Source organism: Acanthopagrus latus, chromosome 5, assembly GCF_904848185.1.
Source record: "Acanthopagrus latus isolate v.2019 chromosome 5, fAcaLat1.1, whole genome shotgun sequence".
Classification (NCBI taxonomy): domain Eukaryota; kingdom Metazoa; phylum Chordata; class Actinopteri; order Spariformes; family Sparidae; genus Acanthopagrus; species Acanthopagrus latus.
In genome coordinates this window covers 31,253,893-31,313,575 of record NC_051043.1, presented here as the reverse complement: position 1 = coordinate 31,313,575, position 59,683 = coordinate 31,253,893, and the positions used below count along the sequence as shown (strand labels likewise).

General features: G+C 44.4%; 6 protein-coding genes and 1 long non-coding RNA gene across 23 annotated transcripts in view; 5 read left to right on the top strand and 2 right to left on the bottom strand.

The window, feature by feature from the left end:
* The first annotated feature begins 11,117 nt into the window (after positions 1–11,117).
* Positions 11,118–13,123, top strand: endog (endonuclease G). 2 transcript variants are annotated; one of them, XM_037097853.1, is made up of 6 exons: positions 11,118–11,327; positions 11,753–11,946; positions 12,056–12,197; positions 12,284–12,393; positions 12,483–12,519; positions 12,628–13,123. In XM_037097853.1, the coding sequence occupies exons 1-6, from the start codon at positions 11,157–11,159 to the stop codon at positions 12,823–12,825; spliced, it is 852 nt and encodes a 283-aa protein (XP_036953748.1). In that variant the 5' UTR covers positions 11,118–11,156; the 3' UTR covers positions 12,826–13,123. The 2 variants fall into 2 exon arrangements, with proteins under 2 accessions (XP_036953748.1, XP_036953747.1); XM_037097852.1 differs by having other exon boundaries at positions 12,483–12,564.
* A 44-nt stretch (positions 13,124–13,167) lies between these two features.
* LOC119019356 (transcription termination factor 1-like) lies at positions 13,168–18,805 on the bottom strand. Its single transcript, XM_037097847.1, has 11 exons — positions 18,646–18,805; positions 17,665–18,279; positions 17,369–17,493; positions 15,672–15,857; positions 15,507–15,585; positions 15,210–15,334; positions 14,796–14,991; positions 14,557–14,649; positions 14,081–14,146; positions 13,897–13,982; positions 13,168–13,782 (listed from the first exon to the last, which is right to left on the bottom strand). The coding sequence occupies exons 2-11, from the start codon at positions 18,195–18,197 to the stop codon at positions 13,583–13,585; spliced, it is 1,689 nt and encodes a 562-aa protein (XP_036953742.1). The 5' UTR covers positions 18,198–18,279; positions 18,646–18,805; the 3' UTR covers positions 13,168–13,582.
* LOC119019360 lies at positions 18,270–21,088 on the top strand. Its single transcript, XR_005075028.1, has 3 exons — positions 18,270–18,408; positions 20,069–20,794; positions 20,900–21,088. It is a non-coding gene; the product is annotated as an uncharacterized LOC119019360 (long non-coding RNA).
* gpsm1a (G protein signaling modulator 1a) lies at positions 19,464–43,901 on the bottom strand. 10 transcript variants are annotated; one of them, XR_005075025.1, is made up of 4 exons: positions 22,022–29,860; positions 21,511–21,913; positions 21,098–21,295; positions 19,464–20,780 (listed from the first exon to the last, which is right to left on the bottom strand). XR_005075025.1 is itself a non-coding variant. In XM_037097845.1 (4 exons), the coding sequence occupies exons 2-4, from the start codon at positions 21,856–21,858 to the stop codon at positions 20,595–20,597; spliced, it is 732 nt and encodes a 243-aa protein (XP_036953740.1). In that variant the 5' UTR covers positions 21,859–21,913; positions 43,884–43,901; the 3' UTR covers positions 19,464–20,594. The 10 variants fall into 10 exon arrangements, 7 of the variants coding, with proteins under 7 accessions (XP_036953740.1, XP_036953737.1, XP_036953735.1 ...); XR_005075023.1 differs by having other exon boundaries at positions 22,022–27,180; XR_005075024.1 differs by having other exon boundaries at positions 21,098–21,292; positions 22,022–27,180.
* On the top strand, positions 29,047–40,495 carry LOC119019358 (adenylate kinase isoenzyme 5-like). Of its 4 annotated transcripts, none has more exons than XM_037097849.1 (8): positions 29,047–29,170; positions 35,670–36,163; positions 36,246–36,392; positions 37,638–37,810; positions 37,883–37,996; positions 38,196–38,387; positions 39,772–39,847; positions 40,028–40,495. In XM_037097849.1, exons 1-8 carry the CDS (start codon positions 29,142–29,144, stop codon positions 40,078–40,080), a joined length of 1,278 nt encoding a protein of 425 aa, XP_036953744.1. In that variant the 5' UTR covers positions 29,047–29,141; the 3' UTR covers positions 40,081–40,495. The 4 variants fall into 4 exon arrangements, with proteins under 4 accessions (XP_036953744.1, XP_036953745.1, XP_036953743.1 ...); XM_037097850.1 differs by lacking the exon at positions 29,047–29,170 and adding an exon at positions 29,222–29,333; XM_037097848.1 differs by lacking the exon at positions 29,047–29,170 and adding an exon at positions 34,123–34,583 and having other exon boundaries at positions 35,623–36,163.
* A 1,185-nt stretch (positions 43,902–45,086) lies between the features above and the next one.
* LOC119020256 (myosin light chain 1, cardiac muscle-like) lies at positions 45,087–45,834 on the top strand. Its single transcript, XM_037099507.1, has one exon. It carries the CDS (start codon positions 45,117–45,119, stop codon positions 45,708–45,710), a length of 594 nt encoding a protein of 197 aa, XP_036955402.1. The 5' UTR covers positions 45,087–45,116; the 3' UTR covers positions 45,711–45,834.
* Positions 45,835–50,429: 4,595 nt separating this feature from the next.
* LOC119020317 (rap guanine nucleotide exchange factor 1-like) overlaps positions 50,430–59,683 on the top strand; it is a 12,135-nt gene continuing 2,881 nt past the window's right edge. For 2 of the 4 annotated variants that reach the window (XM_037099584.1, XM_037099581.1), the window contains exons 1-15: positions 50,430–50,670; positions 50,810–50,952; positions 51,090–51,286; positions 51,372–51,528; positions 53,287–53,513; positions 54,599–54,710; positions 55,063–55,129; positions 55,464–55,586; positions 55,668–55,829; positions 55,935–56,146; positions 56,402–56,442; positions 56,540–56,609; positions 56,698–56,806; positions 56,950–57,028; positions 57,886–57,978. In XM_037099584.1, coding sequence (XP_036955479.1) covers positions 50,643–50,670; positions 50,810–50,952; positions 51,090–51,286; positions 51,372–51,528; positions 53,287–53,513; positions 54,599–54,710; positions 55,063–55,129; positions 55,464–55,586; positions 55,668–55,829; positions 55,935–56,146; positions 56,402–56,442; positions 56,540–56,609; positions 56,698–56,806; positions 56,950–57,028; positions 57,886–57,978 — 1,820 coding nt within the window. In that variant the 5' untranslated portion in view covers positions 50,430–50,642. The remainder of the gene's footprint in view (positions 50,671–50,809; positions 50,953–51,089; positions 51,287–51,371; positions 51,529–53,286; positions 53,514–54,598; positions 54,711–55,062; positions 55,130–55,463; positions 55,587–55,667; positions 55,830–55,934; positions 56,147–56,401; positions 56,443–56,539; positions 56,610–56,697; positions 56,807–56,949; positions 57,029–57,885; positions 57,979–59,683) is intronic. The other 2 variants (XM_037099585.1, XM_037099586.1) reach the window with 2 other exon arrangements.

Sequence of the window (59,683 nt, the reverse complement as noted above, 5' to 3'; positions counted from 1 at the left end):
CTGGAGTTGCCCGCGGTGAGAGGCGGCGAGCTGATGTGGGCTTGCTTATAGCTCCTCGGCTCAGCCGCCATGTGTTGGAGTTTACCCCAGTGAACGAGAGGGTCGTTTCCCTGCGCCTTCGGGTCGGGGATAGGTCTCTCACTGTTGTTTCGGCTTATGGGCCGAACAGCAGTGTAGAGTACCTGGCCTTCTTGGAGTCCCTGGGAGGGGTACTGGAGAGTGCACCAACCGGGGACTCCGTCGTTCTTCTGGGGTCTTCAACGCTCACGTGGGCAGCGACAGTGTTACCTGGAGGGGTGTGATTGGGAGGAACGGCCGCCCCGATCTGAACCAGAGTGGTGTTTTGTTATTGGACTTCTGTGCTAGTCACGGTTTGTCCATAACGAACACCATGTTCAAGCATAAGGGTGTCCATATGTGCACATGGCACCAGGACACCCTAGGCCGGAGGTCAATGATCGACTTTGTGGTCGTGTCATCTGGCCTCCGGCCGTATGTCTTGGACACTCGGGTGAAGAGAGGGGCTGAGCTGTCAACTGATCACCACCTGGTGGTGAGTCGGATCCATTGGCAGGGGAGAAGCTGGACAGACCTGGCAGACCCAAACGTATTGTGAGGGTCTGCTGGGAACATCTGGCAGAACCCTCTGTCAAAGAGGTCTTTAACTCCCACCTCCGGGAGAGCTTGGACCTGATCCCGAGGGAGGCTGGGGACATTGAGTCCGAATGGACCATGTTCTCCACTTCTATTGTTGATGCAGCTGTCCGGAGCTGTGGCCGTAGGGTCTCCGGTGCCTGTCGTGGCGGCAATCCCCGAACCCGGTGGTGGACTCCGGAAGTAAGGGATGCTGTCAAGCTGAAGAAGGAGTCCTACCGGGCCTGGTTGGCCCGGGGGACTCCTGAAGCAGCTGACGGGTACCGGCAGGCCAAGCGAGCGGCAGCACGGGCAGTCGCGGAGGCAAAAACTCGGGTCTGGGAAAAGTTCGGAGAGGCCATGGAGGAGGACTATCGGTCAGCCTCGAGGAAATTCTGGCAAACCATCCGGCGCCTCAGGAGGGGGAAGCAGTTCTCCACCAACACTCTTTACGGTGGGGGTGGGGATCTGTTGACCTCGACTGGGGATATTGTCGGGCGGTGGAAGGAATACTTCGAGGATCTCCTCAATCCCACTGGCATGTCTTCCATGGAGGAAGCAGGGGCTGAGGACTCGGGGGTTGACTCGTCTCTGCAACATTGCATGGCAGTCGGGGACAGTGCCTCTGGACTGGCAGACCGGGGTGGTGGTCCCCCTATTTAAAAAGGGGGACCGGAGGGTGTGTTCCAACTATCGGGGGATCACACTCCTCAGCCTCCCTGGGAAAGTCTATTCCAGGGTACTGGAGAGGAGAATTCGGCCAATAGTCGAACCTCGGATCCAGGAGGAACAATGCGGTTTTCGTCCGGGCCGCGGAACACTGGACCAGCTCCATACCCTCTGCAGGGTGCTCGAGGGTTCATGGGAGTTTGCCCAACCAGGCCACATGTGTTTTGTGGACTTGGAGAAGGCATTTGACCGTGTCCCTCGTGGCATTCTGTGGGAGGTGCTCCGAGAGTACGGGGTCGGGGGCCCTCTGTTAAGGGCCGTACGGTCCCTGTACGAGCGGAGCAGGAGCTTGGTTCGCATTGCCGGCAGTAAGTCAGACCTGTTCCCGGTGCATGTTGGACTCCGGCAGGGCTGCCCTTTGTCACCGGTTCTGTTCATTATTTTCATGGACAGAATTTCTAGGCGCAGCCACGGGCCGGAGGGGATCTGGTTCGGGAGCCACAGGATTTCATCTCTGCTTTTTGCGGATGATGTGGTCTTGTTGGCTCCTTCGGGCCGGGACCTCCAGCATGTCCTGGGGCGGTTTGCAGCCGAGTGTGAAGCGGCTGGGATGAAAATCAGCACCTCCAAATCCGAGGCCATGGTTCTCGACCGGAAAAAGGTGGCTTGTCCCCTCCGGGTTGGGGGAGAGCTACTGCCTCAGGTGGAGGAGTTTAAGTATCTTGGGGTCTTGTTCACGAGTGAGGGAAGGATGGAGCATGAGATTGACAGGCGGATCGGTGCGGCGGCCGCAGTAATGCGGTCATTATACCGGTCTGTCGTGGTGAAGAGAGAGCTGAGTCGAAAGGCGAAGCTCTCGATTTACCGGTCAATCTACGTTCCTACCCTCACCTATGGTCATGAACTTTGGGTCATGACCGAAAGAATAAGATCCCGGATACAAGTGGCTGAAATGAGTTTCCTCCGCAGGGTGGCAGGGCGCTCCCTTAGGGATAGGGTGAGGAGCTCTGTCACCCGGGAGGAGCTCGGAGTAGAGCCGTTGCTCCTCCATATCGAGAGGAGCCAGTTGAGGTGGTTCGGGCATCTGTTTCGGATGCCCCCGGGACGCCTTCCTCGGGAGGTGTTCCTGGCATGTCCCGCTGGGAGGAGAACCCGGGGAAGACCCAGGACACGCTGGAGCGACTATGTCGCCCAGCTGGCCTGGGAACGCCTTGGGATCCTCCCAGAAGAGCTGGAGGAAGTGTCCGGGGTGAGGGAAGTCTGGGTGTCCCTTCTCAGACAGCTGCCCCCGTGACCCGGTTCCGGATGAAGCGGAAGAAGATGGATGGATGGATGGATGGATGGAAGTCTTTGGCTATCTTCATGAACCTTTAGCAAGTGGCTTGCATGTTTCCAGTCCTTTAGTCCTTCCTTATTAAGTCTGTATTCTGTTGGAGAAAACATTTAGCAGCAGAAGCAGTGCAAGCTATCATTTCTGCTTGAGAACATCAGCCAGCTTCTTTTGATTTTTTTTCAGCATTGACTACTGTGACTGTGACTTCTGTTACAAACATGATGTTGACACTCTCACATCTTTGTTTATTTGAACTGGTCCTCTGTGAACTAACTCTCATCTCACTCTGTCAGAAGAGATGTCCAGTCAGCAGGTCCGTTGTTGCCTTTAGTCCTGATGCTGTGTCACTCTGCTGTGCTGAGGTAGAGGGACAGGAGCACCTGATGCTGTGTCACTGGGCTGCTGCTGAAATATGTTAAAAGTGCATCTGAAGAGAGAAGAGAAGAATATGTGACCACTGCATGTTACATGTTTTTAAAAAAAGGGGATAGATAGATAGACACTCGTCGACTCAGCTATTTTCTGATTATTAAACAATGCTGCTATCGTCCGAAGCAAGCTAGCAAGCTAACACTCCTCAGGCTTCTTTTTTTTCTGCTCATAAAAACACTTTTCTTGTTGTCAGGTTGGCTGTAAGAGCAGATTATGGTGATGTCGACTGTTTTGTAGTGAGTCTGATGTTAATTGGCGGTTTTGCCTATATAACCTAGGAACCTTTGTGTCTAGGCAGGTGTTTCCAATCGGAAGAGGAAAAACAGTTTTTGACCGCTATTCAGCTATTGTGCTCGATGCATGTTTTGCTTAATTAGAAGTGTGATCTTCAAGTTTAAGATACGAAATAAATGGATTTTGTGCATCGCAAAAGAAAAGCAAGTGGACTTTTATTCATCAGTCGTGGAAACGTAAGCGCGTCAAGAATATTTCCTGTTGAAAAGCCTCAGTGGCTTAAAGCATTGGCTTAGCCTCTACAAATCAAGTCAAAAACTGTCTGAATGGTTGACAACAATATACTGGATTTGTCGCGGTAAATGGTGGACACGAGGAAGACAGAGCCATATGGTGGAGGCTTTGTGCGGTAATCGACGCATCAGCTGAATGCTCACCTGTCGATTGGAGACAGCGGTGAGGGGAAGCCAGGCGAGGAGACAGCGGTGAGAGGAGACGCCGGTGAGGGGAAGCCAGGCGAGGAGACAGCGGGGAGAGGAGACGCCGGGAGAGGAGACGCTGGTGAGGGCGCCGAGAAGACTTCACCGGCCGCAGCTTTGATAAAGATCTTCAGAAATAGGTATGGTAGCGCTACCACTAGTATAGATGGCCATCTAAATCTAAAAAGTGTGCACACATAAGGGCGTAATTCCAATGCATTGGTTGCTGAAGTGGAACAACTTGACTGGGTTTTGATTGACTATTGTTGACGGTCGGACTTTAAATGGAGGATTTAGTGCTTAACGTTGACACGTCGTCAGGTGTTGATGTGCCTGATGCTACTGGTAATGCGGACACTGTGGCCGGCGGTAGCGACACGCGGACAAGTCAGCGAGTGGTCAAGTTGTCTGTTAAAGGGCTCGCGGATAAGATCGACCGGCTGCAAAGTGGTAGAAAGGCTAAATTAAATAAAGCAAGTGCTTTAAAGAAAATGATACAGGGTTCTATGCAAAGTTTTAAGATGTCTGAGGTACAAAATTCTCTTCTTGGGTTTATTGAATTGTGTGACGAAATAAGGTGTTTGCATGATTCTTTAATGATTTTGTTGCCACAGGAAGAAAAAGAAAGGCATGAAACATGGTTCAAGGCTAAAATGATGTTCAATAATGAATTCATTGATGATGTTGAAACATGGGTGAAACGTAATGAAAACCAGGTGTCTGAAACTGAAAATAATTGTGATATGGGTGCTAAAAATGATGATATAAATCCAAATGACAGTATTTCTAATGTGGGTAAACATTCAAATAAAAGTGTCACAAGTCACAGGTCAAGCACCACTTCCTCTGTAAAAATAAAAGCAGCAGCAGAAAAGGCTGCAGTGATGGCTCGAATGGCCGCCTTAAAGGAAAGACACGCACTGGAAGAACAGGAGCAAAAAATAAAAAGGAAAAAGGAACAGCTCGAGTTGGAGACTGAACTTGCTGCATCTGATGCGGTGTTGGCAGTTGTGGAGGCTATGGATGGACAAAGGCGCTCTCAGGCACCAACAGATGGTATGAACTCTTATTTTGAAAAGGAAAAAAGGAAGCTGGCACAACAAACACTCAACCCAATGGCAAAGGAATATAAGCCTACAGCTGGTAAACCACAACAGCAAATGGATTGCTCAATACAACAAAATAAACACGCAATGGACATGCAAACAAACCATAATAAACCACACAATCCAAAGTCTGTGGAAACATCACAAGGTTTGCAGCATGATGAAACAACTGCTTGGATAACACAAACCAGGAGGCAACACATGAATCATGGACAAAGTGCTCAGACTTCACTTGATGATATTGTAGGTATAATGTGCAAACAAAACGAAATCACAGCCTCTTTGGTGAACCAACAACGCCTGATATCTTTGCCACCACGAGACATTCCTGTCTTTGAGGGAGATCCATTTCAATATCAAGCTTTCATAAAATCATTTGAGCAAGGGGTGGAGGATAAAGCAGGTAAGGCTGACTGCTTGTACTACCTGGAACAGTTCACCAGAGGGCAACCACGGGAACTAGTGCAAAGTTGTCAACATATGGACCCGGAACGTGGCTTTATTGTGGCTAAAGCTCTGCTTCAGGAACATTTTGGCAATGATTATAAGATCGCCAATGCATATATAGAAAAGGCTTTAGCCTGGCCAGCAATAAAGTCAGAGGATGTTAAATCTTTGCAAGCCTATGCTTTGTTTCTACGTGGATGCCTCAATGTGATGGAGGAGTGTCCTCATATGCAGGAAATGGACATGGCAAGCAACATGAGAAAAGTTGTTTATAAGCTGCCGTACAAACTTCGTGAAAGGTGGAGAGCTGTTGCGCATGATATAATGGAAAAATACAATCAAAGGGCTCATTTTGTTGATGTTGTTGCATTTTTGGAGAAGCAAGTGAGGATTCTTTCTGATCCAATTTTTGGAAATATTGAAGCACATGTACATCAGAATGTAACGGCTTTAAAACCCTTAAACAAATTAAAAATGCAAACAAGGACATTCAAAGGGAGAGGAAGCAGTTTTGCAACTACAGTAATGCCTGGCAACTCCTGTGAAGAAAATGCTCACACAAATAACATAACTAAACAGGATCTTGTGTGTTGTTCTTGCTGTTCATGTGCTCACCTCTTGGAGAAATGTCAACAGTTCCTACGTAAAAAACACAGAGAAAAGATCAGATTCCTAAAAGAAAAAGGAATATGTTTTGGATGTTTAAGAGTTGGACACATCAGCCGTGACTGTAATAAGCGCTTGGTCTGTGAGGTTTGTGATAAACAGCATCCCACTGCACTTCATATCCCAAAAGCCAATACTGAATCACAGCAAAGAAGTGAGCCACCTGAAGTAGATTCATCAACTTCTTCCCAGATATGTGGATGTACAGGGGCCGGAAATGACCGCTGCATTCTCTCCATTGTCCCAGTGCAGGTTAAGTCCACAGGAGGAAATGAAATTATTGAGACATATGCGTTTTTGGATCCTGGTAGCACAGCTACATTTTGCTCTGAATACCTTATGCAGCGACTGAACATCACAGGAAAAAGAACTCAGTTTCTCTTGAAAACAATGGGACAAGAAAAGGTTGTTCCCACCTTTGCTGTGTCTGGAATGGAGGTTGCAGGTCTTGCAGGAAAGAGTTTTTACCCCTTGCCTGAAATTCTCACACAGAAGGAGATACCAGTCACTCCAGACAACATTGTCACTGCTGCTGATTTGGAAAGGTGGCCTTATTTGTCCAAGGTTCACGTCCCTACCATAGAGGCCAATGTCGATCTATTAATAGGATCCAATGCTCCCAGGTTATTGGAACCATGGGAAGTTGTGAACAGTCATGGATTTGGTCCATACGCTATAAGAACAGTGTTGGGCTGGGTCATCAATGGGCCTTTAAATGGAAATTGCGGCATTGATAAAAGTAAGCCTTCCTCTGTGGCAGTAAATAGAATTTCGGTGTCAAACTTGGAAGTCATGCTGAACAATCAGTATAAGAATGACTTTAATGAACGGCCCTCAGAGGACAAAGAGATGTCTCGAGAAGACATGAGGTTTTTGGATATTATGGAATCCTCTGCAACTCTACAGGAAGAGAGATATTGCCTTAAGTTGCCCTTTAAGAGGCCTGATGTTCACCTGCCCAACAGCTTCAAAGTGGCAAAGCAAAGGATACTTGGATTGAAGAAAAGGTTTATGAGCAACCCGGAGTTTCACAAGGAGTATTCAAATTCTCTAAATGATGTCATCGAAAAAGGATATGCAGAAAAGGTTCCTCTGGAACAGTCACAAGGCAGACCAGGAAAGGTGTGGTATATACCTCACCACGGTGTCTATCATCCCAGAAAAGGCTCCCTTCGAGTGGTGTTCGATGGTGGAGCAACATATCAAGGCACGTCATTGAATAATGAACTGTTGCAAGGGCCAAATCTTACCAGTTCACTGCTTGGAGTCCTCACTCGTTTCAGGCAGGAGCCTGTGGCGTGTATGGGTGATATCCAGGCCATGTTTTATCAGGTGAAGGTTGCAGAACAAGACCGAGACTTTCTGCGCTTTCTCTGGTGGCCGGATGGAGACCTCAGCAAAGAACTAGCAGAATACAGAATGGCAGTGCACATGTTTGGGGCAGTGTCCTCACCTAGCTGCGCTAGTTACGCGTTAAGGAAAACTGCTGATGACAATAGCGCTGACTTTTCTGCAGAAACTGTTCTAGCTGTTAAACAGAACTTTTATGTGGACGACTGTTTGCTGAGTCTGAGCTCAGAAGAGGCAGCAATGCAACGAGTCCAAGAGCTCAGCGCTCTCTGTAAGAGAGGTGGATTTGTTTTAGAGAAATGGGTGAGCAACAGTCGTTCAGTACTGCAGACCATTGCTGAGGATCAGTGGGCAAAGGACATAAAAGAGCTTGATCTGGATAGAGACAAACTTCCCATCGAGAGAGCTTTAGGTCTGCTCTGGTGCGTCGAGTCAGACTCATTCAAGTTCAAGATGGAAGTGAAACAGCAATCTTTAACTCGACGGGGGATGTTGTCTATAACCAGCTCGGTGTATGATCCTCTGGGATTTCTGGCACCAGTAACGCTGTCTGCTAAGATGTTGCAACAAGAGCTCTGCAGGAGAAAAAGTGGCTGGGATGAGACCATACCAACAGACATCTTGCAGCGGTGGGAAATGTGGTTGCAGGAGGTGAAGCTGCTCTCATCATTTAAGGCTGAACGCTGTTTAAAACCGATAGGCTTTGGTGAACCCCTAGGCAGCCAACTGCATCACTTTGCAGATGCCAGCAAAGATGGCTATGGGACAGTAAGTTACATTAGATTGAGGAACTCCAGAGGTAATGTTCATGTTGCATTTCTTTTGGGCAAAGCCAGAGTCACACCCTTAAAGGCTGTAACAATTCCAAGATTGGAATTGACTGCTGCCGTCCTAGCTGCCAGAGTGGATGCTATGCTAAGGGCAGAGCTTCAAATTCAGTTGGATAAGTCTGTGTTTTGGACGGATAGTACGTCAGTTTTGAGATATATCAGTAATGAAGACAAGCGGTTTCACACATTCGTTGCAAACAGGATCTCAGCCATAAGAGAAATCTCTAACCCCTCTCAATGGAGGCACATTGGATCCAAAGATAATCCTGCTGACGCTGCATCCAGGGGGATGAAAGTATCCGATTTTCTGAAAAATCAAAGCTGGCTTGAGGGACCCAGTTTTCTCAGGAAGTCTGAGGCAGATTGGCCAGTAAGTAATTACGATGTCAAGGTAGAGTCGGATGATCCAGAGGTCAGGAAGGAGGCCTGTGTGAATGCCACTGTTCATGAGTCACTGAATGCCACTGATTACCTCATCAGTTACTTTTCAGACTGGAGAAAGCTTATGGTGTCAGTGGCGTGGTTTCTGAGACTAAAAAATTATCTGAGGGAGCGCTGTCATCAGAGAAAGGCCTCTAGACCACGAACTGGTCCAGTGGGAGGAGAAAAGGCCACTGTAAAACTGAGGAGCAGTTCTTTGACACCAAAGGATTTGGAAAAAGCTGAACTGGCTATCATTGGCTACTGTCAGCAGCAAAGGTTTGCAACTGAAATTTCCTCACTGTTGTCTGAGAAGGGTATAGTAAGCAAACAAAGTTGTATTTACAAGCTTGATCCTATCTTGGAAAACGGACTCTTAAGAGTAGGTGGGAGATTAAGCAAAGGAGCAATGCCGTCAGAGGAAAAACATCCCCTTATCCTTTCCAAGGAGCAGCATATCTCCAGACTTATTCTCAGGAATATCCACCAACGGCTGGGACACAGTGGGCGAAATCATATACTATCTACACTCCGGAGGAAATATTGGATAACTAATGCTAATGGGGCTGTGAGGAAGATCATTTCTCAGTGCAGCTATTGCCGACGCCTTAATGGCAGGGCCATGGAACAAAAGATGGCAGATCTACCTAAGGAGAGAATTGTTCCCGATTTGCCCCCATTCACAAATGTTGGAGTGGATTATTTTGGGCCTGTGGAGATAAAAAGAGGCAGAGCAACTTGCAAACGTTATGGAGTGTTATTTACCTGCATGGCCAGCCGAGCAGTTCATCTGGAAGTAGCACATTCACTGGAAACAGATGCTTGCATAAATGCTATACGGCGGTTTATCAGCAGGAGAGGTCAAGTGGTCAGTCTCAGGTCAGATAACGGAACAAATTTCATTGGAGCTAAGCGAGAACTACGTGAAGCTGTGGGTGAGCTGAATCATGAGCGAATTCAAGGAGCTTTAATTTTGGCTGGAGTTGAATGGAGCTTCAATCCTCCAGCTGGGTCCCATCATGGTGGAGTTTGGGAGCGTATAATACGCATAGTGAGGCGTGTTCTGAACTCAGTTTTGCACCAGCAGACACTTGATGACGATGGACTCCACACTGTCATGTGTGAGGTAGAAGCTATTCTTAATGACCGTCCAATTACTAAGCTGTCTGATGACCCAAATGATTTGGAAGCACTCACTCCCAACCATCTCCTTCTCTTAAAAGGAAAGCCAGCCTTACCACCTGGACTTTTCAAACCATCTGACATGTACGTGAAGCGTCGCTGGAGACAAGTTCAGTACATTTCAGACTTGTTTTGGAAGCGATGGATTCGGGAATACCTGCCACTATTGCAAGAAAGACAGAAGTGGAATCAAAGAAAACAGAGTTTGGCTGTTGGGGATGTAGTTGTCATCATGGATTCATCAGCTCCCCGTGGTTCCTGGCTTCTTGGCAAGGTGTTGGAGATTTTCCCCGATGCAAAAGGCATGGTGCGTTCTGTGAAGCTACAGACTAAAAACAATGTTATTGAGAGACCTGTGACTAAACTTTGCCTGGTACAAGAAGTGTAAAATTGTGTCACTGAATCTGCATTTTCATACATTTATCTTGCTCTTATTGTTTTGTATTGAATTGTCATGTCTGGCGGCCATGACAATTAGGGGCCGGTGTGTAAGAGCAGATTATGGTGATGTCGACTGTTTTGTAGTGAGTCTGATGTTAATTGGCGGTTTTGCCTATATAACCTAGGAACCTTTGTGTCTAGGCAGGTGTTTCCAATCGGAAGAGGAAAAACAGTTTTTGACCGCTATTCAGCTATTGTGCTCGATGCATGTTTTGCTTAATTAGAAGTGTGATCTTCAAGTTTAAGATACGAAATAAATGGATTTTGTGCATCGCAAAAGAAAAGCAAGTGGACTTTTATTCATCAGTCGTGGAAACGTAAGCGCGTCAAGAATATTTCCTGTTGAAAAGCCTCAGTGGCTTAAAGCATTGGCTTAGCCTCTACATTGGCAATAATATGTTGTTTGTTGTGAATCATCGCTGTTCACGTGTGGTGAAGAGCAAGTGTTGCTGTGTCAGGCTGCGTTGAGTTCAGCCTTAAAAACCCATAGACCGGGTCGGATTGTAATTTTCAGGCCCATTGAGAACTCTAATTACATTAGAATGATGAGCAATGGCGATTGATTTGTATCAATATTAATTGGTATTGCATACTTCCCAAAATCTGGCAGCCATGGCACCTTATTCTGATAAAATAGCAAACAGTCAAGGCTGAGAAGTGTTGGATGAGCAGCAAGTGTCCATTGTAGCATTTTAGATATTTAGGTTAAGGGTGTGATGAAAGGCCGCCTAGTAGTTTGAATTTGTTGCAACCCTCTATGCTGTGGTTAAACATGTTTTAAAAAAACAGATTAAAAAAAGTATTAAAGTATTATTAGAATAAGAGTTTCTTGTTTTTAAAAGAATACATAAGAAAATAAATATAAGGACACGATACTGAAGTCTAGTCCCGTGACGTCATCACAGCGCGCCACCCTAGCTGATCCAGCAGCACCATGAAGCGGTGGCTACAGACCGGAGCGACCTTGCTGTTCGGAGCGGGACTCGGAGCGTCAGTGAGCCGCCTGCCGAGTATCAGACGCCGGCAGGAAGAGGAGGAGGGAGCCGATCTCCTGAGCAGAATTCCGGTGCTCCCGGTGCCGACGGTCCAGGCTTCCGAACTCACGGTCAGTGTGTGTGTGCGCGTGTGTGTGTGTGTGTGTGTGTGCGCGCGCGCGCTGGATTTTCAGCTCACAGAACTTTTTGGAGAACACAACTAACTGTTACAAGTTAAGATTACTCAACATACTAACTGATACATGTAACAACTTACTGTAACGTTTACAGCAACTCTGGTCTTTGGTCAGACATCTACCCAGCATGCATTGTGCTGTGATGGACTGAGCAGGCCTGGATCAGGACCAGTTTGTCTTCTTGTAACAGTACGGTGACTTCAGTGCTGAAGTGTTTTAACGTGCATTTTGTCTGACGTTCAGCGGGTGGCCACTTCACTGATTACAGACAGAAGTCTGACTGTATGGAAGCTTATGAGATACTGAGCTGAACTGGAATTCTGTCTGACACTCATCAACACAATGTGCCATTTGTCCAGATGAGTCCAGGTGGGTCAGCCGTTGTGATGAAATATGGCTTCCCCTCACTGGCCAACATAAAAACCAGAGAGTCCTACATCACCTCGTACGACCCCCGCACACGTACTGCATCCTGGGTAATAGAGAGGCTAAACCCCACTTCTCTGAATGGCCCATCGGACAGGAAGTACTGTGACTTTAAAGAGGACGACAGGTGAGATCGAAACAGACAGAACCAGACTGTCAGGCAGGAATAGATGAAAGCAGACTTTATTTAGTTTTGTTTCTCATCGACACTTTTTAAATCTTTATTTTCCCTCCAGCGTGCATGAGTTCCACAGAGCCACCAACGCCGACTACAGGGGGAGTGGCTTCGATAGAGGCCACCTAGCTGCTGCAGCCAATCACAAGTGGAGTCAGAAAGCCATGGCAGACACGTTCTACCTGAGCAACGTCGCTCCACAGGTACACATGCACACACACAATATTTTTTCTTTTTTTTTCCTATTTTCCGTATTGTTCTAACATTCTGTGTACTGTTCTACCTTTAGAACCCTCACCTGAACCAGAAAACCTGGAACAATCTTGAGAAGCTGTGTCGCTCTCTGACCAAACGTTACTTGAATGTTTACGTCTGCACTGGACCGCTCTACCTGCCCAGGTAACCTCTCTGCTGCTTCTTCTGGGTTGTCTGGTCCTGTGTGGGAGGGGCTTCAGGATGACATCATCAGCTGTCTGTGTGTGTTTCAGGCAGGAAGCTGACGGGAAGCTTTACGTTCGATATCAGGTGATAGGACAAAACCATGTTGCCGTGCCGACACACTTCTTCAAGGTGAGTTCACCTGCCTGATGATGGTTGTGATGATGGTGATGATGATGATGCCGTTCTCCTCAGGTGCTGATCCTGGAGCAAACAGACGGCAGGGGGGTGGAGCTCCGGTCGTATGTCTTACCAAATGAGCCAATCGATGAACGGGTTCCTCTGGAGCGTTTCCTGGTTCCCATAGAAATGATTGAGCGAGCGTCAGGACTTCTGTTTGTGCCGAACATCATGAAGAGGACGAGCAGCCTGCAGGCCATCACTAACCGCTGAGAAATACACTACCCACAATCCTCTGCTGCCGAGGGACTACAGGAAATGTGACGCTCAATGTTAAAGCAGCTGTTAAAGAACTGATCAATATCAACATGAAGACATTCTTTATGATCTCATTGATCGGACTCAGCAGAATCAACTGTATTGATCATAGATTATCATGAGGCTGTTTGAAGATGAGTGAACAAGTTCATTAAAACTGTTGATAAATGTTTAAACTTTTTAAATCTGCAGTCGGAATTTTTGTTTTCAGCCTCAAAATCCATCAAAAGATTAAATTTAATCTCTAACATTACGTCGGTTGATGTTTGATGATTTAATGAAGACTTGACTCATTAATGCAGCTTATCTGTTTACTGAATATTCATTTAACTGTTAATTGATTACAGACAAGCTGATTAAAACCATCTCTGATCTTATTTGGAAAATTGAAAACATTCAAATGATGTTTCGAGCTAATCGATTCATAATTAAGTTTCAAACTGTTCATTAACTACTTTTTAAACAAATCAACTAAAATCTTAATGTCACTTTTAACTGATCAGTAACCAATCTGTTTATACAGGGTTAGGGTTATCAAACGCTTGATACAGAAACATTAAGTCATCAGGACCTTCAAAATAAAAGCCACTTCCTGTCAGGACTCAATCTGCTTCACATTTCAGTCCACCGCAGACAGGAAGTCAGTCCATTCTCTTGACACAACCAATGACACTGAAGCAGGGGCTGGGCCTGCTACTATTTAATTCCTGTTTTAATGAACAGTTCTTCCTGACCGGCTGGAGGTCAACTGGCTGCTGTCCAGCTCCAGGAAGTCCTCGTCCTCATCCTGACAGCTGATGACATCTGACAGCAGGTAGCTGTCCTCCTGCTGCTCCTGCTGCACCTCCCCTCTGTTCTGCAGTTTCTCCTTCAACACAGGAATGACTCTGAGCTGCAGGAAGTCGATGATGTCTGCGAAAACAGAAACAAAAAGTTGCACACATTCTGAAGTCAGTTTCATGTTAGACAGGTACCGAATAGGAACAGAAGCTGGTTTCAATAGATACAAAGTGTTCCAGTACTGACCTCCGTAGGATAAACTGGTCCAGTTGGGAACTCTGGAGACTTTCAGTCTGTGGAAACTCTTCTGAACACACACCGGAGTCACTTGACTGTAAGACATCACAATTCAGGAGTCAAATAAAGTGTGTTTATTTCCACAAGCTGATCACCTGACTGAGGCCTCCAACAGACTGAACTTTGACCTTACCCAACAGTGTTCGCCACCTCGTCCCAGTCGATGTCTGCAGCGTCCTCCACTTGCATGTTGTACAATCTGAAACACAAAGTTCTTATTAATGTTCCTGCTGCTGACTCTCATCTGATGTTCTTTCTCTTCTAATGGAGCAGCTGGGTTCTGGTACCAAGATTAATTCAAACAAACATCAATACATTTACAGTCAGAGATCCTTTTAATGTGAGTGGAAAAACTTCTTCACGAAGAATTTAGAATGTTAAAACACTTAAAGATCTTAACTTTACCTTTAATGTACAGACACAAAACATATGTTATATTTATATTAAAGCTCTTTAATGCAACTGACATTCAAACATCACTGATTTATACACCAAAGAAACATCATCAGTATTCAACACAGTGCCCACAAACCTTTACACGTGGTTTCTATGCTGTAAATCACACAGGTGTGTTATGGATCAGGTGCATCATGTGTGTCATGATCTTACGTGTTGATCAGGTGGATTTTAGCCTGAAGTCCTTCAGCTCCTCTGTTGAAGGTGCTGCCAGCTGATGACAGTTTACACTTCAGGATGGAGAACCTGAGACAAACATACATAGTAAAACATGCTGCGTTGTGATATCAATACTAGTATCACAAATACTTCATCCACGTCCCCTGTGTATGCATCTCTGGGATCCACAGTACCAGTACCATACAAGTAGCAGACCCAGCAAGTGTACTGACCACTTGAGTCGACACTGCACCCAGGATCTGGTCCCGACTTGTAGACTGATCTCCTTCCAGGGCAGGTTGTTACAAAGCTGGTCTCTACTTAGACCAGAGCCTGCAGGACTTTGCTGGATCAGAACCTCCAGGTGAGCCTTCAGAGCCTGCTTTAACCTGGACACTTCATCTGGACTCCAAGAACCACGACCTTTAGCTGCACAGACCCAAACAGACCCACTTGGGTGAAAGACAGGTCATACACACATTGATTGTTCATGTGCATGTTGATCAGAACTTAGTGATGACTGATCAATAAGTTCTGGCTCTGACAGCTGCAGTAACTTAATCACCGTGAGTGTGTCTGAAGTGTTCTCATGTTTTAATGCACAGGTGATGAGTTCTAACAGAACCTGAGAGAACCTCAGTTTTTACCGATGCTGGCGAAGCGCTTCTGTAAAGCATAGACACTGCGGCCCATCTTCTCTGAGATCGTTTTCCAGTCGTTACCATGGACATTCTGTAACTTCACCAGAGAAAGCATTTCCTCCTCGGAGAACCTGACAGAGAACATCCACAGGTAGAACATAAACATGTTGAGTTCTGCAGCTAGAGTAAAGATATAAGGGGATCTACAGCTAAAATACAGGAGGTTTTGCAGATATGACCTAAAGATACAGAGGGTTCTTGTCTAAGAACAAAAACAGATTTGAGTCAACTTTGACCTCTGACCTTCCCATGTGGTTACTCTCATCAAAAATCTTCTTGGCTCGAGTGTAAACCTGCTGACAGGATCGGGGGATCCCCTCAGCTGGAGAGACAGGCAGACAGGTTGCTCAGCAGGACTGTCATGTGTATCTCAGTCATCACTTTTGATGATGATGATTGTTTACATACCGATCCTCTCCAGGAAGTGATGTCGTGCCCTCAGCCTCTTGATCTCTGCCTCCTGCTCTTTGAATCTCTTAGGAAACAGAAGCTGATTGGCCGAGCTGATTCCTGTCAGCATGAGGAAGTCTGCCACGTTTTGTCTGATCATCTGATTCTCCTCCTGAGAGCACCGCCCCCGACGCAGAGGCACACCTAGACGACCACAACAAGTGGATATCAGCAGGGCTGGACTGACCATAGGGCATACCGGGCAATGCCCGCCGGGCCGACGCACATTTTTGGGCCGGGGCTATCATAATTTAATATTTTTTAAAAAGTTTATTATGCCAATTTACTTACGACCGCAACGGAAGAGTATCTGAGACACGAATCGCGGCCCATTGGTTGACTGTCTTAAAGGACATTGAGCTAGTCTTATGAAATCTCAGGCCACGCCCCGCCTCCCTCCTGGCCAGCCCTCATCTCCCCTTGAAAAATCTGCTGTTTAGAGGTCTAACGGAGTTTGAGATGGATAGATCACAAAAGAGCAAGGGGGGTGCAGAGAAGCTGCGGGAGAAAATACGTAAAAGCCTGCAAGTGGAAGCAGCAAAATGTGCTAAAATTACAGAGATGTTTGCCACCACCACACCCACACGTTCAATTGCAGATGCAGGTGAAGGGCCATCATCATCAACATCTAGCAGCAGTGCAGCGGCAGTCCAAAGTGCTCAAGCTGCCGAAGTAATGCAAAGGGATGTGCAACAGAGTAACGTTAGTTACACAGATGAAGAAAGTGTCCCTATTCAAATTGATTCTGAGGAGGTGGTGAGAGACGTGATGCAGCAGGGACAGATTGAGGAAGGAATAGTTACGAGTCCGGTAAGAGGTAGCCAATATGTTGGCAGAGTGAAGGGAGGGACATGTAGGGAAGGCAGAGGGCTTTTTTTGAGGCGTGTGTGTGTGTGTGTGTGTGTGTGTGTGTGTGTGTGTGTCACTCGTGCATTTAAGTGTTTGTCGACAACCTGCAGTCCTGCACCTTTAACCTACCTAGCTGCTACTCGCAAATGAACCGTCTGCCAATTAATAGGCCATATTGCCATCCACATCAAATTAACGAGTGGTCTTCTGTCGCGATTGAAATTCGAAATTGTTGTCAGTCTTCACGCAGTGCACCAAATAAACCCCCAGCGCTGATGTACGTTATATAAACGACATGGCTCTGACTACTAGATTTCTAGGTAGACACACGTAGGCCTACACACACGCAGAATGATGATAGAAAATGTTACGTGTAGCCTACATCTTCACTAAATACTAGGCTATCTGGTGGAATTGTAGGCTAACACTGTGCAATTCGTGCAAATGCTGTCATGACATTTGACATGGTCTCACTGTAGGCCTAATTTATCTTGACTTATCTTATTTGTGTTTGTGAACAGTACTACTACTACTACTACCACCACTACTACTACTACTAATAATAATAATAATTAAGAATAATCTTTTACTAAGGTTATTCGCTTCCATGCAGGTTACTGTGGTTTAATGTTCGAAACAAAACATTGAGCGCATATATCCTTTGATGTGTCGCATGCCTCAGCATATTGTTTAAATAATCATGGTGGGCCGCTATGGCCAAAAATGCCCGGGCCGTTTTTTGGTCCCAGTCCAGCCCTGGATATCGGCGTGCAGTATTAGTACCTGGCTGTGTGCAGTATTAGTACCTTGTTGTTTGAAGGTCTTGAAGCGGTGCAGGTCGTATCTCAGCAGTTTATTGATCTGATCGATTGATTTGTTCTTGACGTCGGGAACAAACTCCTGAAGCTCCTCCAACAACACCGAGTCCAACCTGACAACACAGGAGATACAGTTAATACTGCGTTCAAAACTTTATTTAAATGTTAAAAATGTATCTAAAATATTGAATAACTTGATGCCGTTCAAGTTTTTTGTTACTATATCGTGTTGACGTTTCCGTCGCTGCTCCTTCTGTGTTAAAATACTAATAAAACAAACTCACTGATCTTCTTCCTCAGCTGTTCTTCTTTTCTTCTTCTTTACTCCTCCTCTTCCTGTCTTCTTCCTTTCTCTCTTCATCTCCCTCCTCATTTCCTCTTTTCTCTTCTTCTTCTCTCCCAAAGTCTCTCTTTCCTGTGACATCACACTCCCACCTCCCTTCTTCTTGTTTTTCTTTTTTACCTTTATCGCTGTGTAAGTGGTTTCCATGGACACTGAGGAGTCAGTTTCTCTGCAGTTGGAGTCTGTAATCATGATGATACTCTTCTCGCTCGGCCCCTTATTGCGACTTTTCTTCTTCTTTTTTATTTTGCAGGTCTCTACGACCCGTGTTTCTTCCTCCTCCTCCTTCAGACTGCTCGTGCCTTCATCACCGGGAGGAGGTCGGACCTCCTCTTCCTCACTCGTGTGTTTCTTTTTCTTCTTCACTACTCTCTCAGGTGTTTCAATGTCGATAGGCGGAGGACATTCTTCCAGACTAACTGACCTTCTCCTCTTCTTCTGGTGGAAGGGTGTGACGGAGTCTGCAAGTTTCATGATAGCAGGAAGTGATGGAGGAAGAGGTGATGGAGAAGGATGCGCAGACTCGATCAGGCACTCGATCAGTTTGTCGTTGAAGCTGCAAGATAAGAATCAAACATTAGTCTGATCAGGTTGAGACTGGACCATGTCCGACACCGTCTGCTGGCCTGGATCTTCTCAGTTTGACTTGGCACGGCCGGAGGAGCAGGAGGCGTCAAACGCTCAGGTAAGCTTCGTTGTTGATCCTTGATCATGATTTAAGAGACAGAACTGCCTTGCTTAAATCAGATCGAACAGTTGTGTTGACGCTAACATGGCGTCCGTCCTGCTGGTTTGTCTATTAGTTAGTTCATGCTGCTGATAGTCACGTGCTGAACACATTAAACAACATGTAAAAATACGCTCTGAATTCTGGTTCTGGTCCCGGTTCTGAACATGAACATTAAACGGTTTGAACACTCACCGTCCTCTCTGCGGCTGCACGCGGGCTGGAAGCGATACTGTTTGTTTACTTCCTGTTTTCTAGCAGCGCATGCGCGGGATGCTTCAAGGAGCGGAATACAGAGGACTCACTCTGACTGAGTTTTCTGATCCCTGGAACCGTGTTCTGCCTGATGTCGTGCTGCGGCTACTGCAGTACATTTACTGCACATTACTATATCTATTATAAGTATTTTAAGATCTAAACTACGATTTAAATCAAACTGGTTTAAAATAAAGAGATTGTGTCTGTAATAAAACATTCAGAGGAACAGACGCTGCATTTACACAAAAGTACTTTAGGCTGTGACAGTTTGACTTCATGGTCTCTCTTTGTTTCATTTGAGTTTCTGTTATTTTGTTCCAGCCAAGTTTTCATTTAAGATCATTCAAGTTTTGTTTCTTTTGTCTAACCTCACAAGGTTGCACACCAAAATATGCACACCTGACACAATGACCTGACCCGACCCAACAAGAACAATGCAAACACAAAATCTTAGTGCAGGCTGTGAAAATGGGTGTTTCCAATACAGCTGCAGCAATACAGTGTTGAAATCCTGGTTGTCACAAGTACTTGCAGTAACCATAGTAACTGTACTGATTTGTTTAACCCTACCGGACCAGAACAATGACTGACAAGTTCAGACCAGATGAAACTCTTGCTGATGTTTTCAGCTTTTTATAGAAAAATACAAGTTTCAGTTGTTTGTAAATAAGATAAATCAATAGAAATTAAACAAAAATTAAAAATTAAACTTGTCAATTTGTTGAAGACCTGAAATCAAAACAGGAAACTGAATCTGAGGTTGTTAAAATCTGATTTTACTGCTGAGATTCATTTACACAACAAGACAGACCACAGACGTGGACCTGCATCAGACTGGACCTGTATCAACTCTGGACCAGGTTCAGTTCTCGACCTGAATCAGACTGGACCTGGCTCAGTTCTGGACCTGGATCAGTTCTGGTTCCTTTTGGATCCTCTTCTGGTGAGTTTCTCAACATGTGGTCCAGGACCAAGAGGGGTTACCTCATCATCACTGACATTGTTGGAACGTGTGGTCATGGCTTATTGTTCCACCTTCACAAAACCTTTAAACTACAGAAACCACCTGAGACCTGGTTCTACACAGAACACAAACCTGGAACAAACTAGAGGAAGTTGGTTCTCACTTTGTATCACAATCAGAACATTTCAGAAGTTCTTCATTGCTGAGACAACAACATATCTTTAAATGTGCTGGGTTTTAAATGTCAGTTTGTTAAATGAACTGAAGAAAACAAGAAAACAGAACCAGAACCAGATCCAGATCCTAAATGAACGCCTTATTCCATTTATATTCAGAGTTCCTGAGCAGAACTCTTCAGATCTGCTGCAGGATTGTATTCATGTTCTAATCTTTCAGATGAATCAAACTCAGACATCTCATTCTGGTGGAGGTCACTTGATGGAGGTCACCTGGTGGAGGTCACCTGAAGGAAATCACCTGGTGGAGGTCACCTGATGGAGGTCACCTGGTGGAGGTCACCTGAAGGAAATCACCTGGTGGAGGTCACCTGGTGGAGGTCACCTGGTGGTGAGCAGCTGAACACCAGAGATGTTTCACTTCAGTAAAATGTTTCCAGACAGAGAAAAGAAGAATTCACAGATGTCAAAATATTGCTAATGTTAACGACTATTAACGGCTACTGTTAATATTTAAGTGATTGATCTTTTCTGATTCAGTCTGTGGGATCAAATAAAAACCAACAGGCGTGATGAAGATGAGCTTAAGTCTTCTTCATTAACATGAATGTTTACAGACTCCACAGTGAGCCTCTGACTGGTCCCAGGTCAGACTTGCAGGTGACATCATCAGCTTCGGTCACGTTTCCACAGCAACAGGCTGACAACAGCACAGTACTGAAAACATTGAAAGACTCTGGTCTTCATCACTGATGATGACGATGATGGTTATGATGATGGTGGTGGGTGGAGTCGGCGGTGTGTGTTTGAAGTGAAGCTCGCTGCTCATCGATCCTTCTCGACTGAACTCTCTGGACCAATGAGAAGAAGTCCTCCTGAACGACATCATCAATGTCAGGAAGAGAACACCTCTGATCGTCCATCCGGTCTGACTGCAGAAAGACAGGTAAGAGAGACAGACGGGTCAGAGAGACAAATGGGTAAGAGAGACAAACGGGTCAGAGAGACAGACGGGTCAGTGTTGTGTGTTTTGTTTGTCATCTCTCTGCAGTAATTCTTCGGCTGAATGTTCCTCATGAACCTACAGAGAAGAGACAGAGACTGCGACACACACAAAAGCACACAAACAGAAACACACACAGACACACACACACAAACGGAAACAATACACGCACACACATACCCACAGACCCTGCCTGATGTTATGTCAGTCGCATGTGACTCTGTGAGGTGATGTCAGAGCTGGTACCTGGTACTGGATCAGCATGTAGTAGAAGTCCTGACCAGGCAGGCCGGCCTGGTCTGGACTGCAGGCCCCACACAGAGCAGCTGGTCCTTGGTCAGGCAGCAGGCTGAGGCTGGCTCTCTGGTCCTCCAGTCTCTGACTCTGACAATCCAGGATCAGGTCCAACAAGGCTTCTGGCTCCTCCTGCTGGCTGCTGCGCTGCTACGACAACAACACAGAGAGCAACCAGGTTGGCATACAGGACTCAGGTTCTGCTGAGAACATCACGTTCTCAACAAAACATGATGATCTCAGCAGAACATCAGTTAGCTACAATTCCCAAGATCCATTTCACTAACAAACAGCTGATGACAGACGCAGAGCATAGCACTCTGCTGTCACCACAACGGACGATGGTCACTCTCTGAAGAACTCACGTTGCTCCGTGAAGTTCTGGTTCTGGTTCTGGTTCTGGAGCTCAGAGCTGAACCCAGACTTTGACCTCTGGGCCTGCCGGAGTTGCCTTCAGGACCATGACCTGGTGCAGGACTCATCAAACCCCCGAGGGTCCTTAGGGTCCTGAGGGGGGAGGTGGAGACAGCAGCACTGGTGTCACTGAGACTGGTTCCCAGACCGGCCTCTAGACTACCGTTGTGGTGGGGTGGCGAGTACTTGGGCGTCGTCCCCCTGATCCTCCCATTCTGCTGTGGAGGTGAGGACAGAGGAGGAGCTACACCTGACACACCTGTTACACCTGAGACACCTGAGAGCTTCCTGTCAGCCATGTTGGAGGTGAGGGCGGAGCTAGATTATTGTTGTCATCAGGAGGAGGAGCTAAATCTGGAAAGAAACAGGGTGGAGCAGGAAGTGAGACACAGTTCACCTGACCAGAAACTGACGGTTACTATGGCAACAGACCACAACATGACGACAGCTTGGTTTTTTTACGTTTAGTGAAGCAGTTTTACGTATTTAACATCAGCTGAGAGTCTGAACCACTTGTCTTCCAGACCTGGTCAGATGTGCAGCATTAGTTACCATGGTGATGTCACAACAGACCTCTGATCAGACAGGAAACATGGAGTCTGTTACTGTGACAGCGTTAGCTAAATATGCAGTATAAATATGAAGATGCAATATAAATATAAATATGAGAATACATATAAAGATTCAGTGTAAATATAGAGAAGAAGTATAAATATAATTAAAGCTGCAAGCAGTCCAACAATCTCTTGAGGAAGTTTTTCCACTCTAATTTGGTGGGCTGCTCCTGCAGGTATTAAACAATGTATTCTGAAGTTAGAAGAACTCCCTGCAATCTACATGTCACATGGGTATGGTAATTTTATTGTGTGCATTTTAAGCTCCCGTTGTTTTTAACTTGTAACATTTCTGACTTTAGTGTGTAATTTTATCTTTGTGTTTTTATTGCATGTATTGTACACTGGGAGTGTGTTGTGCGATTTTTTTGGAAAAAACCTTATCCTGGTTGTGACACCCCTCGGCACAATCACCACACCTGAGAGAGCAAGATTGGCAAGACTTGCAAGAGTGGCAAGAGAAAGCAGGAGGAGAGACAGGACGCATTGAGCGGGCGAAGAAGCAGGAAGCATCGATTTAATAGAGGGAGAGCACCAACCGCAGCACCCAGGCCAGAGCCACCAGTGGACAGAGGAGCCAGGTGGCTAATTGACGCGAGGTCCCATGAAGAAGCAGGCAGAGTGACACTCTGCCCCTCTGCGTGAGTAGCGGCCCTAATGATAGGTTAACAGTTTCTCCAGCTGAACGTAAAGCTGTATGAAGGGTTAGAAGAAGCTGAAAAGGCAGAGAGATGACTATTTTAAAAGGCTGACAAGGCTGAAAAGCTGAAAAGTAAGAGGGCTGAAAGAGCTTTAAAAGGTGAACAGTTTCTCTGGCTGTACATACAGTGCCTTGCAAAAGTATTCACCCCACTTTCTACATTTTGTCATGTTTAAACCACAAATGTAAATGTGTTTGTTTTTTGTTTTTTTTTTAACTTTTTATTTAAACTTTTTCACTTAACAAAACAAGACAATTCCTGACACATCATCCAACATATCACTAAGCATACGTATCGAGACCGGCTGCCATAAAGAAAGCAAAAACACATGAATGGACAAACAGGTAGTCAAAATTCCAACCCCAGATATCTGGCAATGCAGGACCATCTCTGATCAAAGATGTCTGTTTTCAGCTGCAAACTGGCTGTCATTTTTTCCATTGTGTAGACATCTTTCAGTCTCTGGGACCATTGATCCATGGTTGGAGGTTTCACGTCTCTCCAGTTTACTGTTATCATTTTCTTCGCAACAAGCAGAAGAATCCGCAGTACATATCGTTGCTCAGCATTGTACACATCTTTCGGAATAATTCCTAATAAAAACAGTTTTGGATCCAGAGCAACATCTATCCCCAACATAGTATCAATCCCCCTTTTGATGTCATCCCAGAACCCACTCAGAACTGAGCAATCCCAGAAAATGTGTGTGGTGTCTCCAGTATTACCACAATTTCGCCAGCATAATGCTGCACTGGAATTCTTCACGTACGTAGAAATAATAAGGGGAGTGTTAAAAAATCTAATCTTTACCTTCCAATCAAATTCTTTCCATAATTGACTATTAATACCCTTATGGCATCCTGCCCACACGTCATTCCATTCAGAGTCTTCAATTATAACATTCATTTCTAGTTCCCATTTTTCTTTAATATATTCCGTGTTTTGATAAGCATCCATTACTAGTCTTTTGTATATGTTAGATAGATGTTTTTTTGTTGGGTGTTGTTTCTCCAAAATGTTGATTAAGTACTCTTCTATTTCATTGGGGTTATCTCTGACCATGTCCTTTTCCTTGTGACTTGTGACATAATGCCTGATCTGAAGATATCTGTGAAAATCTTTTGATGAGAGGCCAAATTGCTCCTGAAGTTGAGAGAATGATTTAAATTCCGTTCCTATAAAAAGTTGATTAATTGTACGGAGACCTTTGTCTGCCCACCTTCTGAACCCACTGTCCCATAGGGAGGGCGGGAAATCTATATTTCCTACAATCAATAGGGCCCCTGAGATCGACTTTGGTCCCTTAAGCATTTTCTTCACAGGTGTCAAGACTTTTAAGGTATGTTTTATCCATTCGTTCTTTATTTTGATTTTATTAACTGACTTTACATCTATGAAAGGGAGTACTGCTAAGGAGACCTCCTTTACAGAATCTTGCTCCATCTTAGTCCATATTGTCTCTTGGTCCTTTCTGATCCGTGCCACTATAGCACTTATCTGTGCAGCCCAGTAATATCTTTTGAGATTTGGTAAACCTAAACCTCCCTTGTCTTTAGGTAGGTGAAGGGATTTCAATCTTATCCTTGGTCTCTTCTTTTGCCATATAAATGTTGAAACTAATCTATCTAACATTTTTAATGTGGTAACTGGCACTCTAATAGGGAGGGATTGAAACAAGAAGAGAAGTCTCGGTAGTAGATTCATTTTTACCGTCTCTATTCTTCCTATGAGGGACAGTGGCATAATTTCCCACCGTGCCACATCATTTTTAATTTGTTTAATTAATTTGTTGTAATTTGCCTCAAATAGTTGGGTGGGATTAGGGGTAATAATTATTCCCAAATACCTAAATCCTTGTTTAGACCAGCGAAAGGAGACACTATTATTCAGTTGCGTAGGCCAGATGCCTGAAATCATCATGGCTTCTGATTTATTTTCATTAATTTTATATCCGGACACTGATCCGTATTCGTGCAAGGTTTTCATAAGTGGAATGGAAGAGAATGGATTTTTTACAAAAAGTAAAATGTCATCCGCGAACAGAGCTAGTTTATGAATTGAGCCTCCTTCATCTGTTATCCCTTGAATTTGAGCATTTTGGCGTATTGTCTCTGCCAGAGGCTCGATACTGATAGCAAATAAGATGGGTGACAGTGAGTCTCCTTGTCTCACCCCTCGTTCAATCCTAAAAAAGCTAGAACAGTGACTATTCCCAAAGCCCATTTCTATTAGTGTCTGTTTCAGAAACTGCCAGTCCACCCTATCAAATGCCTTCTCGGCATCTAAGCCGAGAAGCATTGACGGTTGACTGTCTCCTGCTGCTATTGCTTGCAGATTTAAAGCTCTTCTTATATTATTTGATCCTTGACGTCCTAATATAAACCCTGTTTGATCTGGTTGTATTAATTTTTTTATATTTCTTTGAATTCTGACTGCTAATATAGAGCTTAGGATTTTATAATCTACACAGAGTAAACTTATTGGGCGATAGCTATTACATTGGAGGGGATCTTTTCCCTCCTTATGTATTACTGATAGTATGGCTTCTGACCATGAATTTGGGAGGTCTCCTGATTTTAGAACATAGTTATATAATTTGCACAGTATAGGCGTGAGTTCGTTCATAAATATCTTATAGTATTCTCCAGAGAAACCATCTATTCCTGGTGATTTATTGTTTTTGATTTTAAGAATGGTTTCCCTAATTTCACTCTCTGTGATAGGCTGTATTAAAAGTTCCATCTCCTCATTTGATAGTTTATTCATTTTAAGTGGTTTTAAAAACTCTAAGATTCTTTTTTCCTTAAATTCAAGGTCTTCAGCTTTATATAGTTGTTTGTAGTACGTGGAAAATGAGTTTGCTATTCTACTGCGATCTGTCTCAATAAGATTGGTTTCAGGATTCCTAATTTTTGGAACTGCACGGCTAGATTGAGCTTTTCTGAGTTGAAAAGCCAAAAGCCTGCTAGCCTTGTTTCCCATTTCATAATATTTTCTATTAGTAAATCTCAGGGCACCCTCTGCTTTATACGTCAGAACCTTATCCAGTTGTTGTCTCATTTCCTTTAGTATTTTCAAAGTGTCTTTCTTTCCAAATTGTTTGTGTTCTCTTGTTAATTTTTTTATTTCATCTTCCAAACTCTGTTGTTTAGCGAGTCTTTGTTTTTTTTATTCTGGACACTATAGAAATAATTTTGCCTCTTATAGTGGCTTTACTAGCCTCCCATACAATTGAGGGGGAGACATTACCATCATCATTTATAATAAAGTATTCAGTCAGAGCCTCCCTCAATTCTTGCCTAATATTCATATCCGTTAACAGGGATACATTAAGCCTCCAGTGTCTGAAGTGATTGTCCGCACCTAGGTTGATTTTCATAGTCACAGGGCCAAGATCTGAAATAGTAATTGGTTCGACTGTACTGTCTTTTATTCTATACATTTCTGTCTTTGATACACAAAAAAGATCTATTCTTGAGTAGCTCCCATGCACTTGAGACATATAAGTGAAATCTCTCTCATTAGGATGGAGCTGCCGCCAAATGTCCACTAGACCCAGTTCTTTCATCATATATGATAAGCCCTTAGACATTTTGGATGGAGGCTTCCTGGTTGCAGGTAGTCTATCCAATTTTGAATTCAGGGTGCAGTTGAAGTCACCTCCTATTATGATGATCCCCTCACTTTTGTCAGCTAACAAAGTTGCTATTTTTTTAAAAAAGAAAGGGCAGTCTTCGTTTGGGGCGTATATATTCAGTATAGTTATTTTTTTCCCTCCAATTGTGCCTATTACCATGACATATCGGCCTTCATCATCCTGAACAATTTTTTCAGTACTGTAGTACACCGATTTATGAAATAGTATAGCAACTCCTCTCTTCTTCCTTCTCCCACATGAAGCACTGTACACCTGATCCACCCATTCTCTCTTCAGTTTTAAGTGTTCGGTTTGAGACAAGTGCGTCTCTTGAATCAGAGCAACAGAACACCGTAACCTCTTTAATTGACCCAGGATTTTCTTTCTTTTGATTGGGCTATTAACTCCTCTTATATTATAACTTACGAAGTTCAATTCAGCCATAATCTCTGTGGGGTTTTATAATATAACTCCCTACCTGTTTTAACTTAAATGTGACAGCTAGTCTTTTCACTATTAAGGCATTGTCTGTAACGCGTGTCAGGAAAAACAAAGAACAAAGAGCAACATAGAGAACACAAAAGTGACCTTCCACTTCATCAATCTGATGCAGGAACTGAACTACAACTGCACCAGATCCCCGATGGTATTGGGGCAGAGAGGTGAAACCTGTCCTCTCTGTGGGAAAAAGCACACATAGTGCAAATGAGACCAAAGTTACAACATGTAAAAAAGGTCTAAACGAGTGTATTCCACTCATAGGCGAACCCAAAGAAAATAGAAAGAAAAAAAGCTACCCAAACAATCTCCACACTTCCTTCCTGTGATGGAAATTTTGTACTTAAAACAGAGATGTGAACTGAAGTCTGACACAGGAATGTTCAATGGAGTTGTTTAACATGACCTGCAACTTGTGACCTTGTTTTATGTCGTTTTATTACCTATGTCTGGTGTTGAGTGACCACTGGAGCTTATCACTTCCTTCTCTGTGAAGTATTTCTTTAAGTGCAGGTCATAAATTAGGAACTATCGGAGTGGAAAAACACACCCACAGAGAGGGATAAATACCATGCTTTTCTCTTCACATGTTGAGTCTTCACTTTGTAACAGACCTGCGTGTTGCTCTGTGAATGCTCCTCTTGTACAAGATTAAAACCTTGTTTGAACCTTGAGCTGATTCCGATCTCCTTCCTCCAGTTCTAAATTATCGCAGAATTATTTTAACACTTCCCACTCCCACAAGATACAAATATTGATATACATGTCTATATTCTGGTAATTTAAATGAATGTAGCGTCATCCTCTCTCAACCAACAATCTAGTGCCTGTGACTGCGACACGAAATGTTAACTCAAAATATTAGGAATAACCGTAGAAAAAAAACTTAGCTTAGCCCAGTGGTTCTCAATTGTTTTCTGTTAGGCCCCCCTTAGGAAGAAGAAAATGTTGCAGGCCCCCCCGACACGATTACAATTAGTATCATTTGTCCAAAACTTCTTATATGTACAGAGAAAAGGAAAAAAAGACATATAGATCAACTTGCAACAAGGAATAACTTTATTAACATTGTTTCTTAGTCTCTTACAAGATAGTTTTTAGTTTTGCAGCACTTGCATCATCCAGCATGACAGAGACCATGTCTACTGCTGCAGACAGTATCAGCTCCTCTGCGATGGTGTGGGGTTTCTTGCACTGAGCAGTTTGGTGCGCTACCTTATATGATGCTAACAGTGCTCGTTGGTTAACTGACGTAGCAGTCAAAAAACGGGATGATTGCTGGCAATATTCGGCGTGTTTTCTCTGAAAAAACTCAAGCGGTTTGTCGGCATGATTGGGATGTACTGTGTTTAAGTGACGCCTTAATTTATTCGGCTTCATGCTGTCCGCTGCCAACATTTTAGACACAATAAACACACCGGTCTTTCCTCGTCCCCGACCGTAGTTACAGTGAAGCCCAGCGCTACATACGTGTTGTCATATTTCCTTGTCTTGGGTTTTGAGTGACTTTCCTTTGTCTCATTATCTTCCTCTCTAACGGCCTTTCTTTTCATCCCTGTCAAATATTTTTCCATGTTCCCTCAGTTTGTTTACATCTCTTACCGCCGGCTCTGTTAAAAAACACCACCGAGATAATAGTGCGCACAATGAGAGCAACACTGCCACCTACGTTCTGGATGTGCAATTACACTTTCATCGAATACAACAAGAGCAAGCACTCGCGCCCCCCCTATTTGAGAAGGACTGGCTTAGCCTAACATTAACATAGCTTAGCGTATAGATTAAAACAGGCCTTGTTTTTCCTTTTACCCCCTCTTACTGTCCAATCACACTGATACTCTGTCAGAGATGTATAGCCTCCGTATCAGTATAATAACTTACTCAGAACCTCATTGTGCAGACATGTAAACTCATAAGATGATGTGCAGCCCCGAGTCAACCTCTAGCCCAACGTCTTCAGAAAGTCCTCAGCATCTCCCCTTGCCTCGAACCTGTGTTCCTTGCCATTGTGGTTCACGGTAAGCGTGGCGGGGAAGCGCATCCCAAACCGGATTCCTTTGCTTATCAGGGCCCGACACACGTCGTTGAAGGCGCGGCGTTTCCCTCTGATCACGGGAGACAAATCCTGATGAATGAGGATCCGCCTCCCGTCGTGCTCCAGGTCAGGCTTCTTCCTCGCCGCTGCCATCATCCTCAGCTTGTCCCTGGGGTTATGAAGTTATATTATCACCGGCCGAGGGCGCGCTCCCCTCGGCCCCAGGCTGCGGTGCACCCGGTCGATCTTAATACGGCTCTTCTCGGCGCTTGTAGACAGTCCAAGCACGGTAGGCAGCCAGGTTTCAAAAAACTGTATAGGCTCCTTTCCCTCTGTGCCTTCTTCCAAGTTGAGGATACGAATATTGTCTCGCCTACTTCGGTTCTCCAGATCATCTATGCCATCAGCCATTTGCTTTATTTTCATTTCCGCGGAGGCGAGTCTGGTCTCTGGGTCTGTCACTACGTCCTCCACATCTGAGACACGTTGCTCCGCGGCAGTAATACGCTTCGACTGGCTCTCTAAGGTCGAGGAAATCTTTTCTAGCATGTTGGAAAACTTATCGAGTTTCTCCTCCATCACTTCGCTGAAGTTTTGCGTTATCTTGTGGATGAGAGCAGTCATGTCCATGTCCGGTGAGGTTCCGCTAGCTTGTGGCGGCGAGTACTCTGCTTGGCTACCGCTAGCGGCTGAAGCATTAGCCCCCTTTCGTGCCTGAATCTTCGTCTGTTTCGACATTGCAGCTTGTCAAAACTTTACTTTTCTTCTTCTTGTTTAGGCTTTCGGCACTGTACTAGCGTATCAAGTCAAAAAAGGACAACTAACCTGCAGATAAATCAGATAAAATCAAGTGGAAGTGGGAGCTCGTTGAAAATACGTCTTCAGTCAGCCATGGTCAGGCCGCCTCCCTATGTAAATGTGTTGTATTGGGATTTTATGGGATAGACCAACACAAAGTGGTGCATAATTATGAAGAGGAAGGAAAATGATACATGGTTTTACTTTTTTTTTAACAAATAAAAAACAGAAAAGAGTGGTGTGCAAAAGTATCCATCCCTCTTTACTCTGATAGCCTTAAATAAAATCCTTTGCAACCAGTTTCCTTCAGAAGTCACCTAATTAGTGAATGGGGTCCACCTGTGTGTAATCTAATCTCAGTGTAAATACAGCTGTTCTGTAAAAGCCTCAGAGGTTTGATAGAGAACATTAGTGAACCAACAGCATCACGAAGCTCGGGGAACACACCAGACAGGTCAGGGATAAAGTTGTGGAGAAGTTTAAAGCATGGTTAGAATATGAAAAAAATATCCCAAGCTTTGAACATCTCACAGAGCACTGTTCAATCCATCACATGAAAATGGAAAGAGTATGGCACAACTGCAAACCTACCAAGACATGGCCGTCCACCTAAACTGACAGGCTGGGCAAGGAGAGCTTTGATCAGAAAAGCAGCCAAGAGGCCCATGATATCTCTGGAGGAGCTGCAGAGATCCACAGCTCAGGAGGGAGAATCTGTCCACAGGACAACTATTAAGGCCTCCACACACCACCCAGACTTAAACCAACAGCCAGCTGCCTTTATCCGACCACTCTGTTGCCTCTTGTCTGACCCGTTCGGTAGAAAAGTTGCATTGAACAAACTGCTTCGACATGCTGCCAGCTCCAGAGTGGCGTGTATGTTCTGCACTTGCATGAGATGCAATAAGCGGGTGGCACTTGTGTTGTGTATAAAAAAGGCGCTGGACTAGAGGTTTATGCACGCAACTCTCTTTACTTTTGATAAAAGTGAAACTTCACTATTTCAGACAAAAACAGCTGCATACTAAACTAGTATGCAGCGAGGCATTACCAAACAAACACAGGTTAATTTGTCCTGAACGGACATAACAGCTAGTCTCATGCCAGCACTCCAAAACATGAAAACAAGAAATGACAGAACGGAGTGTATAGACAAACAAAGCGCACAGTATTCCACCCCTCCCACACACTGCACTGAATGGCCCAGTCACAGTCCAGACCTAAATCAACTTGAGAATCCCTGGCAAGACTTGAAAATTGCTGTTTACAGACACTCTCCATCTAATCAGACTAAGCTTGAGCTATTTTGCAAGGAAGAATGGGAAAATATTTCAGTCTCTATATGTGCATCGCTGGTAGAGACTCACCCCAAAACACTTGCAGCTGTCATTGCAGCTAAAGGTGGTTCTACAAAGTGTTGACTCAGGGGGATGAATACTTTTGCACACCACACTTTTCTGTTTTTTATTTGTAAAAAATAATTAAAACCATGTATCATTTTCCCTCCACTTCACAACTATGCACCACTTTGTGTTGGTCTATCACATAAAAACCCAATAAAATAATTTATATTTGTAGTTAAAATGTTACAATGAGGAAAAGTTCAAGGGGGGTGAATACTTTTGCAAGGCACTGTATGCTGGAACAGTAACGTAGCCAAAGTTGAAAATGTCCACATAACAATGAAAAGGAAAACATCTCCCAAACTCCTGCAATTGTTGAAAGAAATGTATTGGTTATTGCCAATATATATATATAATATATATATTGCATAACACGAGACATTGCTGAACTCTGTGATGTCTTTTTCATTTCTGCAGAGTAAAAAATGAGGGTGGCAGAGTGAGAGACAAAACAGGTACCATCTGGTCTACTTCAGAAATTTAGGCTCAAAATTAACATTGTAGCTTATGGGGGAGTTGCTGGAGTGCTTGTTGCTCTAGGGCTGCTACAGCCAAAAGTGTAAGTCCTACATCTGAAATAAGATCATCAGCTGAAAGCCAACAAGATTTTCTACACTATGTATATATTGTCCATGTGAAGTGTTTTTTTCCAGCTGCTCTACACTCTTGCGATGATGTCATGCACTCTAGCTAATGCAATACACACCCATTATAAAATCAGAAGAAGGCCTAAAAATCCTCAAGATAAAACTGTGATTATTTAAAAACCGTAAAAGATTTTAAAAAGCTGAATTCATGCCCAATAGTTCAAGGTCTTCTGACTTTTTAAAATGTGGAATGGTGTCTGTAGCTCATAGTATGAAGCACAAGAAGAGGTTGAGAGACAGAGAGGTTTACAATAGCGCCACCTGCTGGTCATTTTTGGTGTGTGAGTTACAGGGGCCATTCTAGACCACCCCTATGAATTCCATTTTCATAAGAGTTATGGTGTGGGCACAGTGCCAAATATTAAATCGGATGGCCACCAGAGCGCCACCTAGTGGTGGATCGGTAAGTCCTTCGTCAGATATCCTCAGGAAGGCACTGACAATAATCATACCAAGCTAACCCTCGTGTTAATCAGACCAACTGATGTGGAGATATAAAGTACTTTAATTTTAAAAGCTCCATCTTCTGGTCATCATCCAAATTTTTGCACAGGGCCTCAGGGGCTCATATGGAAGTAGTACCGTGAGTTTCATGTAATTTGGACACACCAATGTGGAGATATACATCATTTCCTGTTTGGAACCAAATCTTTTAATAACTTCTTTAAATTCTTTTAATAAATTTTGTCAGGAGGGTCCACAGATGCTGTCTCCAAAGTGTTGTGCAAATTGGTTAAATTGCCTGGGAGGAGTTCGAAAAAGTAGGTGTAGTTGCAACATTTTGTGAATTTGCAAAAAAAGGAAAAAAACGGTAGACGGAAATGGGCGTGGCCTATATCTAGAGACTTGAAACAATTCAGTGAAAGCGTGGATCTAAGGTTTTTGAATGTTCGAGTATATTTATAAAGATGCAGTATAAATATAAATATGCAGTATAAATATAAAGATGCAGTATGAATATAAATATGGAGTATAAATATAAAGATGCAGTATAAATATAAAGATGCAGTTTAGAAATAAAGATGCATTACAAATATAAATATGCAGTATAAATATAAAGATTCAGTTTATATATAAAGATGCAGTACGAATATAAAGATGCAGTACAAGTATAAAGATGCAGTACAAATACAAAGATGCAGTCTAAATGATGTAGATGTAGTTTAGATATATAGCAGTCTGCTTCCAGATGAAGTAAAGTGTCTCTGCTTCGTTCAGCTTCAGCAGAAGTAGGTCAACAACAACACAAAACCACACAGTGTGTAATCACATTTACTACACAAGGACACACACACACACACACACACTAATGCATTAATGAGCAGTGGCCCTGTGGTCGCCTCCCACAGAGCTTCATTCAGTAAACACAAGTCTTTAGCACCACCCGGTGGCGACCAGAGGCAACTAGACAGAGACGCGCACAAAACTACACGCACACACACGCGTGAGGACTCACATGTACACACTCACATGTACGCACTCACATGTACGCACTCACTTGTACACACTCACTTGTAAGCATGCACACACAGACAGAAACACCTAAATTCAAGATTGGAAATATTTGTTTGCTCAAAGCTTCAGCGTATAAAGTCTGTTCAGAAATGGCGAGACGACGGCTGACGAGACACAACGTTTAAATAAAGTCTGTTTCGATCAGCTGTTTAAAGAAAGTTTTCTGTTTCACTTACTTCACCTCAACAAGTTTCTTCAGCTCTGTCTTCTCGACCGCCCGCTCCTTTTCCCTCTGTTTCACTTCTTTTCTCTCGACTCGTTTCTCCACCGAGTGAAAACGGATGGTCAACACACATACACACACACGCACACAAACACACTAATCACACACACGCACACAAACACACTAATCACACACACACACACTCACTAAACACACACACAGTGACACAATGAAAGACAAGAAGAGAAAGGACAAACTCCCCCTCTGGGCTTACATCACTGTCGCTATAACAACCATAAAGAGGCTCCCAAATCCTGCCTCTAAAACACACACACACAACACACACACACACACATTCCTGCATTGTTGAGGTCCATTCAGCTGAACCCAGAGAGTGCAGCTCTTCTGCTGTGGGCCTCTCTTTTCTCTCTCTCTCTCTCTCTGTCTCTCTCTGTCTCTCTGTCTCTCTCTCTCTCTCTCTCTCTCTCTCTGTCTCTCTCTCTCTCACACACACACACACACACACACGCACACACACACACACATTTTACATTTTAATGAGTTAAAACAGAAATAAGTTTGTGTTAAACTGTAAATGGAGGAAAAACATCTACATTTATCAGACTTGGTGACCAGGTGTCTCAGTGATGATGTCATCCAACAGCTCATTAGCCTCCTTAACAGCATGATGTTCCCACTGAGATGTCTGCAGCCACCTGATGCTGCTGTCAATCACTGTGACATCATCACACTGCTTCCAATGCTGTTGCAACAATAGAGACAGATGATAGATCGATAGATAGATAGACGAACGAACGGACTTGCAGACAAGGAAAAGAAAAAGGAAAATAAGAAAAGCGCTGGACCAGAGACATCAGAAGGTCAAGAGACTGACGATAAAGGAGGAGGAGAAGAAGAAGAAGAAGAAGAAGAAGAAGAAGAAAAGGCTGATGATGAGCAACAGAGAAGTGAAGGAGTACCTGTCTCACCATCACCTGCCTCAACTGCTCGAGGTGAGACATTTTTGTCTTTGAGTTTCTGGTGAGATCAAGAGGAGAAACGTGTCTTCATGAAATCATTAAGAACAGAAACCTGCAGTAGAGTTTGTTATGATGATCATTTTATTCACATTAAAAAGATATACATGTACATTTACATTTACATTTAACATCTACATGTACATTTTACTTTTACTTTTACTTTTACTTTTACTTTTACTTTTACATCTACATCTACATTTCCATTTTACAGCTACATCTACATCTACATTTACATTTACATGCACATTTACATTTTACATTTACATTCATATTTAGGGCATTTAGCAGACCTTTTTGTCCAAAGCGACCTACAATAGTACATTTGTCACAAGAAAGAAACCACAACATGTCACCATCGAAGGAGGACACACATTTAACATAATGATCAATCCGGGTCTTGATGTCCTTTGATTAACTACTTGATGTTACACAAATGTGTATCTGCAGGGATTAGGAGTCAGGAATCACCATTTACATCTGGAGATCAAAAGGGCTCTTCCCAAACGTCACTCCAAATGTGTATTTTCTTCCTCACCGGACAGCAGGAGTTAGGAGACCAAGGAGTTCCCACAATAATTCTCGGGCGAGATATACTCACGGGCGACCTCAGTTTTAACCCTAACCCACAACACAGTGTTTCCAACCAAAGGATCAGAAGAAGAGCTTGTATTTGTCTCTTGTTTAGATTTTTGTGCTGACATAAAACACAGAGTGTTTTATTCTGAAAGTTAGCCAGATGTTATGATGTTGCTTCAGTGTCTGACTTCCTGTCAGCTCTCTGCAGAATTGTTGCATCATGCTCCAGCATCAGGCGGAAATAGGAGTCCTGTTTTTCTGCTCCGGAAGGGTCCGGACTGCTGGAGCAGATAAGCAGATACTGATCCATGACTGAGCCGGACTGACTGAATCTTAGTGGTTCACTGACAGGAACTATATGTATACAAACAGAGAGACAGGCAGGCAGATGTGACTCGTTGATGCTGATCAAACTGAACACCTGACTGTGTATCAGAGTCTGTTGACAGGTGTTCTGTACCATCGTCCTGTCGACCCTGTCAGCTTCCTGCAGAGCTGCCTGACCACAACCACACAGCTCGGGGGACCTGAGGCTGTCACATGGGACACCTTCATCCTCCTGGAGAGACACCAGCTGAGCTCCAGTTCCCCTAGTTCAACACCTGGACCCTGCAGAACATCACCTGGACCCCCCAAACTATCACTACCTCCAATGAAACCGCAGACACCCCAAGCACCACTCCCTAAACTCTTCACAACACCCCCATCACCACAGACAACACCTCCAGTAGCCCCTATAACACCATCAGCACCATCTAAAACAACATCTGTGCCCCCTATAGACCCCCAATTAACACCAGCAGTACCACATATAGCCCAAACTGTACACCCTATACCTTGGATTATCCCTCCGACTGTCTCCATTAAGCATAAAACACCTGCTGAACCCAAAGTCCTTGTCCCAGCTGCACCTGGATCTGCAGGTATCCCATCACCTGTCCCCTCTGAGAAGAAGGAACATGGATTCAACTTAGAGGGTGAGATGCTCCACTGATGAGTTCAGTCTGAACCTTCAGACGCTGTCACAGAAACATTTCCTGACTCTGTCCCTCCTCTCAGCTCCTCCATCTGGTCCTCCTCCCCCTCCGGTCCGGCCTCAGCTCTCTATTGACTCGGACTCTGACATGACAGAAAGTTCTGGGCTCCAGCAGGAAGTCAGCATCCTTCCTCCTCAGAGACCACGCCCCCTTATCATCTTCATCATCGGTAAGAGAATCCAGTATGGGCATAGAATACTGCCATAAATCGCATGTGCGCATTGAGACTTGCACATGTGCGATAAAACATCCGCGCGCACAAATCAAACATCTGCATGCTTTTTTCCGTGAGCAGTTTTCCGAGCACTCGCAAGCTATTTTTTATCCTGCATCTCTGGCCCCTGGGGCAATATTGTGGCCTGCCAGGGGAAAAACAGCTCGAGCGTGCGCCAAGTCTGCTCGCTGGCGAAACCCTCCTCTCCTCGCTTGGAAAACTTTCCCCCTGCTTGCGTGCAAGTAATTTTTTTTGGTGGGCAGTTTTTGTCAGTAAGGGGGCAGGCCTGGGGGCATGCCAATCACCACCGTATCCCCGAATATAAATGGAAACACCACTGGGACAAACGGGACAAACCACACAGCCTTGAATGCCTGAATGACATGTATTGTGATTTGGTGTCTTGACTTGAATGTTTGCAAAATGTCACACCGAACAATGAAGTTCAGTGCTGTCTTTTCTTTCCTCCATCACTGACATTATTCTGATAAAATGCTGATCATTTTTTGTAACTTGGACCCTGTTGCACACAGACATTTTTTATTTTGGTAAAACTGTTTTGTGCATATTCTCGATCTAGGCAACTTTTTTCTCCCTGAAAATTATAAACGTAATATTTTAAATAAATAAATAAACGTAGTAATAATAATAATAATAATAATAATAATAATAATAATAATAAAGATAAAAGGCCTAGTGGTGTTGCCGTACCCTGCTGTCCGATTGGCAAATACGCTCAACCAACTATATTTGGGGATACAGTGGTGGTTGGTATGCCCCCAGACCCGCCCCCTTACTGACAAAATACGCACACTAAAAAAAAAGTTTTCCGAGCGAGGAGAGGAGGCTTTCGCGAGCGAGCAGGGGAAAGTATTGCAAGCGGACTCTGCGCACACTTAAGCTGTTTTTCTCCTGGCACCCCACCACATTGCTCCAGGGGGCAGGGATGCAGGATTAAAAGTAGCTCGCTGCTTGGAAAAGCGTTCTGGGAAAAAAAAATGCACGCGCGAATGTTTGATTTGTGCGCGCAGATGTTTTATAGCGTGCACGCGATTTATGGCAGTATACATAATCCGAGAAGAAACGTCTCTGTCTCTAGGTGTCCAGTTGATTTGTTTATGTGTTGTGTTTTGTACTTGATTGATACTTTTGGTCTTTTTCTGTGTATTTACTAGTCAGAACCGCATTTGTGTCCATCAGGTGGTCCAGGAAGTGGGAAGGGAAGTCAGGCGGCTCGGCTGGCTCAGTGCTTCAGCCTTAGAGTCATCTCATTGGATGAGCTTCTCAGGAGGCAGCTGCTAAGCCACGCCTCCCCGAGCAGAAAGTGGAGTGTTATTTCAGAAATGATGGGTCATGGAGAGCTGGGACCACAGGTGAGTCAACACACCTGAACCACCAGTCATCACCTGAACACATCACTGATTTAACTTGTAACCTGACTGCAGGAGGAGACGATCTCGGAGCTGAGGCGACAGCTGATTGGTCAGCAGGAGTTAAGAGGCTTTATAGTGGACGGATTTCCACGAGACGTACACCAAGCTCTCAGCTTCCAGGAGCAGGTACCATCCAATCAGGGAGCTTGATGCAGTTTGCTGAAGGGGACGTGGTTTTACCTAAAGTTGGTCATGAAACAAAACCCTATCATACCTAGAGCAAATCAATATCAAATACTATTAACAGGTCTAAAATCAATAAATCAATTATTGGCACTGTTGAAACACAAAGACTGATGACATTATCCTCACCTGCTGTGTTCAGGTTGGCTCCCCTGATCTGGTGATGCTTCTGCTCTGTTCCAATGAGACGCTGCGCTGTCGTCTGCAGCAACGAGCCACACAGCTCGGTCTCCTTGGAGACAACAGCCACGCCCTCAGGAGACGCCTGGAGTTGTTTCAGAGAGACATTGTCTCCATCAGCAGATACTACAGACAGCTACACCTGCAGATACAGGTACACCTGAGGACACAGATACCCCTTAGAACACAGCTACACTTCAGAACACAGGTATACCTGAGAACACAGATACACCTGAGAACACAGATACACCTGAGAACACAGATACACCTAAGAACACAGGTACACCTGAGGACACAGATACACCTGAGGACACAGGTACACCTGAGGACACAGATACACCTGAGAACACAGGTATACCTGAGAACACAGATACACCTGAGAACACAGGTACACCTGAGGACACAGATACACCTGAGAACACAGGTATACCTGAGAACACAGCTACACCTGAGAACACAAGTACACCTGAGAACACAGCTACACCTGAGAACACAGGTACACCTGAGGACACAGATACACCAGAGAACACAGGTATACCTGAGAACACAGATACACCTGAGAACACAGGTATACCTGAGAACACAGATACACCTGAGAACACAGATACACCCAAGAACACAGGTACACCTGAGGACAGAGATACACCTGAGAATACAGGTATACCTGAGAACACAGCTACACCTGAGAACACAGGTATACCTGAGAACACAGCTACACCTGAGAACACAAGTACACCCTAGGGCACAGGTACACCTGAGGACACAGGTACACCTGAGAACACAGGTATACCTGAGAACACAGGTACACCTGAGAACACAGGTATACCTGAGAACACAGCTACACCTGAGAACACAAGTTCACCTGAGGGCACAGGTACACCGGATGACACAGGTATACCTGAGAACACAGCTACACCTGAGAACACAAGTACACCCTAGGGCACAGGTACACCTGAGGACACAGGTACACCTGAGAACACAGGTATACCTGAGAACACAGCTACACCTGAGAACACAGGTATACCTGAGAACACAGCTACACCTGAGAACACAAGTTCACCTGAGGGCACAGGTACACTGGATGACACAGGTATACCTGAGAACACAGCTACACCTGAGAACACAAGTTCACCTGAGGGCACAGGTATACCTGAGAACACAGGTACAGCTGAGGGCACAGGTATACCTGAGAACATAGGTACACCTGAGGACACAGATTCACCTGAGAACACAGATACAGCTTAGGACACAGCTACACCTGCAGCAACAGCTACACCTGAGGACACAGGTGCACCTACAGACTAAGGTACGCCTGTTTGCTCTCCATACATCCTCCAGATGTCATTCTCCTTGAAGTCGACCTGAAACTGATAAATAATTGAGAATTGTTGGATCCTGATGGAAAGTTTGTTTTTCAACAAAAACAGGAAACTGTTGGTGTCATCCTGTTAGCCAACAAGCTAACAGCTGATATGTGTGTGTGTGTGTGTGTGTGTGTGTGTTTGTGTGTGTGTGTGCGCGTGTGTGTGTGTGTGTAGGTGGATGCTGACCGAGATGAGGAGAAGGTATTTGCTGATCTGAGTTCAGTCATCAGAAAGAAACTGCTTCTAAACGGTATTAATTGATTAATCATTGATGAGTGCTCCTTTTAGCTGCTGTTTAGTTTGATGTAACAAAGATGGATCTGATCACAGTCAGCTGTCTGTCATAATCACTGATTACTATTGATCAAAGCAATACAATCACTGATTGAGCCATGTAACTTATTGTTTGATCTGTTTCTTTTGTCTACAGGTCCTGCTGATATCCCAGAATGCAACATTGGGGTCAGATCTATTGATCAATAACACAAAACTTATCACGAGCCAATTAGTAATCAGTATGGTCTGTTCTTTTTGGATAATAATGCAGTCTGTCGTTTGTTAACTTGTTTGTTAACGTGTATATTCCCTGTGATTCTCAGGGAATAAAAAGTGAACTGTTTTGTGGGGTAGGAGTCAACACATTCCATGCACTGTTGAGAAACCTAATCTACAAATTTATTTGCTGATTCTGGTTCATGGAACGTCATCATTGTGCAAACTGTCAAACCATGGTTTTAGTACTGTGCGATACCAGTCATCCATGTGGAAACACTGGTATCATTGCCTTTTTTAATTGTCTTGTTGTTGTTTGTGTATGTGTTGTCGTTTGTGTTGGTATGTGTATTTATTGGACTATGAGTCTGGAAATAAAAGTCAATTGATTGATTGATAGATCAGGCTGTGATGTCTGCCCGTCAGTTGTCTCTTTGCAGCAGGTGAATGACCAAATTTTGGTCTGCTGTTGAATTCAGTTCAGATTATCTGTTGTTGTTGCTGTCGTCTCCACATGTTGAATCCACTGACTGATGTTTAGGCCGACTCAGTAAATCAACTGCGTGAAGACTAAAGTGAGAACAAGATGCAACAAAAACAACATTTCTCTGATCTTTATGTTCACAGAGTTTATACTCCATCAATGCACCTTAAAGGGTAAGTTTACCCAAATGAAGTGTGCGTGTCTTCACGTTAAACACTATCAGCTCTGTTATTTAAAGACTGAAGGACACAGAGAGCATCATGGGTAATCACCACCCTTATCACAACAAGGAATGTTAATGACACAGCCGGTGACGACACCTCACGAGATAACAAGACAGAAATAAACTGAACAGAGGAACAGGAGCGAGACAGATGGTTTTGACTTTTAACCACCTTTATTAAAAGATGTTTATGTATTCATTGTAGCACACTGTACTGTACATCCCCCTACACACACACACACACATACACATGCATGCACACACACACTCACACTCACAATGAACAGATGACCAGCTCTGTCTAGACACCAAAGCTTCTGAAACACATCAGGGTCATTAACAAATGAATAATACTAACAAAGAAAAAATGGAAACAATCTTCGAGCCCTCATCTGAACATGAGAAGAAGAGGGCCTTCAGAGATGGTGACAGGGAGCAGATGAGGCGGGTCCAGGGGGAGCTTAAGGAGAGGATCCAACAGGGTAAAGACAGCTACAGGAGGAAGCTGGAACACAAACTCCAGCAGAACAACTTGCAGGAAGTGTGGAACGGCATGAGGAGCATCACTGGCTACAAACCACCTGGAAGCCAGACAACGGGGGGGATTGTACGTGCCAACGAGCTGAATCTGTTCTTCAATAGATTTGACGAGAGGGCTCCGAACTACCCCTCCCCCAGCTTCTCCACATCCACCCACCTCCAAACCTCTGGCCCTGCTGTCCCCCTTCCCACACAGCTCTTTCCGGACTTCACCCTACCTGTCCTCTCTACCCCACCATCATCTCCCCCCACCCCCACCAACACACATGGCACACTGACGTTCAGGTGAGGAAAGAGCTGTGCAGACTCTACCCAGGCAAGGCAGCAGGTCCCGACGGTGTCAGCCCGAGGGTCCTCAAAGCGTGTGCATCCCAGCTGAGTGGACTCCTGCAGCACATCTTCAACCTGAGCCTGAGTCTGCAGAGGGTCCCTGTGCTGTGGAAGACATCTTGCCTGGTTCTGGTACCGAAGAAGACGCATCCCAGCACCCCCAACGACTACAGACCGGTGGCACTGACGAAGTCTCTGGAGAGGCTGATCCTCTCAATTCTTCGGCCCCTGGTCAGCTCGTCACTGGACCCTCTTCAATTCGCCTACCAGCAGAAACTAGAAGTGGAGGACGCCAACATCTTCCTGCTCCACCGCGCCAGCACCCATCTGGACAGATCAGGAAGCACTGTGAGAATCATGTTTTTTGACTTCTCCAGTGCGTTCAACACCATCCGGCCTGCCCTGCTCGGGAGCAAACTGACGGCGATGCGGGTGGACCCTCACCTGGTTTCTTGGATCACGGACTATTTGACAGGTCGACCACAGTATGTCAGACTGCAGGACGGTGTGTCTGACACTGTGGTCAGCAGCACCGGGGCACCACAGGGAACTGTTCTCTCACCATTTCTGTTCACCCTGTACACCTCGGACTTTCAGTTCCACTCTGAGACCTGCCACCTGCAGAAGTTCTGTGGCTGTATCAGTGAGGAGAAGGAGGAGGAGTACAGGGGCGTTGTGGACTCCTTCGTCGATTGGTGTGAGAATAACCATCTGCATCTTAACACCACTAAGACAAAGGAGCTGGTGGTGGACTTCCGCAGGAGGAAAGCCGCACACACACCAGTCTCCATCAACGGTGTGACTGTTGAGGTGGTCCAGGATTACAGATACCTTGGAGTCCACCTGAATAACAAACTGGACTGGGCCAAGAACACAGAGGCTGTGTACAAGAAGGGCCAGAGCCGACTCTATTTCCTGAGGAGACTCAGGTCCTTCAGTGTCTGCAACATCATGCTGAGGATGTTCTACCAGTCGGTGGTAGCCAGTGCCATCTTTTTTGGGGTTGTGTGCTGGGGCAGCAGGCTGATCAGTAGGATCATCAGGAAGACTGGCTCCATCCTGGGGGTCCAACTGGACTCTTTGATGGTGGTGTCTGAAAGGAGGATGCTGTGCAAACTGCGTAGTATCCTCTACAACAACATTCACCCTCTCCACCAAGTGCTAAACTCACACAGCAGCACCTTCAGCAGCAGACTCATCCCACCCCGATGTAACACGGAGCGCCTGAGGAAGTCTTTTCTCCCTCAGGCCATCAGACTGTTTAATGCATCCACCTCTGGTCGCGGGAGGGACAGTGGAGACACTGTCACCTGAGCCAAATCAAATCAATATCATTCCCTATCACTTCCATCACTTATTGAGTGTGCACTGGACCTTGTAAATCTCCTGCACTGGACTTAGTAAATTGCTGCTATTTCATGCTGCTGCTAAATTTACTATTTTTTTCACTTTATACCACTTGTCACTTTATTCAATCTTATTGTGTACTTTTTATTTCAGTTTTATGCTGCTCACTGTTGGATTGCATTCTGTGTACTTAGTAACTTGTTTATTTATTACTTTGCCATTATTTATTACTTTTGTATTCCTTTCTCACTTTGTTTTACTACTGTTGCACGACAATTTCCCTCGAGATAAATAAAGTTTTCTTGAATCTTGAATCTTGAATCGTAGCTGCTATTTATCAAGGAGAACTTGGGTACAGAAGTACTGTGATTTAAAGCTGCAATCTGGAGTTTTCTAAAAAAGTGGCCAGATAATTTGAATGAAACAGCTCCCAGGTCATCTTTTCTTCCTCTCTGCCTTCTAAGTCCCTCCCACAGAAGAGCAGGCTTGTAACCATGGTAACAGAGGACCCCAGATAGACAAGATGGCGCATTCCAAATAACAACAACAACATGAGCCCTGAGTTTTGTATTTCTAATCGGTACATCAGTTCTCTGAACCAGTTCAACCACTTCAGAGCTACTGAACACAAACTAACGTTATCATAACTGCTGCTCACTTACAGACACTTTTGCTAACTAGTAGCCATAAAGATGAAGCTAAACACCAGAGTTAGCATACAAGCTAACTAGCTAGATTTAGCAACAAGCTACGTAGCTCAACTGCAACATCATACAGCCATATGAGCTATTGCCAGAATTAATGTAACCGCAGCCATCTTAGCCTTGTGGTTAAAACACAGAGTGAAACATATATCCAGCAGGTTCTTACCTGTCCAGCAGAAAAAGTCCTGACAGACCTGCAGCTCCTCCATCTCTGAAATGATGCTCTGATATTTGTCCTTGTTTTCTCTCTGGCTTGGTCCAGTTCTTCGTTTCTAACTGCTTTTCTTCTTCAGTCTTCTTATTTCTTCTCTGTGTTGCGGGCGAGGTGGGGCATGTTTCTGCTCTGTTGTTGTTGTTGTCTGTTCTCCTCCATTGTTTACAGTTTGAGTATAAACATACCTGACCAGGTGAGAGCAGACACTGCGGCTGCGCGGGGGAGGGGGCTGCCAGCAGCATGTTCAGGGGAGTGACTGACACTTCTCAGACACGCCCCTTGGATCTGATTAGTTGTGTTGATCCAAGAGAGGTGGATTCTTACAAATCAAATTACAGCCACTGGGTAGAGCCACAGCTGACCTGTATCTTATTCTACTGTCAGATCATAATGATAATTTTAGCAAATATAACAAAAAATAGTTACAGACTACAACTTTAAGTGCTAAAGATAAGAACATATAAGTGCATATAATTTTTTTGGGGGGGTCATGCTAAGCGGTGTCGAGGTGAAGTCTGAACAAGTGAGTCTTGAGTCTTCTGCTGCAGACACAGAGACTCTGCTGTCCTGACGTTGGTCGGGAGTTCGTTCCACCACTGAGGCTCCAGAACAGAGAAGAGTCGTGACTTCGCTGAGCAGCTTTGTTTGCTCTCAGCGATGGCGGTACCAGCCGGCCTGCTGATGTAGTGGAGCAAAATGCTCTCGACCAGTGTTTGGAGGTAGATGGTTGCAGTTCCACTGACAGCCTTGAAGGGCAGCACCATCGTCAGACAGACAGGCAGACAGTCAAGAGAGAGACAGACAGATGAATCAGATCATGTGTTTTCAGACATGAGAAACAGTATAAAATGATGATGTTGTCTGAAGTACAAATTTGAGGTACTTTTACTTTTCTTGAGTTTTTTATGTTACATCCCAGAGGTAAATTGCACTTTTACTCCATTACATCAGTCTGCTGGGTCCTGACTCAGAGCCTGCTCACGGATCTGGTTCAGAGCAGTTCTGCTATTATCTTCGGTCTCTTATCGTCAAGTGTTTCTATTCCAGTTTTTTTCCATCTTTGGTCTGCTGCTCTCTCTCCCTCTCTCTCTGTCATTCTTTCCTGCCTCACTCGCCCAACCTCATGCTGGTATAAAAGTTCCATCCGGTCCGTCTCAGGCTGTCTCGGTCCTTCCTCTCAGCAGCATGGCTCCAAAGAAAGTGGAACCGAAGAAGGCAGAGGTGAAGAAGGTCGAGGCGAAGAAGGAGGAGCCTGCTCCACCTCCCAAACCTGCAGAGCCAGAGGTTAAACCTCCGGAGGTGGACCTGAAGAGCATTGTGGTGGAGTTCAGCCCCGACCAGATCGAAGAGTTCAGAGATGCTTTCACGCTGTTCGACGAGACGCCAACAGGCGAGATGAAGATCACCTTCGCTCAGTGTGGAGACGTGATGCGAGCTCTCGGCCACAACCCCACCAACGACGAAGTGCTGAAGCTGCTGGGGAGGCCAAAGGCAGAGGAGCTGCATGTCAAGCTGCTGGACTTTGACACCTTTCTGCCCATGCTGCAGCATGTGGCCCGGTCCAAAGAGCAGGGCACCTTTGAGGACTTCGTGGAGGGTCTGAGGGTCTTCGACAAGGAGGGTAACGGCACAGTGATGGGCGCCGAGCTGCGCCACGTCCTCTCCACGCTGGGAGAGAAGATGACGGAGGACGAGGTGGACCGGCTGATGGTGGGACAGGAGGATGCAAACGGACACATCAACTACACTGAGTTCGTCAAACACATCATGGCTGGTTAGAGAACACTGATGATTCTCCTGGTTCTGCTGATGGACTGAGGTTCTGTCCGTCTCTGGTTCTGCTGTATTACATTTTTCTGTATGGTCCACACTGTCTGTCATTAAACACCTTCAGTCCTTCTCACCTTTTGTTTGTCTTTATAAAGAGACACTTAATATTATGAACCTGTGACTTCAGGACAGGTTAATGATGAGTTCAGGTTCATGATAATAAAAAGAGAAATTAAACATCTTCATCCAGTTCAGACTGGCTGACTCTCATGATGTAGTCAATGACACTGAAAATACACCTGAGCAATAAATACTGCTGCTGCTGTTAGAGATGTTTGGATTGAAGCATCTTGTTGATGTCAGATTAAACTTTAATTCAAAAGATAATCTGACCTGAAAAAGTCAAACTGCAGGACGACTCTGTGGCTACTGTAAATAAAACTAATGAAGAAGAGGAAGAAGAAGCAGAGAGTTTATTTTCAGAACATACAAAAGCTCATAGAGGAAAAAACAAAAGCAATATCATACAATACCACAATCTTCCAAAAGAAAAGAAAAGTAAAAGACAAAACAGAACAAGCATTCATATAAAGTAAACGTGGTAAACAAAAAATATTTTCCAATCACCCAGCAAGACCATGAAATAAAGGAGCGCATTTCAGAACAGTGAGAAGGGAAATGTATCGCCATAAATCTTTCTCGCAATTTTGCTAGAATGTGTTTTTTTAAGTGATGTAAAAGATCATTGCAAATCCTTAATAAACCAAGTAAAGGAGGGCTTACTTTCTGTCCATTTGCTACAGTGGATATGATATTTACCCATGAGATGATAATGTTACAGTTTTTACCCATTGCTTGAACAATATAGACACATGCTTAAACCAAAGTAACTTAACTTGAAGCTGTTGTTACTATACCTTAAACAAAGTGTAACCATACCTTAACCAAAAGCACTGCTTTGCACTTTAGCACTTGCTCCTGCACACTACACACTATTCCATACATAAGACACTTAGTTCAAAAAATGAAATCTCACGGTACCACTGGGAAAACACATCTATTTGTGGGGATTTGGGCAGGAAGTCTGACACAGTGGCAACACTCACACACACCCTATAGAGTCACATGATATCTCATGATCACATGACTGAAATCAGGAAGTGATAAATGTTTGGGAGATGCCAGTCAGTCTCTCTTGGTTCTGCCAGCCAACTCTGCACAGCTGAGCTGGGTTCACCTCACATGCAGGTATGGAGGGTCATTTAGATGTATGGCACTTCAGTTACTAAAACATAGATTTAATACTTATTTATTCCATTTTATCAGGATAATCTAGTGTGTTTGCTCCTTGCGGAGAACACAGACCACTGCATGGCCTTTTTAAATTGAGGGGATCATCACATTGTGACTCCAGCTGCAGAGATATGAACACCGATATGCTGGTAAATTATATAATGCCCACTTTTATTGAATGTTTTAAAACTGTGTTGAAATGTCTACTTAAAGCCTCTCTTTGTGTCTGTAGCACTTGGAATGTTCAGCTACACCTGCATAGTTACTGCGATGTGGGACAATTGAGAAGACCTGCCAAGTAGACCTATATTTATTGATTATGTTAAAGGTTGAATATGCTGTGGTATTAAACTAGGCTGGCAACTAATCTGTTTTATTTCTCTCTTAGAGAAAGGACCAGGCCAGCCACTGTTTTGTTGTTAAATCATAGGTCTTTGTGAATTTCAACTTGTTTTGGTTCTTTTTCTTTCTTTTGTTTTTGTGTGTCTCTGGGGCCAATTGTCAGTTGTAATTCTGAGTGAATTAAATGAAATGCGCGGATGCTGGTTGTTCTCCTCTTTTATGTGCTCTCTTCTTAGGCTGTCTCTGTATAAGGCCAGATTCACACGGGTGTACTGCTCATCTCCTCAGGGTGACCACACGGGTGAGACACTGTAGTGGTGTGTAGTATACCTATAACCGCAACAGGGTGTGATATACTGTAGTGGTGTATTCATACTTTATGTGTTTAGTGTTTGCTGTGTTGCATGTGTGTCCTGGTGTTGGGTTTGCTGTCTCTTGTTTCTGGTCTCTCCAGGGGCCTTCTGAGGAAGAGGGATCTTTGCTCGCGCCAGTCCGACCTTTTCCTGACTGAGGAGTTCCAACCAGTTACCTTTTTAAAAAAAATTCTATTTATAACATCCCAGACTTATTGCTTTTATACTGGATATTTTGTATTTATACCAATTGTGATAAATTTGTTGTTTTTTATACCTATTTGCCTCATTGTCAACTGTCCCTTTTGTGGGGAAGATAACAGATAGCCACACTACATATAAAGGAAAACTGAGGGGTCCCCTCTGCCCACCATCAGGGGGTGGCGTTGTCAGACAGTTACATGGTTGTGCTGCTTGTCAGGCACCACATATTCAAAATACAACACACTTTGGTTAATTGAAGATACTTAGACACACACCTGACAATGCTTACTTACAAAACTGAACCTATCAGCCAGCTGGAAAAAGGCCTCAGTTAAGCCATTTTGAGAACTTTGCTGTACAGGATAGACCAGAGCAGCCGAAGTTTGTTGTAGTCCAGGATAATTTTAGTTTCAGTCGTGCTGCTCTGGTCCAGAACTGGTTCACCAACTATGATCAAGTTGAAGTTGTGTACTTGCCCCCTTACTCCCCATTTCTAAATCCTATAGAGTATTTTTTTTTCCACTTGGAGATGGTGCGTATATGACCGCCACCACATGCTGTATGTCTCTTCTGCAGGCAGTGGAACAGGCCTGCAGGGACACTGAGGTAAGGTCAGTCCAGGGATGGAGGATATTCTCCCCGATGCTTAGTGAGAGAAGACATTGCTTGTGATGTTGATGAGATCCTGTGGCCAGACAGACAGACGGCAGGATCCATAAGCCCACCTGCGCACAATTGTGTTTTACTGTTTACAGTAGTGTATTTTATTTGTACTGTAAAATACAGTAATGTAATGTAATGATTTTAAATTGAGTATTTCATTTTTTGGTTGTTGTGAAAATGTGCCTGTGGAACTGAATCAAAACAGTAAAAACAAAAGACTGCAGTGTTTTATATAAAGTAGACTAGTGTGTTGCTGCTGATCTTAAAGTGTGTTCATATGATGCAAGTGGGTATAATTTTGTCATCAGAATGACATTTTGACAAAGGAATAAAAAGATATATAGATATATATAGAGAGAGATGTATATAAAATCCTGTATATTCTATAATTCTGTTTTAGCCTTACACTCTGCCTTCCACTCTAGTTGCCGGTGTCTGAGGCAGTTACCACTGCCCTGCCACGGCAACTGCTGCTGCTATGGGCATTTGTTTTTACTTTATCTTATAAAACAGTCGTCAGTGTTGCACTAGACTTCCTGTCAGTGGCATTTCCATGACATGATTTCAGCATTAATTTGGTTTTCCTAATTAATCTCTCAACATCTGTCTCATTGTTTGAGCTTGGATATAAAATCCTCCACTGTAAAACCAGGCGGTGTGAGAGGGGAAAAAAATGATCACTGCACTTGACTCTCTAACTGTGACCATGGACTCTAAGATTGTTGCAAGCTCGCTATCACTTACTCTGCAGCTGCAGAGTAGCATAAGAATGTCAGGGCTCATGAGCGCTCCATACCTTGAGGTAAGAGAACTGCCTGCCTCGCCCAGTGCCTCTTCACTGCTGTTGTAAGATCGCTTAGCACACGAAACAGGTTACACACATATTTTATACATCAGCTAAACTATGGAAAGTCAGGGGGGCATATATTAAAAGTGTCTGAAACATTTGAGTGGCGATTGCACAATCCAAGATGAAGCTCAGCTTGATGCTGCCTCACCCTGCGTCTCTTCCCCGTATTTGAATGGAAATGCGAAAATTCAGCAATTTTTAATTAAAACAATCCAAATTGTTTAAGTTAAATGGAGAATTAGTTTATAGTTCAAACCATTTTATAAATATAACCATTTAATTTATTTGTTTACTATATTAAAGTGTATAAGATTCTTTGCACATTCGAAAAATAAGAAAGAAAGAGAGAAAATGATGACATCACGTGGTGTAGATCGTCACTGTCGCGGGCCTGGGCGGCAGAAATCGTGACATAAGGATAAAACATCTGGTGATGCAACCAAGAAATGCTCCAAAGGCTAGACCGTCCCTTTTAACAAGGGCTGTCCAGAAGATTTACAGCCCATCAAATTAGACAGTTTTCACCCAAAAGGGGGCGGGGCATGACACAAGGACAAAGTACACAGATTGACTGCTTCAACCAATCAGATCAACAGTAGGAGACTTCAAATAAAACTGAACTGTTTGAGTCTCGAGTTTACTGCCAGGAGGAGCTGATGGTGTGCTGCCAGCCTAAAACCAACAGGTGGAGCTGCAGGATGACATACTGATGCTACTCCAAACCTGACAGCAGCAGCATCACTGTCATCATCCTCGGTGACTGACATGCTGAGGGCAGGTCCCTGAGACAGGAAGAGGAAGAAGAGAAGGAGGAAGAGACAGACAGGCATAGAGAGAGACAGCGAACTGCAGGACGGAGAGAGACACACAGAGAAGACTGAAAACAGAGAGAGACAGGAAGAAGAGGGACACAGAGAGTGAGACAGAAAGAAGAGGAAGAGACAGAGAGTGAGACAGAGACAGAAGAGGGAGAGAGACAGGAGGAAGAGAGAGACAGAAAGAAGAGGGAGAGAGAGACAGGAAGAAGAGGGACACAGAGAGTGAGACAGAAAGAAGAGGAAGAGACAGAGAGTGAGACAGAGACAGAAGAGGGAGAGAGACAGGAGGAAGAGAGAGAGAGACAGGAAGAAGAGAGAGACAGAGAGAGCTGAACAACATGAAGCCAGAGGATGAAACTGTCACTCTGCTGACCTGAAGCTACAAGCTGTCTGTCTGTCGGTCCGTCTACCTGCAGACATGTCCTCCCGAGCTGAGAGTAAGACAGGTAAGGTCATTTCCTCCTCTTGTTTCACATGCTAACTGTTAGCTACAATTGGCTAAAAACATCAACATTTTTGAACTGAGACACCTTTATTTTCTAATGATGATGAAGATGATGATGAAGATGCTCCTCTTCTCCCCAGCTTCCCAGTTTGTGTCTCTGACCTTGAAGCTGAAGGATAAGCTCCACCCAACACGCATCAGACGATCTGAGCGAATCAAACACACCCCGTCACAGAGAGTCAAGCCAGCTGACCTAAACTTAAACGAACACACACAATGCAAGGTACACACACGCACACACATTGTCAGATGAACCTTCTCTACAGTCTGTACTCTGATTACTTTATGTCTGTAGTTGATATTTGATTGACATCACTGTTACATCATCAACTGAAATGTTTGGGTGTGTGTGTGTGTCAGTCGGTGTGTGTGCTGGCCGACCAGCAGCGAGCTGTCGTCAGCTCTCTACAGTACTTCAAAGCTCTGGTGGACAGACTGGCGCTGGACAAACTGGCCCGAGATCAGTCTGTAGTGGGCGGGCTGCTGGGCGGGGCGTCCAGCAGTGTCCTGGAGGCGGTCCAGACTCTGGTTCAGCTGGAGCCACACCTGCACAACAGGTAGGAGACACCTGTTGAGCATGAGCATCGTTGAGCGACCTGTCTCCTGTCTCCTGACCCATCTGTCTGTCTGTCCTCTCTGCAGTAAGACAATCTCTGCCTGTCTTACTCGTCTCTACCAGTCTGTGGCTCAGCTGATTCGCTGGGCAGATCAGGTGATGCTGCAGGGCGTCGCCCCCGACAACAAAGAGTCCACAGCGAGTGTTACCACGGTGATCAGAGCAGTGCTGGATGGGATCAAGGTGAGGAGGTGATGTCACAGTGAAGACATCTGTTCTACCTGAGTGTATATTAACACCTGTGTAACTTCCTGTGTTGCTCTGCAGTCACGTGACCTCTGACCTCAGTAACCACAGAGCTTCACTAACTCACAGTTAGCTTTGAACATGTTGTTGACGTAATCTATACTTTTACGTTTTACTTATACTTTTTTTTTGTTGTTTTGATCATCACCTCAGTAGCAAGGTTAGCATGTCAGCTAGCATAAGATTATGAGTGATGGGGGCGGAGCTTCACTTCACACTTAACACAGAGTGTTCAAATCATTGACATAAATACATAGACACCTCATCGAGCGCTGGACCGTACATCGATATCGCCGCCATACTGGTAAATGGAGTGAACTTTATAAAGCTCCTACATATTCACACATGTACGGATATATTCAGGAAACAGATACCAACCAAAAACAACGTCTGTAACGTTCTCTGATCATAAACATTAACTACTGCTCATATGATCAGTATACAAGTCCGCACCAAACCACAGGAAGTGTTTTCTAATGTTTTTATGTGTTTACAGCTGCAAATGTATGTAACTGTTACTGTGACGATACATGACAGTTAGATATTGAATCTGTGTATAATAACCACATCCTGACAGGTAAATGTGAAGTCTGTTTACCATACTGTCAACTTGTTTCATTAAATTTAAGTTTAAATATGCACAACTGACTTCATAATATATGAAACAGTATCAGAAATACTTTATTGATGCCCAACAGGAAATTACAGCGTTACAGCTGCTCCCATTCAAAGTCAAGAACATGCAGAAAAATAATAATAATAATAATAATAATAATAATAATAATAATAATAATAATAATGATAATAATGAAAACTATATATGGTGCATATTTATAATAGCCTGCTGCAACTTCACTTTTTTTTACCATGAAATGTTATTGTATACATTATCATATTTTATAATGTTCTGTCATGGAGTTCATCTTTTCTCTGCTAACAGAACAGAAAGCAGCTCACTGCTGCCGCAGTTCCTGATCCTGATTTGCAGACTTTGTTAATTTTTTGTTGCCATGATTATTAGTACTTAGATCATCAAAAATCATTGTATTTATAAAAATGATGTTGGTGCTGTTTATTCCCACAGATGTCACATTTACATGTCAGGATGTGGTTATTATAGACACAGATTAAATATTTAACTGTCATGTATCATCACAGTAACAGTGTTACATACATTGGCAGCTGTAAATACTCATCAACACATTACAAAATCCATCCTGTGGTTTGGTGCCGACCTGTATATAAGGAGTTGTTAATGTTTATAATCATCAGAGAACATTACAGACGTTGTTTTTGGTTCATCTCTGTTTCCTGAATATATCCGTACGTATGTGAATGTGTAAATGAGACATTAACATATATCACTTTGTAGAAGGAACTTTATAAAGTTCACTCCATTGACTTGTATCAGTTCATGGGGCGGAGCTGCCTCCTCCAATATGGCAGCGATGTCGACCTATCGCAGCAGCGGGCCAACCCGCTCAATGAGGCGTCAATGTACTGTATATATGTCTATGGTTCAAACAGCCACAGTTACGTGATGTTAGCTCAGCTGAGTGAAAAGCTAATGTTGCTAATGCTAATCTGGGACACTGACATGAAGATCAACAAGATAAACACAAACAACTTATAAAAATTTTTTTCTCTCATCGTCTCCTGTCTCAGAAGACTTTTTTTGTTGTTTTTGTTTGTCAGGAACTTGTTCGATTGGCTGCAGAGAGACAACACAGCCCCGCCCCTCTGTCTCCTGTCCAATCACAGCCAGTGGTGGGACAGACAGGTGGGTGTGATGAGCTGCAGATCTCAGACAGAACCTCCACCTGCAGTAGTCCAGGACAGGAGGAGGAGGAGACGGTCTCAGCTCCTCCTAAACCTCCAATGCCCTTCTCAGAGCCCCAGGTGACCCCCACACCTGGCCTCAGGTGAGTGTGTCTGATGTCAGCTGACAGTTTAAAATATCTGCAGCTCCATCACTAAATTAACTGTTGCTCTGAATTTGACCAAAATGGTCCAATCAAACTGCAGACTGACAGGAAACAGGAAGTTCCTCATGTTTGTGATCCTGAATTCAATCGTCTCATGACATCATTGTCCATCAACAGAGACGATTCAGTCTGAACTGAAACATAAACATGTGCTGACTGTCAGAGCATTGACACGCAAGGACACGTTGAGCGTTTATTTGTTCAACAGGTTGAAATGTTGTAAAGTAGTTTGATGTTGAGACGTTCAGCAGCACAGATGTGATGTGTAACTTCTCTGTAGCTGCTGTCGCACTGAGACTGTGAGGAGACAGAAATAGATTTGTGGGTGAAACAGGAAGTAGAACAACTGAGGACATCACATGTCAGCCCCCGTCTCTGTCTCTGCACTTCCTGTCTCTGTGTTAACTGAACAACTGCAAGAAGAAGAAGAAGAAGTGAGAGAGAAAGCTTCAGCTTCTCTTTGTTCCTTCTCATACAGTCAACATGAGTTTTACAACATGAAGCTCTAAAATCTAGCAGGTCATGTGACCTCAAACGTCTCTCTGCTGGTCAGTGAAGAAGAAGCAAAGATGGTGACAACGAGCTGTGCTCCACCCGCACAGTACAGAGTACGGCTGTAACATCACTCACTACTTGTTATATTGTCCTCCATGTTGGACTCCCTGTGTAGTGACGAGGGAGCATACAGGCTGTTACTGACAGGAAGCTCTGTTAGCATTGTTAGCAGGCATTTAGCATGTTTACATGTATGGATACAAACTGCGGCGAAGTCTGAAATTCAAAACTTTATTTAGACCTACAGAATGTTTAGATATAAATGAGCATCTATGACATCATGGACATGTCATGGACATGTCATCGACACATGGTCAACATGAAAAATTTCAGTTGACATTCAGAACAAAACAAACATCAGATCATGTTTCAATTACAAGTTTAGATGATCAGAATTATTTTAATGCTGTTTTTAACACCCATCTCTGTCTGTCTGCCTGTCTCTCTACCTGTCTGTCTCTTCTCAGTCCTCCAGCTCTGCCTCCTAAAAAGCGTCAGTCATTAGGCCCTGCCCCCTGCAGGGTTGCCATAGTAGCACCAATGATGCGAGAGCCTGCTGCAGACAGACAGGTAGAACAGGTACACCCACACAGTGACGTCACATCAGACCAGAGTCACATCTGTTTTATCTGTTCACACTGAGCTCCCATCACAGTACGAAGTACTCGGATACTTTAATGAGGAGAAAGTACTCAGTGCTGCAGAGTACTTCATATGTTTTTATATAAAATGTAACAGAAGCTGTCAGATAAATGTAGTCGAGTATAAAGTGAAGTTTTCTTCTCTGAAATATGTTGGAGTAGAAATACTCAAGTAACATTACTTTAAATGTGTACTTTAGTACTCATCTCTTCTCATCTCAGACTTTAGCACTGTGTTTAGTAATGTGTGTGTGTGTGTGTGTGTGTGTGTGTGTGTGTGTGTGTTGCAGGAGGATGACTGTTTGAAGCGTTGCTCTTCTTCCTCTGCAGACTCTGCTGCTGACAGCACGAACTGTGGTAACACACACACGCACACACACACACATTTCCAGTCAGTGTGGGGTGTGAGTGACATCACTTCCTGTCAGTTGACAGAAACAGGAAGTCTCTTCCTGTCTGTTGGAGTTGTTGAGGTGCAGCTCAGCGCTGCCTCCTGCTGGACGAACACAGACTCAATAATCGTCTTTAATCTGATTATTAGAGTCAATCTGTTTATTTATAGAGGCTTTCTGGGCTCCTGATTGGTTGAGCCTGACAGACACTGCTGAGGGCTGAACAAACTTTTTTCATGTTTTTTTCTTACAATGTGTGTGTGTGTGTGTGTGTGTGTGTGTGTGTGTGTGTGTCTCAGAGGAGGATCCAGACTATGACTTCCTCCACACTGACCTCTCCTCCTCTGACAACCTCCCTCCTCTTCCTCACCCCTCCTCCCTGCCCCCCGCCTTGCCAGAGAAGAGACGCCGCAGCGCTGCAGGTGAGGACACACCTGTTAACCTGTCTGTGTACCTGTCTGTCTGTCTCTCTACCTCTCTGCTTGACTGTCTGATCTGAGCAGGTGTAATCAACTCTGAGGCCTCGACTTCTTTTGGATTTGAACCCGACCCTCAGGATGACAGCCCCGCCCACTCTGATGATGTCACTAGTCCTGATGAGCCGACGTTGTCTCCTCTGTCCCCCAGCAAGACGCCCCCTCCCCTCCCTGAAAAGAAACGACACAGTGAGTAACAACATGCCGGTCAGTAATCCATCAATGACCCATCAATAACCTATCAACAATCCATCGTTACTACACCACCCGTCTCTCTGACCTGTCTGTCTTCAGTTCATCAGTACCTTCAGTTCTGCTCATCGTACAGCGCTCCGTCAGCAGCTATGTTCTACCAGCGACCTTTGACCTCCAGTCAGAGACACGGCAGCAGGCTGCGGGAGGTGGAGACAGCTTACCAGCTCAGGGACACACACCTGGACACGCACACGCTGGACTCACCTGAGCTGCTTCCTGTACCCGTTTTACCACCGAAGAAGAGACAGCAGGTAAAGAGAGATATTTGACATGTAAATCAAATATAAAAAAACTTTATTGTCCACCGCTGGAGCAACAAACAGAAACAGATCACATGATCAATCATTAAGATCAATAAAATATAAAACAAGAGTTCATTCACATGTGATCCAAATAAAGTTCTGTTGATGGACAAACTCACCGATCAATTATTTGCTGTGTTGTTGTCCTGATGATGTCATCACTCGTCCTGTTTGAACAAAACTTTATTAACTTTGTATCATCAGGAAGCAGATGATGAGAGTGAGGAGAGGCAGAGCATGGACAGGTGACACACACACACACACACACACACACACACACACACACACACACACACACACACACACACACACACACACACACTGACAGCGTGTGCTCCTTAGGGTCCAGCTGGAGGAGGTGCTGCTGACCGACCAGCAGGAGATCCTCAACAGAATCACCATGAAGCCTGAGGTACTTCCAGACCTCTGATTCCTGAACTTTGACCTTTGACCTCTATGTTCATTTAACCTGTGACCTCACTCACCTTTGTGTGTCTCAGGAGGAGGAGGGGCCTGACGTGAAGGCAGCTTCTCCTGACATCCTATTGGTCTACGCTACAGAGACGGACAGCGTCAGTGGTGAGTGGACCGGCAGCCCTGAACCACACGGTGAAGACAAACCTCACGGATCAGAACATCTCTATATCTAATGTAACTCAACAACTGACCAAAGTGTGTGTGTGTGTGTGTGTGTGTGTGTGTGTGTGTGTGTGTGTGTGTGTGTGTGTGTGTGTGTGTTTGTGTGTGTGTAGATCTGTACCGTGAAGCCTTCCTCTCCACCTACAGGGGCTTCATCAGCCCCAGTGATGTCATCAGTAAGCTGCAGCACAGATATCCTCGTTGTTATTGATCAGATTGATCAGAAACTTCATCAATTAGTTTTTGGATAGAAAAGGTGGCAATGTGCCGGCCTGTCTTTCTAAAACCGAGGTGTAATATTCCTCCTTTTCCAAAAGCCTCTGAGGCGTAAACATGTGACGTGACGTGGAGCTCGAAGTCAGAAGAACAAATATGTCTTCAAAATAAGAGCTTTACATTGCACCCCACTGGAGTTTAGAACTGGGTTCTTAGCGGGGGGCTTTTAATTTGAAAGTAGCGACCGTCCTTAGCTTGCCGGCACAACAACAAGCTAACACAACCAAACAGCTACAGAGACCGAGGAGACGCTGCATCTCCTGGATCTCTGCAGCTGTCCAGTTGTTCATCTTGATGTCCGCGGATGAAGTGATGGACTGACTGCTGTGATCAGCTGTTTCTTGGTTTTAAAACTCCCCGGCTGTGGGTCACACATCAGTGCAGGTCATCGACACCTCCGCCCACCTCACGCAGAGGCCGGCACATTTACGGCTCGTTTTTAGATAGCAGGCGAGGCGGAAATAAGTGTTCCCTCCGAGGAGGAAAATCGGCGGACCAAAACAGACCCCCGATTTGCCGCCTCTGTCTAAAACCGTGGACCAAGCCGCCAAAAGGACGGGCACACTGGTGGCTTGGTGCCCTATATAAAAATGGCTATTAATCATTTGTAGGTACCTTCATTATAAATAGAAGGTATTAATACAGAGTGCCTCTCTACTCAGACGATCTTATACTTTATGTCTCCAATGTGTTTTGTCTCACCTGTTCTGAGGACGTCCGGGTGTTTCTCTCATCATCATCTTCAAGTGAGTTTCAGTCTTTAACATGAACACGTACAGACACCTGAGTGAAGGAGGAACACCTGCAGACCAGACAGCTGCCAGCAACACATTTCACCTGCTGGTCACAGTGGTGGAGGAGCTGTGGTGAGACGCACACATACACACACACACACACACACACCTGGACCAATCAGGAGTTTTTTTAATTTAAAGATCACTTTCCTTTGCTTCCATCTAACCTTTTCTAAAATATCACATTGCTTTTCAAGGGTAAAACATCTTTCTTAGATATGAAAAAGTGGTCAGACTAGAGTCTTTTTTTAACGGGGGTCCGGGCATTTCTCCCCCGGGACATTTTGAAAACTGGGCTGTTAAAGATGCAATTACAGCGTAGCTTGAGAAGGAAAGGAAGGCCAATCGTTGAAGTCTTCATCATCATATTTTGATCACAAATAAAGCTAATGTTCCCCCACTATAGGCCCACTGAGTGATGTTTACATTAAAGATATTATAGCCTGTAATAAGACCTGTGCTGTGTGCACAGGCTATTAGAGCAGGTAGAAGATCCCCCCTTATCATTTCTTCACTTCATTGTATATCTGCATCGGGCCTACACGAGGCTTTGTAGGTATTAAGAGAAAAACACACCACCTCTATTCAGTGTTTCAGAACCTGAGCTGATGGAAGAATCAACAGGGGCTGGAGGAGATGATGTCTCACTCTCCACGTCTTCTAGCTCTGGCTGTGACTTCTTTTTTTCAAAGAACCTCCAAATATCCAGAGTGACTTACTACTTAAAACCTCCGTAGACCGTAGAATGTCATAAAAGGGTTGATTACTTCGGGTCTCTTCACACAGACCACAATTTATAGGTGTGTTTTAAGAATGGATTTGTTGTAAGCACGCAGAGTTGTTTGAATGACCCCTACCCCCTTTTCCCTCTTCCCCTCTTAGTGAACCCTTTACTTCTAAACATCAGAAGTGTAACAGAGCAATTATCTTTGTATTATCATCCTCAGAAACATTAGCGTTAGAGAAAAATATTCACATTGATAAAGTAAATCAAACATTGGCTCCATTGTAATAAACAATTCCATTTTAACTCAGGTATCTTTCAGTAAAGAGCTCCACATCACTTTAGTGAGACCCTGTTGCTTCAGAAATATCAGAAATATGGTGGGGGCGGGCCTTGGCCAAACAGATTTGATCCAGAGAGCAGTCGCTCCATGTGCTGTTGAATCTGGATTTTGGTCCCCCACCACCAGCTGCTGGAGGCGCCTCGCCTGCAACCTCGCTCGTGGGTCAGAGGGTGATGTGCTATGGAAACCCCGTCCGAGCTGCAGAGGCGGGTAGCCAATGTCTGACGCACCGCTCTCTCAGAGACTGTAAACTCCCAGTGCAGCCGGTCTCAGCCTGGCCTCTGCACCGTGCGGACACAGGTAGCACTCTTCTCCAGGGAGAGAGGGGGGTTCAGTGTCAACGTGTTACCCCTTGCGTCTCACCGGAGGGCAGAGGGACCACTGTTATGTCTGTTTATGTCAGACAAAAATGTACTATGCAGTCCCAGCAACAATGGCACTTTCTCAGCTTAACTATGGTTGCACTATTATATACTGTAACTATTATCTGCCTTTGTTTACATTTCAAACTGTAACTTCCTAGAGGAAAGATTTATAATTTAAGATTACTTTTTTGAATTCAAAAATTATCGGTACTCTAATGAATTATGTGTTTATTACTACTTATTACTGAATCGCTATTGAAGCATTTAAATCAATAATGAATCGAATCAATATTGAATCGAATTGCGACCTAAAGAATCAAAATCAAATCGAGTCGTGAGCCCTAA

Bases quoted from the DNA above. Each gene is read 5' to 3' on its own strand.
- endog (XM_037097852.1), top strand. From the start codon at position 11,157: ATGAAGCGGTGGCTACAGACCGGAGCGACCTTGCTGTTCGGAGCGGGA. The intron at 11,328-11,752 runs GTCAGTGTGTGT...CCATTTGTCCAG, and splicing joins TCCAGGCTTCCGAACTCACG to ATGAGTCCAGGTGGGTCAGC. The intron at 12,394-12,482 runs GTAACCTCTCTG...TGTGTGTTTCAG, and splicing joins GGACCGCTCTACCTGCCCAG to GCAGGAAGCTGACGGGAAGC.
- LOC119019356 (XM_037097847.1), bottom strand. From the start codon at position 18,197: ATGAAACTTGCAGACTCCGTCACACCCTTCCACCAGAAGAAGAGGAGA. The intron at 14,992-15,209 runs GTAAAAACTGAG...GGGTCTGTGCAG, and splicing joins GAAGCGCTTCGCCAGCATCG to CTAAAGGTCGTGGTTCTTGG. The intron at 14,147-14,556 runs GTAAGATCATGA...TTTGTGTTTCAG, and splicing joins AAAATCCACCTGATCAACAC to ATTGTACAACATGCAAGTGG.
- gpsm1a (XM_037097845.1), bottom strand. From the start codon at position 21,858: ATGGCTGACAGGAAGCTCTCAGGTGTCTCAGGTGTAACAGGTGTGTCA. The intron at 21,296-21,510 runs GTGAGTTCTTCA...TTGTTGTCGTAG, and splicing joins CCAGAACTTCACGGAGCAAC to CAGCGCAGCAGCCAGCAGGA. The intron at 20,781-21,097 runs GTACCAGCTCTG...GTCTTTCTGCAG, and splicing joins ACATGCTGATCCAGTACCAG to TCAGACCGGATGGACGATCA.
- LOC119019358 (XM_037097848.1), top strand. From the start codon at position 34,521: ATGATGAGCAACAGAGAAGTGAAGGAGTACCTGTCTCACCATCACCTG. The intron at 37,811-37,882 runs GTGAGTCAACAC...ACCTGACTGCAG, and splicing joins ATGGAGAGCTGGGACCACAG to GAGGAGACGATCTCGGAGCT. The intron at 37,997-38,195 runs GTACCATCCAAT...TGCTGTGTTCAG, and splicing joins CTCTCAGCTTCCAGGAGCAG to GTTGGCTCCCCTGATCTGGT.
- LOC119020256 (XM_037099507.1), top strand. From the start codon at position 45,117: ATGGCTCCAAAGAAAGTGGAACCGAAGAAGGCAGAGGTGAAGAAGGTC.